At 34.1% G+C, this 72,089-nt stretch overlaps 4 protein-coding genes and 1 long non-coding RNA gene across 5 annotated transcripts; 2 read left to right on the top strand and 3 right to left on the bottom strand.

The window, feature by feature from the left end:
- Positions 1-545: 545 nt before the first annotated feature.
- On the bottom strand, positions 546-2,245 carry LOC147389577 (uncharacterized). The gene is made up of 2 exons (XR_015171028.1): positions 1,908-2,245; positions 546-729 (listed from the first exon to the last, which is right to left on the bottom strand). It is a non-coding gene; the product is annotated as an uncharacterized LOC147389577 (long non-coding RNA).
- Positions 2,246-9,128: 6,883 nt separating this feature from the next.
- LOC147389578 (putative protein phosphatase 2C 75) lies at positions 9,129-14,658 on the top strand. Its single transcript, XM_086418950.1, has 4 exons — positions 9,129-9,721; positions 9,805-10,167; positions 10,290-10,395; positions 13,988-14,658. Exons 1-4 carry the CDS (start codon positions 9,281-9,283, stop codon positions 14,326-14,328), a joined length of 1,251 nt encoding a protein of 416 aa, XP_086275076.1. The 5' UTR covers positions 9,129-9,280; the 3' UTR covers positions 14,329-14,658.
- Positions 14,659-16,284: 1,626 nt separating this feature from the next.
- LOC147389579 (uncharacterized) lies at positions 16,285-20,371 on the bottom strand. Its single transcript, XM_086418881.1, has 6 exons — positions 20,124-20,371; positions 18,899-19,051; positions 18,277-18,660; positions 18,063-18,142; positions 16,684-17,651; positions 16,285-16,553 (listed from the first exon to the last, which is right to left on the bottom strand). The coding sequence occupies exons 1-5, from the start codon at positions 20,257-20,259 to the stop codon at positions 16,716-16,718; spliced, it is 1,689 nt and encodes a 562-aa protein (XP_086275007.1). The 5' UTR covers positions 20,260-20,371; the 3' UTR covers positions 16,285-16,553; positions 16,684-16,715.
- A 14,421-nt stretch (positions 20,372-34,792) lies between these two features.
- Positions 34,793-39,439, bottom strand: LOC147389580 (two-component response regulator ARR2-like). Its single transcript, XM_086419199.1, has 6 exons — positions 39,216-39,439; positions 37,828-37,983; positions 37,403-37,711; positions 37,217-37,293; positions 35,323-36,222; positions 34,793-35,157 (listed from the first exon to the last, which is right to left on the bottom strand). Exons 1-6 carry the CDS (start codon positions 39,358-39,360, stop codon positions 35,068-35,070), a joined length of 1,677 nt encoding a protein of 558 aa, XP_086275325.1. The 5' UTR covers positions 39,361-39,439; the 3' UTR covers positions 34,793-35,067.
- A 27,136-nt stretch (positions 39,440-66,575) lies between these two features.
- On the top strand, positions 66,576-67,659 carry LOC147389581 (transcription factor bHLH118-like). The gene is made up of 2 exons (XM_086419779.1): positions 66,576-66,875; positions 66,973-67,659. Exons 1-2 carry the CDS (start codon positions 66,576-66,578, stop codon positions 67,312-67,314), a joined length of 642 nt encoding a protein of 213 aa, XP_086275905.1. The 3' UTR covers positions 67,315-67,659.
- Positions 67,660-72,089: the final 4,430 nt, after the last annotated feature.

Consider the following 72,089-nt stretch of genomic DNA (forward strand, 5'->3'; position numbering starts at 1 on the left):
GACCTTCAACTTGAATATTTCTTCTATCTGGAAGGAATTTTGTATGAGAAATGTAATGAATTCAAAGACTCCAAAAGTAGATTAGATAAGAGTGTTTTTCTCATCAAAACTAATAAAAAAGCTATTTCCAACTTGCTAGCTTCTTGCTAAGTATCTCAAAATCTAGTCTTTAGACTCGAGACAACTTCTAAACCACTGAGAGTTCATTTGAGATTCCTAACTTCACAAAAATAAAGCACCACTAGTGTACATTGGCAAGTTTAGCAAATTGGGCAGGATAGAAAGATAGTACATCTAATGCTATCACTCTAAGAGACCCTATAGTATTGCTAGTATGAGAAAAGGCAGGGAAAAAAGAACCAAGAATTCCTTGTTCTGTATTTTTCTCTTGAGATCTGGTTATTACCAACCAAATGAATGAGTTTTAGCTCCCATGTTGTCCTATTGTAGTGTTCCATAGTATGTAAGGAAGGTAACTGAAGAGAGCTTGAGTATCTATGTGTCGTACTTTCAAGATAGAAGATCAGAATGAATATCAACATTCAAATCCAAAAAAGGTTGAAATTGAATAAAACATTGTAATACAAGAACAATCCCAAAAGTCACAAAAATCAACCTTCAGAACTCTCTTGGCAAATGAAACAAGTTTACCATCTTGTACATTCTATAGCATCAGCCATGGTCTCCACACTACTTAATTACTGAACTTCTCCTCGACTCCTTCAATTCCTGAAAATATAGACTTGCTCTATCATACCAAAGAATAATCCAAGACTAAATGCACATTGCAAGCCATCGGTAACTTGCTCACCATCAAATCCTTATTATGAAAAACATGTGATCTATGTGTTGGCTTACATAGATCACACGTTTAGTTTGATCAAATCAAATAGACCTTTAGATTTAACATTGAGTACGCCATATGACTTAATACAATGAATGTGTTCATTTGGTGCACCTATGCATTGAATCATGTAAAGTATATCTCAAAAGAGTGCGAAAATTAAATTTGTAGATACGAGTGGCTTTCGAACTCCTTGATGGGTTAGGCTCCTTAGAGTCACTATAAATTAGAGTCTGGTCCGTATTTTCTCTCATACAACATTTACGAAATCACATCCTTTTGTGCTTCTAAGATGAGTGAAAATAGAATACCAAAGTACATTATGTCTTCTTCCTGAAGTTTATCCTCAGATGCGATGGGTTTAAGAGGTACAAACCTTTAAGATTAATTTTCTTTTTTTATAGATTGATGCATGATCCTGACATTCTGTGAATTGAAGTCATATATTCTGTAAATTTTATCTTACCGAAAAAATCCTCCATTTAATTATGTCTAAAATCATGCTTCAATACATGTTCTTAATGGCATTAATGCAATTATCTCACTTCATATCCACCATAAAATCTATCTAAAACAAACTAAAACCAGAACTTTAGATTATGTAAAGCAATCCTAAGCCCTAAATTGATGATTGGGTCGCAAAACAAGAACAGATCAGATCTCCTAGACCAATTCACCATGCTCAATCCCCTAAATCCAAAAGATTATAATACTTCTCATTGATTTCAAATGAAATTACAATACTTATTTACTAAACAAATACTAAACAAAAACAATTCAAATTCCTAATGCTAATCCTATAAATCATTTCTACTAGTATTTCGTTACCAAACAAATATATAACAATCATCAGGTGAGCCATAAATTCAAAGACTTTCTTATAAAGAGTCGCCAATGAGCCATAAATTCAAAGAGTTTCTTACAAACAAGTAGAAAATTAACTAAATTAGGTAAAGTAGAACCTGTCTAACATCAAAATCTCCACAAAGTTGAATCAATCAAATTGAAATTAAATCCAAATTCAGAACAAATAAGAAGAAAAAAAAAAACAGATGAAACTCACCTTAAAAAACGCCGTCTTTCTGCAAAACGATTCGAAAACAGAAACGATCCCTTGATTTTTTTTTTTCTTTTTCTGCTAAGCAAGTCAGTCGGTAGATTTTAATGATTCATGTGAGAATGTGTTAGTAACCTGAGGAGAAATGAAAGGAGAATTGCAGTCGCTCGAGAGTCGATAATGGGAGCTAATTTTTTACCTACGCCCTCATATTTTGGAATATATTTGAGATACCCCTCTAGAAAAGTCAAACTGATAAGAGCCCCCTTGTGATTCCCATTGTCAATCAATCATTTGAAAAAGAATACGCACCTCTTCAACGTTCTTGTATATTTTTTTTTATTTTTAAGAGAGAGCTTCTATTGCCACACTAACTTCTATTACAGCTCACAATATGTATATATATATATATATATGGGTCCCGTTCGCCACCCTTAGTTTTACCACACACTTTAACAAACGCGTTTTGTCTTACATGGGTTAGAAGTTTTGGAATGAGCTGATTTTTGGTGAGGATGATCTCTATGGTGAGGAGATCATCCTCACCAAAAATCAGCTCATTCCAAAACTTCTAACCCCATCAAAATTGATTTACAAAAAATGGACGGTCCACGATTTTTCAATGTGTAAACATGGGGCTAAACATTTCGGAATGGGCTGATTTTTGGGGAGGATGATCTTCTAATCATAGAGATCATCCTCACCAAAAATCAGCTCATTTCAAAACTTCTAACCCATGTAGGACAAAAAACGTTGTTAAAGTGTGTGGTAAAACTTAGGGTGCTGAACATTTCCCTATATATATATATAATATATATATATATATATATATGGGTCCCGTTCGCCACCCTTAGTTTTACCACACACTTTAACAAACGCGTTTTGTCTTACATGGGTTAGAAGTTTCGGAATGAGCTGATTTTTGGTGAGGATGATCTCTATGGTGAGGAGATCATCCTCACCAAAAATCAGCTCATTCCAAAACTTCTAACCCCATCAAAATTGATTTACAAAAAATGGACGGTCCACGATTTTTCAACGTGTAAACATGGGGCTAAACATTTCGGAATGGGCTGATTTTTGGGGATGATGATCTTCTAATCATAGAGATCATCCTCACCAAAAATCAACTCATTCCAAAACTTCTAACCCATGTAGGACAAAAAACGTTTGTTAAAGTGTGTGGTAAAACTTAGGGTGCTGAACATTTCCCTATATATATATATAATATATATATATATATTATATATATATATTATATATATATATATATATATATACATATATGGTCAGGTTCAAGGGCCATATGAGAAAACATATGTAAAAACTTTTGTTTTTTAATAAATTTTAAAATATGGGTTAGAAATTTTGGATTGAGCTAATTTTTTGTGAGGATGATCTCTATGATGGGAAGATCATCCAAAAAAAAAAAAAAAATCAACCAAATCTGAAACTTCTAATCTCATTAAAAGTGATTTAGAATGTGGACCGTCGATTTTTTACTAATTTTTATCACTAATTTGTAAATCACTTTTGATGGATTTAAAAGTTTCTGATTGAGCTGATTTTTTGTGAGGATGATCTTTTCATCATAGTGACCATCCATGCAAAAAATCAGCTCAATCCAAAACCTCTAACTCTTATTTTAAAAGACGAAAGTTTTTTCATATGTTTTCTCATATGGCCTTTGAACCGTCCCCATATATATATATATGGGACGGTTCAAGGGACGTCTTTGAAAACATATGAGAAATCCATGAACCTCATTCGTTGGATTTTGACAAACAAATGGCTGAGATGGGTTGTGATATCAATTCTAATTTACAAAACGAATTTTAGAATTTTTCAAAAAACTCCTTCATTTATATTTATTTTTAACTAACTCCCTCTCTCTCTCTTTCTATTTATGTTTATCTCGACAAAACAAATGTGTTGGCTCTTTCTCTCTGTCTCTCTCTCGATTCCTTCGAACCTTATAAACCCATCAAAGCTTTTCCTCTTCATCTTCTCCTTCTTCTCTACCAAATGGGATACCTACATATACGGTTATTATCTCGAATGTGTGTGCGGACAGATGTAATATATTGGGCATCCACCTTTGTTGTGGCTGGTTCAGCTCCGCTCGTCTAATCAACCCCAAAATCTTCAAACGCCTCAGCTACAATGACTGTTTAGTTAACAATGGCGATACCCTCATTAACGACAACACCATCACCTTCACTTATGCTAACTCCTTCAGTTACCCCTTATCCATCTCCTCTGTTACTTGCCTTTAATATACTATTAATTATTTACAACCAAAACCACTACTAAAACCATGAAGCAAATGTCTTGTGTTTCAGTTTTAGTTTTTCTTTTGGTTTATAGCTTGTTGTTTCCATTTTGTTAGTAAGTTTATAATAATAAAGAGGGGGAATGTGCTGTTGGAGTTAATTATTTTCTTGTTTAATTGCTTTTGCTAATTATTTGTTAAGTCTTCTGGTGTATGAATTCTAATTTTAGTGAGATGGAATATGAGGGGGAATTACCTGAAAGCATGGATTTTTCTAACCTAAAACAAATAATTATTTAATAAGAAAATGACAAACATTATATTTACAGGTGAGTGGTCTAATGCTCCTTATTCATTTGAAAAGCTAATTTTAAAAATTATTGGCTTGAGATCAGGTTATTTTTATAATTCGGATTAGGTAAATAAATATTGCAGGTTTTTTTTTACAGTTGGTGGGAGATCATCTTTGGATTGCAGAGAAGAAGGAGAAGATGAAGAAAAAGCTTTGATGGGTTTATAGGGTTCGAAGGAATCGAGAGAGAGAGAGAGAGAGAGAGAGAGAGAGAGAGAGAGAGAGAGAGAGAGAGAGAGAGAGAGAGAGAGAGAGAGAGAGGGTGTGAAGGGTTGAGTTTTCATTTTATTTCCTGTGATTTTAGTCGAACGAGAGAGAAGAGAAGGAAACGATGGAACGATGGAGTGGATTTTCAATCGTTCGAAGGAACAAAATTCTGTCGAGATAAACATTAACAGAGAGAGAGAGAGAGGGAGTAAAAAAAAACAAGGGAGTTTTTTGAAAAATTCTAAAACTCGTTTTGTAAATTGGAATTGACGTCACAACGCTCAGTCGTTAGTTTCTCAAAATCCAACGAATGAGGTTCATGGGTTTCTCATATGTTTTTAAAGATGTCCCTCGAACTGTCCCCTATATATATATGGTGTGTTGTTAGTAACAATTAGTGTGGTAATAGATTTTTTCCTTGATAGGTACTTTTCTTACCACTTGGAATATTAATTTTTCTTTTTAACATAAAAAATCCATTAACTTCAAAACCAATCTCTCAAAAATCCCGAAAGAATCAACCACGATGTTAACTTGAATGAGAAGAAAACCACACTGAAGAAGAAATTCTTTTGTGTGTGTGTATATGTCATTAATCTTATCTATAATATTTTAAGAAAAAATTCAGGGATTAGATGGGAAATTTGTCAAATTCATATGCCTTTATTTAATTTGATAGGATTTGTTACAATTATTAAGAATTTTAAAGATGTAATATAACTTCTGAAGATTGGGATTGTAATATAATCATTCTAGAGGTTGATTTTATGATAAACTGATATCGATCACAATTCCATCATTAAATTAATTAAAGAATAAAAAAATGTTGAAAAAATGAAGAACACAAGAACTTTTTACGTGGTTCGATAAATTTCTAACGTTGAAAAAATGTTGCATGACCTCTCCTCCCCAGTCTCCCCCTTTCATCATTTTTCCCTTTTCCTCTCCTTTTACAATGGTATTAACCCCTTTTAAATAGAAGAATCCTAATTCTAATTAAATTAAAAATATCATTTTTACCCTTATTAAATAAAATAATTATCTATTATAGAAGAATCCTTCCAAATTGAGATTTTTTCCTAATTACATAAAAATCTATTTAAACCTAGTTATGTGTCTATTTCGAGATATGTGTTGATGATGCGAATGAATGATATAGGGGAAATAATTCTTAATTCGATTTGAAAAAGACATAAAGTCAGTTAGTTTGGGTCAAGCATAATTATGTTTGGATTGTAATAGTATTGACATGTCTAACCCAATTATAAGTAGGTAGTGTTTAAGTTAGAGAGATAAACCCATTTAACCTATTTTGACCCATTTAATTATTCTACCATTAACGTGTCATTTTGACCGACATACAAGTTTACCTATATATAATCCATTTAAAGCAAGAAACATAGAAATTATATAAAATATCAATAATCCTTTACCTGGTTAATCTTTTTAATTTTTAAAGATACCTATTTTAAGGGCTTTTTGTTTTTAACTTTGATATTGTCCTCATTGTGTTTGTTTGGTTTTGTTTTTGTTTTTATTTCTATTTTTTATTATGGGTAAACTAGAACTCATGACTTTAAAGTTGTTTTGCAATGTGTCAAATCAAATTGGACAATGGGTCCAAGCCCTTGATTGTATTGTGTTCAAATCTAACATTTTTAATAATTATAAAATGGATTAGGTTTGAATCGGGTAAATTTTCAAATTACTATTACCCTAACATCCCTCGACTCATTGCCACCACGAACCACATATCTATATGTCACACCTAAAAATATGGCCAGTTGCCACATGGATGTAGATCACAAAATTTAAAAAATTCTAAACAAGTTAAAAATATAAGTTGGATTTGAATTTTAAATCAAGTATTTAGTAATTGTCCATTTTAAAATTTTTGATCGAGTAACTATTATTTTTTGAATCTAATCTAGGCCATGAACATTAGAGAGTTGATATATTATTTGGACCAATGTGACAGTTCATATTATCCAAATGAGGATCTTGATCCATGTCATTTTTAACGAGACATTGGTGATCTTCAAAGACATGTGTATTTTATTTTGATATGAACTATGAGACCGGTTTAAGGATCTAGATTTTGGTAAGGATAAGATTCGATAAGAATTCAATTAGATAACTTATCACACATGTTTTTGGTCAATCATCTCCTGGTCCAAAAAGGATCTAATCTGATAATGTGTTTGAAATGTATGAAATATGTAGATATGTTGATTAAATTTTTTTTTTTTAAACCTTTTTATTTTTTATGATGAGGGTCTGGACATGTAGACACGATTAGTAAAAGTGAGGCAACTGGCCTCTTAAATAATCATATCTTGCCCAAATACCCCTCGAGTTCATGTAATACCCTACAAACCACACGTATCAAGTGAGCATGGATAAATCCCTCTGGGTGGCTCTTAGTACAGTATTTTTTTTATAAATATTTTACTAAGTTAGTAAGAAAAGTTTTTCGATTGCATTATCGTGTAGCATCAAAAACATGGTCACAGGGATGTGAACTTCAATTATTATTATTATTATTATTTTTTTTAAGAAAAAATAATTTTTTATCATTGAATTTTTATTTTAGATTTGGAAATTTGATAAATAGTCGTTTATTTTCAAAAACCTAAATCAAACCCCCAAAAACATGTTTTTTATTAATTTTCTTTTCTTTCTGGATCTTGAGATTTTCAGTGAAATCTAGAGGACTGTAATATTGGATTACCAATATGGTTATTCATATAGGCACAACGACCCTTAGTAAGATTTAAAATCTTGCTATATTAGTCAGGCTAGTAACTCTTTTTCAAATAAACCTGAGAACGGATTCGCTACGATACATATATCCTATCCGATTGGATCCGGATCCAGGTCTTAAAAATCTACAACAGATTATTCCACGTACAGGTAACCGGTTATAACCGGTTTTCTCTCCACGTGGTGTGCACAGAATTGTCGAACTTAGACTTCATTCTTAAATAATTATTCGGTTGTCAAGATCGCGACTTTTCAAAATCATGTATAGCGACCTGCTTCCAGATTCCAAGATAACTTCCCCACGTGTCGATCCTATACGCCAGCTTAGCGGCGCTGGTTCTCCCTAATAATGCCACGTATATTCCATCCAAAATTCCCTGTATAGAAAGCGAATATTAAAAGAAGCCACTAAAGTTCTACCCCATCGGTGCCACGTGGTACGCTTTTAGTAGTTCGGTGGACATAATTCATTGACCCACGTAGCAGACGACATCATACTGCACCTTTCTTGATCAGACACAGTTTGACACGTGTAAGATTGTGACCACGAAAAGACTCGCGGTCTGTAGAATTCGTCCAGCTGTATTTTAATATGTACCGCTATTTTCATTTAAAGAGATCAATAATTAGACATACTCATTAATATAAATAATGGGTTGCTTTAGACGGGCCTCTCATAATTCCCTTTGACTAAGGTTTTGTATAGAAAATTAAATGAAATGACTTAAATAACCTTATCTTAAATCTCAATCCGAAGTCCCTTGATTTTTCAGCCAAGCCATAAAATCTGTTATCTTTAGGTTATTATCCTATATAGGATAAGTTAGTTTAATTTTTTTTTTTTTTAAGCTTATATTTCTTGTACTACAAAATTTTTTGATTTTTCTGCTTAAAAATCCATTTTTTACTTTAAAAAATCTTATCTCTTATTTTTGAGATTTGGAGAGAGAGAATCTTAAGGTAGAAGATAAACTAATTTTTTTTTTTTAAATTTTAACTTCTTGATATCTGGATGAATTATTTTTGAATTTATTTAATTTTATCTAAATTTGTCTTATAAAATATAAAAAAATTATATGAATTCTTTTATTTTTCAAATTTTTTTTTTTTGAAATAGTAAATTTTGCTTTTAAGATTTTAAGTTTAGAGAAGATAAAATCTTATATTTAAAGAAGAGAGTAAAAAATTTAGAATCATGATAAATTGACGCATTTGTCATGATAGTGCACAATATTATATTGATCTCTTTTCTTTGGGATTTACAAGGAAAAAAGATCAATGGTTTTGTACATTATTAAGTCAAGAGCATCACTTTATCATTAATCAAATCGAAGATTATTGATTTTGACTTTAAGGATAAAATCAATTATAAAATAAAAATGAGGGCATTTAAGTAATTTACAATAGAATCATAGAAAAGTAATGTCACACGTCAGAAATTTGAAAACACGAGGGTATCGCAAATATTGACCCTTCGTACCTAAATCATCCAAAAGATCGCGATACGGTAAATTGACTCGATGGGATGTGCAAGCAGAAGACGACTAAAAGTCTATGAATCATCATATAGGACACGTGTCATTATATAAAATGGATGGTCGGTGACAAAAACATTGGGCAGTTAGGGCAGCTGCCCGTGAAGCTGGATAGTCGGGCTGCTTCACCACGTCGCCATTTTCTTATTGTACTGAAAGAAAGCCTCACACCGCCAGAAATGATCAACGGTGGTGATCAAAGCTCTTTTCATGATCTTTTTTCGCTATACAGTTGTTCGTACGACAGCAGATGGCTCAGGTTTGCAGTAACATGGTGAGCGACGAAGATTCTCCGCTGAAATGCCGGGAAGCTCGCCGGCGCCGAATGGAGATGCGAAGATTCTCTTCCGTCGTCGGTACGGCTTTATCCTCTCCGGTGAAAACAAAGGAGAAAGGACTGGAAAATCCAGACCATTCGATCGTCCCGAAACGAAAACGTAAGGTCGAGATGGTTGAATCTACGTCATCTTCTTCGAGTGGAGAACCGGAATCTGCGGATGCGAGTCCGTCCGCTTTGTGTCAGGTTCCGGTCATCGATATAGTTCCGATTTTCGGTTCGATGTCAGTTTCCGGACGTTCGCGTGAAATGGAGGATGAGATATCCGTACGACCTAACTTGTGCCGACCGGAGATCTCCGGTGGACGACCGGTTCATTTCTTCGGTGTCTACGACGGTCATGGTGGTCCACACGTAAATCTCATACTTAAATTTTTTATTTTTATTTTTTTAATAATATTAATAATATTTATAAAATATATTAATTAAAAATTTAGGTGGCGACGCTATGCAAAGAGAAGATGCACGTGTTCTTGGAAGAAGAGTTGATGAGGACGACGAATGAGGGAAGTTCAGCTGCAACGCAGCTGGACGTGGAGGTTCGACCGCAGGAGAGGTGGAGGTCAGTAATGTATAGGTGCTTCGAGAGGATGGATGAGGTGGCGTTAAGTGCTTGTGCATGCGGGAGCATTGGAGGTCCATGCGGATGTGATCGAGCAGGACTGACGTCGGAGATTGTTGGGTCCACAGCTGTTGTGTCTGTTCTCACACCTGACCGCATACTTGTTGCCAACTGTGGAGACTCTCGAGCTGTTCTTAGCCGCGGAGGGAGAGCTATTCCTCTCTCGTCTGATCATAAGGTCTGATTTATTTTTTTAATAATTAACGGTTTTGAGACTATGAGCCCATCAATTTTTGATGCATCCGATCCGATTTGGAAATTAGACTAATTTAATGATGCGGATACTTAATTTTGATGCAGCCAGACAGGTCAGATGAGCTAGCAAGGATTGAAGCTGCAGGAGGTCGAGTTATCTACTTGAATGGAGCACGAGTTCTTGGAATTCTCGCCATGTCCCGCGCACTAGGTAATAATTTAGCTCTTTTCTTGTATCTTTATTCTTTAATAAAGAGATGTATACAAAGATTTATTTGCTGTACTCAATGGCCTGCGGCCATGTGTTACTATATATTACATTGTTAGCTTAAAATCTACCTTATAATAGCATACCCAACAATTTTTTTTTTTTTTTTTTGTTGGGTTGGTGGGCATTTACCAAACACTTAGTGAAAAAAAAAAAAAAGAGGATGGAACGATGGTAAAAGCGTGACTAGGGCTTAAAATGGGTCGGATTTTATCCGAAATCCGAGTGATCCAAATCTGAATTTAGCGGGTTTGGTTCCTTAAAAAATACCCGAATTAAAAATGGGTTGGATATGGGTTGATATCCCTTGATCTGAGTTGGATCCGGGTTAGATATGGATCCACCCCTATATTTGTTTATATCCCAATGATACGTTACTATATAAGTTATATTTTTATATATGTCAAGGTATCTTTTCTCAACCAACAAGTGATTGGGCATAGCGTCCAAGGCCTCCCTCCAAGAAGGAAGAGGTCACGAGTTCAAGTCATCTTTAATGATTTTCCTTAAAATAATCTTGAACGGTTCAAAATTATCCGATCCGACTGACTCGAATAAATTAATTCAATCGGATCGGATCTTAATACAAGTTTAGTGAAAGCAAAATCAAAATGATTCAGACCTGATTGACTTGAATCAATTAATTCGATTGGGTCAGATCTAGATACAAGTTTAGTGAAAGCAAAATCAAAATGGTTTGGATATGGTTTTAGCTAGTAGGATCTGAGTCTAATTAGAATTTGGATCCGGATAATTTTTTTGGATATGGATATACTCATATCCGATCCATTTTAAGCCCCAAGTGTGATGGGGTGTTGTACTTTTGGCTAACTTATCATAATGCCACGTGGTGTTCATACAAAGTAAAGTCATAATTTGTTTGGTTCCCATATTATTTCCTTAATACGGTGTTGTGATGGGGGTGTTGGGCTTTTTGTTAGCTTTACCTTAATGCCAAGTGATGTTCATACAATGTGTTGTGAGATGTCTAGTATTCTTATTGGGCTTGGACTTCAAGAGGCAAGGCAGTATCAAAAGGGGCCTTTCATGATGTGGAGTGGGCTCGGCTCGGAGCGAGAGGGAAAGGTCCTAGGTTAGGTTACTCGATTGGGCCCATGTGGGGGTTCGGGGGAAGCGCATCTGAAGCAAATGTTTTTGGGTATATATTGTATTTTCGAGTAGGGTTTTATTATTGTTTTTGCTCTGTGAGGTTCCTTGCAGCTGTGGATAGAGAGTCTATAATCTTTATTGTTGATGGTGGATTTTTCTCCCTCTCTTCCTTGGACGTAGGCAATTTGCCGAACCACGTAAATCTTGTGAGTTTGTTTTGTTTATGTTTTTTTAATTTTTATCTTTACTCTTGTTATGCTTCCGCATAGCACAAAGTATTGTCACAATTTGTTTGGCCTCCCATATTAGTTCTTGCGAAATGCGTCCATATACCCATCTTGTAAGAAAATGTCGTAATAAGTTTGTGTGTTCAGGTCAAGTCCAGTTGTTAGTTTATAGAATAGTGTCAACATAGGCATATTCAGTGGTGGGGCCCACAAAGCTAGCAAAATTGGATGCACATGCACGGGGATGCAATGAAAAAAATGGACATTTCTTTGGGGTTTGCGTTGATTTAAATTTGACAAAATTGAGTGATTGTCAATCAAGTTGTTTGTAAGAGGTAGCGATCTAGTATGATTGATCATAGATTCATAGTTATGACTTATGATGATTCTTATGTAAAATATGAAGGCTTAACATCCTCCTCGAGGAGGGTACTTGCTTGCCCTTTCCACACGATCAACACCAAGAGCATTACTTTACCATTCCCTTGTTCAAACCAAGATTGGTTCAGGTTGGTCTACAAGGGATTGTCTTGAATATTCTATAATCGTAATTGTGATGGTTTTCGCTGCTCACACTCCTCGAGATTTGCACCTTGCTGGATCAAAAGATCTTCTCTTGATCAGACGGTTGCAATCATTGGGTCATTATCTTCATTAATATGTCTTCAGGAGCAAGGATTATCAAGCTTTTGATCTCTTGGCTTCTGGTAAGAAGAGAGTCACCGGGTGTGGTGTCTGCCAAATGCACTCTGAAGATTAAGTCAGTGATCACAGTTGAAAGATAAGAATGAGAAGGAAAAGAAGAAGATGAACATTGTGTATAACAGTTTGAGAGAATTTTTTTGGACCCATTCTTAGATATCTGATTTATATATATATAGGCAAATTTCGAGGACATGTGTCACGACTTGCGTGATTCAGGTGTCTCATGAACTGGACAATTGATAGATGTGAGGTACATGAGTGGTCTTGTGAAGTAGGTCCATAGCATTTAATGCCAAATTGTGACAATATTTTAAATTTAGGTTTTCCGATAGGGAATGTTTCATCCAATTTTTATTTTATTTTATTTTTTATATATAAGATATGGTCTCTCTCTCATTTAACATTGAAGGTCTGCTCTATTTAATGTTTTGTCTTATTCAATTCTAAATATAATGCCGAGCTTGTCTCTTAAGTTACACAATATCTTGTTTCGAGATGGATTGCACCTGGTCATATATTGAAGATATTTAGGAAGATATATCCTTGGCTTATGCATTATGCCCTGATGATGCTACTGGTTAAATGGCTGGGATGAGGGTGAATCTGATGGCTTCTACTTGAAGGACTATGATCCGTATTTTTTGATATATAGACCTGTAAAATTTCGGTTTCTTCATTTATCTGTGACTACTAAGCTCAATATCAGAGATATTTCTCTGGTGTTTACAAATCTTGAGCTCATGTACTTTAGATTATGTCAAGGTGTGATACGTTTTAGTCGGATTTTTTGTTACCTCAAGGAGACATGTGTCTTGCTTTATTAGGAGTGGAAAAAATGGTATCCTCAGTAACACCAACCTAACTTGGGTTTGGATGCTCGGGTCACTCATTCTTCAGGCAACTTGACTTGGTTTGAGTTGGGTGATAGTCAAATTGATTGACTAGGTTGGTAACCATTCTTTTAGAATTGAAGTTTATCTTTTTAGAATCAATTTTGCTAAAAACTACTACGACATAATTAATCTTATCCCTTTCTCTTTAATGGGATGTCGTCATCTCTTTGTTTTCTTGAGAAGTGGTTGGAATTTGAGAATTTTCAGATTTCTATTTGTGTCTAGCTCAAGACAAAATGATGTTTTGAATGTTCAATTTGTTTTTGCTGAAACTAAAACAATGTCAATCAAGAGTAGTATCAGAATATGCCATAAGCTATGATGTTCACGTAGGGACACTGATATGCATACCTAAGCCCGGATAAAGGAGGGGAGGGTTTGTCAGGTTGACAGTCAGTGAAAATCTGGACCCCTAAAATGAATCCTGATCAGACTTTTCATTCCATTCGTGGTGCAATTGTGCAATCATGGCTCTAGACGGTGGAATGAATGGACAGTATTCTTTTAGCCGACCCCAAAGCTTTGGGATAAGGCTTTGAGGCTGATATAACATTTGATATATTTTCCTTTATAAACTTTTTTTAAAATTGTTGTGAACAGGAGACAAGTATCTAAAACCAATAGTGATCTCGGAACCCGAGGTAAGCTTCACAGAAAGGACACCGGAAGATGAATGCTTAATCCTGGCAAGTGATGGCTTATGGGATGTTCTGTCAAATGAAATGGCTTGTGACGTGGCTCGCAGGTGTCTCCTTGAGGGAAGTCCATCTGCGACTATAAGAGTATCATCTACTGAGAACACCAAAGGAAATGCTGCTGAACAGGTATGCCAATCCCAAACCTGCTGTTCACGTGCAGCTGCACTGCTTACTCGCCTTGCATTGGGACGGAAAAGTGCTGATAACATAAGCGTCATTGTCATCAATTTGAAAAGAGTTTGATATGGTTAGCAACATAATATTTGGATTTTCTGTGAAAGAGGGAGAGGGAGAGAGAGAGTTTTACAGGTGGATCTATAATGAACGAAGAAATCCGCTTAATACGGGAAGATCTTGATAACTGGATTTTGTTCCATAGATTCAATTGGTAGTAAGACTTTCAGGTGTGAAGCATGAATACTCCACGCCTTCATCTTCCATGCATTCATTGGATCCAACCTAGGAATTACTGTAGGCCATCCAGAAACCCAAATAAATGGTGATTTTGGCCAATCTAGTGTTGTAATCTTCTGATGTATGAACTCTTTTCTTTCATTGTGTCATAGTTCTTCACTGATTGTCTAAAAAATTCAGGAATTTAAAATAGATTGAATGGCTAAGATCCTCGATTTTAATTTTTGAGGAGAATGAAATTATTAATTTCAGGTTTAAAGTAAAAATGATTTTGGCACATAACATGATAAACAATAAGGTACAATGGTTTTTATTAAAAATATATATATATATATATATATATATTTTTTGGAGTTATAGGAAAAAGAAGGGAGAAAGATAAATTGGTGACTGGTGAGAAATAAATTGTAGATCACATATGATTCATTATTAAAAAATAATTTATGAACAAGATTTATATTTTTATACAGAAATAAATTATGATTAGTTAGGTTTCCACATAACATTTTATTGTTATGTTTTCTGACTATTAGTATGTGCCAAGTTTAGAACCTTAATGGATGCACTCATGGGGCAAGATTGTTGGCTAGTTCAGGAGTTGGGATGGGTGAGTAATTAGTGGCGACGAGTGACATTGAATCACTTCGGAAAAGGCCTACAAGGGGCATTATGGTGTGCATTTGAAACAAATACGATTGCAACAGGCATTTCGGTAGAAGGTATACCAGGGAAAAAAAGGAGCAGATTGCCATGGTACATAGGATATTGTGTGCGACATTTTGATTTTCACAAGCCAATCAAACATTATTGTATAATATGTTGATCTTGAAGGATGAATCTGTCGATTGATTGAGTTCATAAGTTCATTATTATGGGGATCTCAATCGATTTTCTATTAGTTAAGGTTATAGTACATTTTCTTGAACGCATTCTAATTTTATCCTTCCTTGGAATATCTTCCCATCTCAACCGTCCATTGTAGCTTTATCATATTTTTTTTGATAGTTTGGTAAAAATCATTTGCCAATAAGAACTAGGTGAACTCTTATACCGTCTTCAAAATTCACCATGGTGTAGTCTGCATTTTCCCAATCCTGATTCCAATACCCATTTTGACTATTTTGGTCAACTTTCTCTCTATTTTTGGAATCCAAATCATGTTCTTGCCAAACCATCAGTAATTTAATTATTAATTAATATCAAACATGTACATCTGCGTGGATACTTAGCAGCTTGGGCTCTTGGAGGTTAGATATTTGTACTTAAATTCTTTTAATAAATTGGGCGTACCATATATCTAATCTTCATTAGTATTTAAAGAGGTAAACCAAGATCAGTGGATTGATTTACTCAATCCGCTTTACTTATTAGTCTCTCCTCCATAGTCTGCCGATTGTTCCCCCTTTTGTTTATTGATGGATCGATTAATAAAGTACGTACTAGCTGTGTACGTATATGCAAAGATACTTAATTACAGTTTTTTTTTTTTATAATTATATTTCATCAACTAGTAAGCTCACAAAAGATCTAATGCTATTGAATTTAAGCTTGATTTAAAATGGTTAATATTTATCATTTTATTTAAGAAGGAAAAGTAAGAATCTCAAGAAACTAATATATTAGATTAACTTTGGTAGAATGACTTACAAAGACCCAATTAAAGCATTTGATTAATATCTACTAAAGCAGATGCTCATACTGTTCTACAATATTATGAGAAGTACATAGAAGTTCAGAATCAAACATTTTCATACAACTAACTCACAAAATCTTTACCATGGTTGAGCTCTGAGTGTTGAAATGATAATATCCTGACCCTGATTCATGCTGATATTGAATTGAGTTCTACTTCTTCAAATGTTTCCACCCATGTAAAAGCTTGAATACCTACGAAAAACTGAAAGTAATACAACTACGACAAACTGAAAGTAAATCCTACTGATCAACTCATAAACTTCACCCCGGCTGAATTCACATTGTTGGATTGTTGTCATCAAACTGATTCGCACTAATATTGAATTTGCGGTCCGCCACTTTTTTTCCCGAACTTGTAGCTACACACACACACACACCAAAATATGAGGTTTTAATGAGTATGTCAAAGGTCTTAAACTTTTTCCATAAACGTAATTCACCTATCTTTAAGGGGTATCAAGCATAAAATGAAGTATATATAAGACATACCTGATATGTGGCCCAGTTGATTTGGTAGAAAATTATATGCCACGGTTGTCTTCAATGAAAGGTCGAGTAAACCAGTTATGTTCACCATCAAGATTATCTCTTCTCTGATGTTGCAGATCTGATGGTGGTGGAAGCGATGCCGGTTGTTCTTCTTGTACAATCACACTAGTGAAAATGTTTGGGGATTGGTTTGCACCCGAAACCCCACCAAAAGAATCCATCCCTTGTGTAGCATAACGAAAACTTGTGCCATTGAAATCAGAAATTGATCGAGAGTCCCTAAGGTTGTAGTTCAAATTGTTGTTGTTTGATGATTCAATGCCTGTGGGTCTTATTTGATTCAATCCATCAAACCCTCCTCCAGGACTAGTAGTTTGAATTCCAGTATTGTAGTAATTGGAATTATTGAAACCGACTGAAGCATTGCTTTCATCTTGAAGGTTAATGTTGCTGAAGCCATGAGCAATAGATCCAGCACCCAAAGGTCTCAATCTCGCTTGATTTTGTTGATGAACAGTTTGCGTTGTATCGTTTTCTCTTATAAAGACAGTTGAATTATGACCTGATGATGCAGCATTACTACCATATTGCTGCATTCCAAGAGTTGGGTAGTCGGAAATGCTTTGTCGATTATTGAAAGACGAATCACCAAGCCATTGTTGCTGAGGGTTCCCTTGGTTGCTCTTTGGAAATGATTGATTGTATCTTAGTGGAGCCAAAGTGTTTTGATGATCAACCAAAGGAGTGCGAATACAAGCATTAACACCCGTAGTATTACCTCCAATTCCTTGTTGTAATGGCTTCTGCAAGTGCTGTTGATTCGAGACTTGGGGATGCCGATGACCTCGTGAACGTCTTGAATTAAGAGGCGCATTGGTTGGAATCCTTCTGAGTTTATCTTCCTCAGTTTTGCGCATTTCTTCGATTCTACGTTCTTCTTCCTTTCGTTTTACGAAGATACGGCATTTCTGCAAATTTAGAAAGTAAATAATTTCTAGTTGAAAAGAATGTCGAATCCCCGACATGCTTTTTTTTGGAAACTCGATAGAACAAAAAAGGAGGCTAATAGTTAGTTCGAACTTGGGATTGCTATCAATCTATTTTTCTATAAAATTAATTTATGTCTCACAAGCGATATTGCAAGTATAGTGATGTATTGTGTGTCGACTAAATTTGTTAATTGCATAGATTTTGGATAGTTATCAAAATTGGGATTCTTGTAGTACTAACTATGGCCATTTGAGCTCATATAATTACTAGAGATTCTTTACTTTCAAACACATCTTTTTATTTTTTATTTTTATGAAATTCCTTTTTTTTTCCTAGCTAGTAAACACGAGGTTTAATAATTAATATGAAAATTTATTCAGAAAACAAACCTGCAAATGACTGGCAACATTGCTTCTAGTTATTCCTGGGGCATCCATCATGAGGTATTGGATTTTCTTTGGAACTGCCACTGATTCAAAAAAAAAAAAAAAAAATTACAGATATATCAGCATTAATTATAATAAGGGTTTCATTACTAGAACCATAAGAGAGAATCAAAGAAGAATGACAATCGTTTTGAATGAAGAGAAAGAGATTTCTTACTAGCAAGGCCTCCTAATTGCTCAACGGCTTTTACAAACTTTTGTTGAAGGTCAGGAGTCCAAATGAATCTTGCCTTCCTTTCTGGCATTGAGCCATCTCTGTCTTCCTCCTCTTCATCATCTGACTCTATGGGCAACTCCCCCTCGTCCTCTTGTTGCCCCCCATTATTAATGTTTCCATGTAATAAAGCTTGTTCAGGTGATAAAATGTCTCGACCACTTCTCATCTGCTCAATATCCAACATATAATTATCACTCCTCATTGGAAACGCGTACTGCCAGATACTTTGAATCTCTTTGAAGCTTAAAGGCTTCACGAAATAATAACAAGCTCCACTTTCAATTCCTCTTGCCATAACTTCCGGCTTGCCATCTGCTGACATCACTGTATTCAAAGATGGATCCAAGTTAGAAACAAACTAGTAAGGATCACTACGTGAACGGGGGTAAGTTCATCACCAAGGTCCGTCCAATGTACTTGGATTTAACCAAATTCAATAGATATTGGGGTCGAGTTTACCTCTTTTTCCACGTGGTGGATAAAAGATGAATTAAGCTTATAAAAAAATTAATTAAATGAGATTGAGAACAATTAATAGATGAGATAGAGGGAGAAAACTCACTAATCACCGGAATATTGAAATCTCTTTTAATGTAATAGAGTAGCTGAAATCCATCCATGCCAGGCATATGAACGTCGGTTAATACTAGATCAAAGCCCCCTTCACTATCCCGAAGCAACTTTAGAGCATCTGTTGCTTGTCTAGAAGCCACAACTGAAAATAGAAACAAGATAGGGTCCAATATATTTTTTTTCTTGACAAACAAGATTTGTGTAAAAAATGGAGAATATTAATACAAAAGGGCATATCCCTTATTATAAAATAGGGAAGGAAAGGAGTTCCATACAGAAGGGACCATTGATTAGGGTCCATGGTTGAATCGAAGTAAAAAATATAGACATGCTTGGAGGTCATGTTAACATGTAATCTATTCATCTAACCCTAGTTTCAGGAAGCATTGAAATATGGGTAAATTACCCTTTTGTGAGCCGAATTTAATGAAATTATGTTTCTGGCTTATTGTTCATTTTAATTCAAAAAACGTGAACGTGTGGAAATGCAGGTTTTTCAAGTGATGAGATCGCAGGTTTAAAGTGACAAACTTCCTGTTTTTTTCCCCCCAAAGTGACAATCTTGCTGGTTTTATAGTGATGTTCTCGCTAAAAATAGCGAAACTTGCAAGATAGTCACTTGATACCTGCGAGATTGTCACTTTAAACTCGCGAAATTGTCACTTTAAAACCTCCAATATCATACTTGTTGAACAGTGAACCAAAATTGTAAATTGGTCAAAAGTTGGTCACTGGTAAATATCTCTTGAAATACACCCAAGTTTTTAAAATAATTTTAAAAATAAAGAGTAGATAACATATACACATAAAAGAATAAAATAAAAAAAAAGGGTAAAAAAAGTATAAAGACAAAATTTATGAAGGGTCCGCAGCATGGAAGTGAAAAATGTTGTCTTTAATTCCCAACTTGACTTCGGAATAAAAAGAGGAACAAAAGACACCCATTAAAAGAAAAAAGTAAAAAATCAGAAAAATATAAACATAATTGTTTTTTGAAAGGAAAAATACAAATATAAGAATATAAGGAATGAATTCTCCTAGAACTTAGGGTGACCTATCACCATTACTGTCAACTATAAGATACTTGAACATGGAAATAAATCTCTCCAAATGAATTAATATATGGTACATATGCAAAGTTCTCCATCAAATAAATAACAAGATCTACTGAACCTATTCTAACATAAAGAAACATGAAAATCTTCACTAGATACCTTCATATAGGCTTGTTCTAAGCATTGATTCAATGACCATAAGACAGGTAGGATCATCATCCACAACCAAAACACGAATACCAGCAGGAACGCTATTAGTCCTTGAACTACTTGATCCAAATTTCTCAAACTCCATGATCAGAAAACTATTAGAAATTAAGTATCAAGGAAGTTGTCTAAAAGCTTAGGTCACAGAGATATGGAGTCACAAATGACCCTTAAAGACAACACGGATTCTACACAGAAAGACAGAGAGCAAGAGTGAAAGATGGAGAACTAGAGAGTGGAGAGAAACTATAAATAAGAGAGCACATGAAATTAAGCATGCAGTTGCAACCTAATTTTTAGGAGGTGTTTACTGTGGGCTTAAGCGGAATTATCAAAACCAGCTTCACCTAATTTTTGAGAAGATTTTACATATCTATTATGAGGATTGTGGTGTCCATGGTGTTTTAATCAATAAATCTGTTTATTATGTTTATTCAAATATCACTACTTGACACATTCATAGGCCATGCCCATGAAAATTAGTATTAATTTGATTAGGAAAATGCTGGAATGACACAAACGGAGACACAAAGGTGACAAAAATGATGTGGTGGCGCGCACATAACCGTAGATGCTTTTTACTCATATCTCGCGGAAAAGCATCTATAGTAACGCTGTACAATTGTATTCTAATATATTTAAACCAAGGGAATAAACATATTTTCTTATTAAATAAAGTAAAATAATTTTCATTAGTTTGAAGATTTCGTAAATCTGAGAGAAATCTTTTAAAGATTCTATAGATACATCCTAAATAGGAAATTTCTGGACTCCAAGAAACGGCTGAGATGGGGTCTCGAAAAACCAGATAAATGTGTTCCTGTGTCCTAATATTTTTGGCACACAGTTTCACCAATGTAAGATGGGTTCTAAGAACTATGCTATTGTGAACATGAGGCCTATTATCCTAAATTGAAATAACCGTTGAATTGGTTGACCACCTCTTAGGTGGAGTGCTGCACAAAGATCAGATTAATGACATATTTCTATGATTTTTTTCCAACTCCTGATTTTAGAGCTGACCCATTGATTTTAGAGAGTCTATTGGGGACGATGGACCTGAGATGCATAAAATAATATCTCAACATCGATCTACCCTCAACAACTCTTATTTACATGCAAGATGCATTTAAGCAAGATCATTTCTATCGGGATACTGTAATAAAAGTATATTAATTTCTACCAGTGTTTGGGTGTAGGAATTAGTATATGCTTATCCCAGGATAGGAGGAAAACACCATCTTATTTAACAGTTAAGTTGCAGTATGACTCATGAAAAATAACAAATCCAACGGTTGACATTTCATATAAATATAAAAGAAAAATGTGATAATTAAGCAATGAAAAATGCTGAAGTAACATTAAAATGTACATTGATGAAAAGTATCTATGGTTATGTATATACCACCACATCAGAATGTCAGAATCGAAGTACATTTCAATGTTATTCCAACAAGATTCTTAAGCAATATGTAGGTCTGGGTAGGGGTGTCAATTGAGCCCGTCGGCCACTAACTCTGGCCAACCCTGCCCAAAAAAGAAGGGTTAGGGTCATGATAACAACCTTGCAAATGTAGGGTTCAACTAGTTAATCTATTTTACATGTGCATATTGTGGTTCCTACACACGTCCACGTCAGGAAAGTGCAATGTGAGGTACAATCTTGAGGTCACTCCAGTATGACTCTATGTATGAATAGAATAAAAGATGATTAAAACATGTTACTGATAACAATTTTTTTTTTATCATGTCTATAGGGATCCATATATTGAGGAAAAACAATAGAGTAATGATAATTTGACTACCCCACGTGGCATACTCAATCAACTACCTTACGTGACAAGTTTGGGAACCGTAGATCTGTACTCCTCGGGATACACGATTCCTTTGAAATACATTTTTATGGGGAAGTGCAGCTGTGTATCCTAAGGAGCGCAGATCTACGGTTCTCAAACTTGTCATGTCAGGGTAGTCAATTGAGTTTGCCACATGGGGTAGTCAGATTATCATGATTCAAAACAATATCAAATAGCTCCAAATGATTTAAAAACAAAAAAAGTGCTTGGTGAGAAGATTTGCATCAGAACAAAGGTGTGAAGTATGTATCCTTCATGCCTCTCTCTCTTTGATGCTATCATTGAATCCGATCTAGGAATTACATACTGTATGCATAAAAAAACCAAAGGTAGTGATTCGGCCACCTGATGAATCTATTGTTGCAATCTTTGATGTATACTCTTCTTTCATTATGTGAACGTTCTAACTGACATATATTGTGTAAAAAGTCCAACAGAGTTTAACGTTACAGTCATCACCCTAAAAAATTTAGAGCATAATGAAAGGTTAAGATCACCTAGATTAATTTGAAGTAAATTTTGATCAAAATTATTACATAATAATGGAAGATTTCGAAACATGTTCTAGTAAAAAAAAAGAAAGATAAATTGGTTTTTATTTAAACTACTACTATAAAAAAAAAGATAAAAAAGTTAAGTTGGAAAGAGAGGAATTGTAAATCACATATGATCTATAGTCAACTAAGTGAATCTTGTTTTTCCATTCAATCTTATCTTGACCATCTATGAAAATGTATATAATTTTCCATATTATAATAAAATGGATATAGGTGTATTTATTTAAATGACATTATTATTTTTATTTTTGTTAATATATATTTCTATATTTTAATTTATGCTGGTTGATTGTATCACACTGATCCAATTCTACTCAGATTGATCATAATTAATACATCAAAACCAAATTTAAAGCTTTCGTGGACTATGAGATGTACGGTAGGCTATTTCACATAGGCTTTCATTTGATACTGAGATGAAGCTTGGGTCATTGGGCGTACAGAATAGTTGGCACCCCCGAAAGAATAGGACTCGTAGAGAGAAAAAAAGTGAATGCATTCGATGGCACAACATCTATTGTGAGTTGGTTTGGGAGTAGGACTGGTGGGTATGCAAAAACCTACAAGTTCTGTACATTGTGCATTTGAAACAAATACGTCTCTGACACACCAGCATCACACTAGTTACTGGGCAAAGCTGGCTTAGCCATTTGCTAAAGTACATATGATATTTTATGCAGAATTTTGATTTTCACAATCCAATCCAACATTATTGTGATCTTGAAGGGTCAATGATCAATCCGTATCAGAAGTTATTGTGGGTGGAAGGCATGGATTCTCACCTAGATCCGTTTTTAAGACCACACAACCCGCCCTTTTTGAGTTTTGTGCACTCGATCCTCCAAACTATGTTAATCTAATTTCATCAACATCATCATCAAAGCCTCATGTTCCACATGTTTGGATTCAATTAAATTAACCATGTTCATTCAATTCTGTTTCGAACCACATCTTCCATTGTAAGTGTGTTCTTTAACCATTTTCATTATCTCAAACTGCGTTCTCTTAAGCCTTCCACTCTTTCTTTTAGAACCTTCAACTTTTACATATTCTATATACATTCTATATAGCTAGCTTCATTTAAGAGCAAGGAACTCTATCAACCTATGCGCAGTTAAATGCTAAATCTATTTTTAAGACTTAACTATTAATTTGTAAAAAATCTAGCTTTATTCAAATCATTCGAAAAATTTACACTTGCTTCCTTTTACCATTTGTTTTGATAAACTTCAACTAGATAAAAATGAATTCCCTCCTTTTACCATTTGTTTTGATCAACTTCAACTTGATCAGACCAAAACAAACCTACTTTTGAAGTATATTTTGTGCTTTTTCAACAGAGATGCAGTTTTATTATATTCTATGATAATTTGGTTTAGTTCAATTGCCAATAGGAGACTGGTATACTATTTTCTAAATCAATGGAGTCATCATTGAAAGCTTTCCTAATTAAATTAGGGATATAAGTAAAAAATTGTAGAAACTTGAGCGGTTGCCCAGTTTAACATCTGTAAACATTCACTGTTACTGTACTATGAATTTACTCACTCTTTATTCCCATACCCATTGATTATTTTGGCCAACTTTTTCTTACTAGCTCCATTTGGATTCCAAATTATTTTCTTGCTAAAACCACCTGGAATTTGATTATTAATACCACATAAATGTCAAGAAAACAGGTCAATCGAAACAAGAAAATGAATCGAGAAACCAAACACAAGATGTAATCACTCAACGAAACACATGTTTTATGTGGTTCCCTCTAGATTGAGGTACGTTCACAGATCACACTGATTTCATTATAAAGAAAAACTCGTAGTTACAAATTGCACCGTTTCATCAAAAACGAGAAATATAAATACCCTAGGAAACCTAATTAGCATTTTACATAATATTAGTGAAATTATGAAAATACCCTTTGAAAATTTCTTGTTGACCAATACTATCAGACTCCACAAACCACCACAACAAGTACATCTACAATGGTTGTTTTGGCTATTGGAGATCATATAATTGTGCATAATTCTCTCTCTCTCTCTCTCTCTCTCTCTCTCTCTCTATATATATATATATATATATATATATATATATATGGGTGGCGTTCAAGGGCCAACTTTTTAGCAAACTTTTTGGCAAAACATTTTTCAAAACATAGGTTAGAGGTTTTGGAATGGGCTGATTTTTGGTGAGGATGATCTCTATGGTGAGGAGATCATCCTCACCAAAAATCAGCCCATTCCAAAACTTCTAACCCATGTTTACAAGCTGAAAAATCGTGGACCGTCCATTTTTTGTAAACTGTTTTTGATGGGGTTAGAAGTTTTGGAATGGGCTGATTTTTGGTGATGATGATCTCCTCACCGTAGAGATCATCCTCACCAAAAATCAGCCCATTCCAAAACTCTAACCTATGTTTTGAAAAATGTTTTGCCAAAAAGTTTGCTAAAAAGTTGGCCCTTGAACGCCCCCCTATATATATATATATATATATATAATCTTTATGATACCCAATCTTTACTCATTTTTCTCTCTTCCATAATCCACCAATTGATCCTCTAACGTTTGTCAATGGATCTATAACACCATCACCATATCTCATATAATAAGGTACTAATCGAGTATGTCTATTCAAAGATACCCAATAATGGTTGTTTTATAGTTAAGTTTCATTAACTATCAAACTTACAAAAGATAAAATGTTATTAAATTAAAGCTTGATTAAAAAAATACTTAATATGTATCACTTTATTCAAGAAAAAGTAAGCGTTGGAAATTTTTAGATAATTATGGGTCTGATGATTTTGGTAGAATTTGGATTGGGTGGAATACTATTGAAGTTAGAGTAATTAAGATATCTGAGTCTTCCCAATTTATTCATTGCCAGTTTATCTGCATTGAGGACAATTCGAATTTTTTTGCTACTTGTGTATATAATGAAAATTTTGCTACAAAAAGGTTGGAGTTGTGGAATTTGATGATTAATATTTCAGCTAGTATCGAAAGTCTTTGAGTGGTTATTGGGGATTTTAACACCTCAGATTTAGAAACGAAAAGATTGGTGGTCATCTTGCTCTTTGTCGTAACTTGGAAGAGTTTAATGATTGTATTAACTCGTGTGGGTTATAAGATATGGTCACTACACATCCTTTTCTCTCTTGGAGTAACAAGTTGACTGATGAAAGACGGATTTTGAGTAGGTCGGATAGAGCTCTTGTAAATCTTCATTGACTCCAACAATGGGCTCATGTTCGGCTCAAATATCTTCCATCTGGGATATCAGACCACTCCCCTTTGAGTTTTAGCGTGGCTACTCAGGTTAGATCTTGGAAGTGTAACTTCAATTTTTTACTGCTTGGATTGGTCAAGAAGGTTTTCGGGATGTTGTTGAGAATTCCTGGATAACTCAAATTGGATGCGTCAGGTGAAGCTGGCAATAAAAAATTGTAATAAGCATAAGTTTGAGGATGTTACTAGTAGGAAGGTTGTTGCAGAAGTCAATCTTAAGAATATTCAACCAAATCAAGAGAGGGTAGATGTTATCAATTTGACCAAGGAGATTATGGTTGAAGAGTCCATGATTAGACAAAAGTCCAGGATTTAATGGCTTAAAGAGGGAGACAATAATACAAAATTCTTCTATGCCTTAGTGGTTTCGAATGTTGCTAGGAATGGTATCTCTGAGCTTATTAATGAATCTAGTTCCCTTATTAGAGGTGAAGATTGAATTGGTGATTATACTATTGACTACTTTCAAAAGGTATTTTCTTCAACTTATAATGCCCCGTGCCCTACTATTCCTTTTAGAAGGAGATTTACTTTGGATCAAACAAATTTTCTTTCTAGACCAGTCTTTAGAGAAGAAATTATATCTGTTGTTTTCCAATCCCCCTTTAGTAAGGCCCCTGGTCCTGATGGTTTTTGTGTGGAGTTCTTTATTTCTTTCTAGGATATTGTTGAGGATGATTTCTATCATGATATTCTTAATTTTTTTTCTCATGGAAAACTTCTAAGGGAATTCAATTCTACTCTTATTCCTAAAGATAAAGATGCCAATAAGTTGGATAAATTTAGACTGATTTCCTGGTGTAATATGTACAAAGTGTTCATTAAGATTCTGTCTAATAGACTTTCCATCATATTACCCTTTGTCATTAGCTTGAATCATCTTGCTTTTATAAAAGGAAGAAATGTTTCTCATAATATCTTATTAGCTCTTGAACTTTTTCGCAATTTTCATCTTGATTCGAGCCTTCCATTTTTTTCCTATAAAAGTTGATTTAAAGAAAGCTTATGATAAAGTTAGGTGGGACTTTATTTTAAATATCCTTACTCAATTGGGATGTGATCAAGTTTGGATTTCTTGAGTTAAGGAATGTATTTCTTCTCCCCTTTTTTCAATTGTTCTTAATGGTTCATCTTTTGGTTATTTTCCTAGCAATTGTGGACTAAGACAACCCTATTTCCCCATACTTGTTCACTATTGTTATGGAAGCGTTCTTTTGTATTTTTGAGGATAGAATTGGGAAGAACCTTATCTCTATTACAAATGACTGTAGTCTTCCTCATATTTCTCACCTTATTTTTGCGGACGATATCTTACTTTTTTCTAAGAATAATGTTCATCCTACTAGGAGTATTAAATCCCTTCTCGATGATTTTTTTTCAATTTTCACGCCTTCAAACTAATATCAATAAGAGCAACATTTTCTTTAGTAATTTTTGTTCTAACAAAAATCAAATTCTTGGTACCCTTTCTTTTCGAGAATGGGCCCTTTCAATTCGGTACCTAGGCCTTCCTTTATTTTTCATCTCGATTAACTATGGCCATGTGCTATCCTTTAATTGAAAAAATTCAAAAGTGAATTGAGGGTTGGAAAGCCAATTTTTTATCGTTTGCTGGAAGACTTGAGCTTATTAAATCCGTTCTCTTTTCTTTCCAAATTTATTGGTCTTCTTGTTTCTTTTTGCCTAAGGGAGTTCTGATTAAAATTAAATCTATCTTAAATAATTTCCTTTGGAGTGGTCCTTCCTCTAGGGAGTCTCTTCATTTAGAGTAGTGTGTCGTCCTTTAAAAGAAGGGGGACTTGTTATTAGAAGACTTAAAGATTGGAATACCATTGAGCTCATGAAATTATTTTGGATAGTAGTTAATACTAATACTTTATGGAGCTCTTAGGTGGAAAACAAATATGTGAAGCTAGGCGATATTTGGAGATGCAATCTTCCTACTGATGCCTCTTGGGCTTGGAGGGGTATTATGAAAGTGCGAGATTTTACTAAAAAACATATTCGATTTATTGTTGGTGAAGGCTCATTTACATCTTTGTGGAAGGATTCATGGCTAGAAGGTGGATCACTGATTGATCAATTTGGTAGAAGGCTTGTTTATCATATGAATAGTAACTTGGATGCCTTGGTTTCTGATTTTGTCAGGAATGATAGATGGTAAGGCCTTATCAAGGGTGATCTCAGATTGATGGAGATTGCTAACCAAGTGGAAGCTCATCACCCTCCTTGGCCGAATGAGAAAGACAGAATTGTGTGGTTGTGTAATGGTAATTTTACATCTAGATCAGCGTGGGACTCAATTAGAAGAGTTGAATGGGAAATTAATTGGCATAAAGTGATTTGGAATACGCTGAGAATTCCGCACCATTCATTTATAGCTTGGATTGCAATAAATAGAAGCTTGTTAACAATGGAAAATCTGAGGAAGAAATGGTTAATGCTGGTTTCTCGTTGTGTTATTTGCCAAAATAGTAAGTCTTCAAAATATCTCGTTTTATTTTGAGGGAGGGAACACTCACATTAATCAACTTCACAGTCTATGTCATTACAGGGCCAAGGTTACGTGTTTCCATCATTTTGATTAAAATATCTTGTTTTATTTTGAGGGAGGGAACACCCACAACCATTTATTTTTTAATTGCAATTACAACAGTGATGTGTGGAGGCGAGTTCTTTCCTTGGCTGAAATTATAAGGGATAACGTGTGGAATGTGGAGGATGAAGTTACCTTCATTGGTAATCATCCTAGTCTATCGAGTATCCTTAGTACGTCTTTATGTTCCACAATTTACCATATTTGGCATTGTTAAAATTCAACACCAGCCCGAATTGAGAAAAGCCCACATTTATTGCCCAAGCCCAATGGCTATTTAGAGCCCAATTTCTAGAATCTTCTTAGAGAAAACTCTAGATGTTTTTAGATAAAAGAAAAATAGAAGATTCTAGAATTATAGATATTTTGGTAGAAAACTCTAGACTAATAGATATTTTTAGAAAGTTCTAGATGACAAAATTGTAACCACTAGATTAAGAATGTGTTGGCATAATCCTAACCATTAGTTAAGGAGGTGCCACTAGTATAAATAGGGGTGAGTCCTCTCATTTTGTAATCAAGTAGTTAGAAACAAGTTGTGAGAAATAAGTTGTGAGTAAGAGGTCTTGAGAGGTTGTAAAAAGTGTGAGTGTTTGTAAAAGTGTGTTTTTCTTAATAGAGTGTTATTTTCTTCTTCAACTTGTGAGTGATATCTTTATTGAGGGTATAGTACAAGTAAATTGTTTACTTGTTTATATCCAATATTTGTGCGTTTAGAGTCAAGTACTCTAGATTTTTCCTCAACAATTGGTATCAGAGCCAGGTTGCCAAGGATCGATTTTGGTGGAGTTATCTTGAGTCGTGAGGAGTTTACTACTCTACAAGATCGTTAGTCAAGTTTGTTCCGTTCAGTCGAAGCTCTGTCAGCACGATGGGTGACCTTCAAGTAGTTGGAGGAATCAAGAAGCTCAACAACCAAAACTACAACACGTGGGCAACATGCATGGAGTCTTACCTACAAGGTCAAGACCTTTGGGAGATTGTCGGTGGTAGTGAAGTTACACAACCGACAACAGAAGATGCCAATGGCATCTTGAGAAAATGGAAGATTAAAGCAGGCAAGGCGATGTTTGCTTTAAAGACTACAATTGAAGAAGAAATGTTAGAGCACATTCGAGATGCCAAAACACCGAAAGAAGCATGGGATACCTTCGCTACACTCTTTTCAAAGAAGAACGATATAAAATTACAACTTCTCGAGAACGAGCTGCTATCAATGGCGCAACGTGATATGACGATCGCCCAATACTTTCATAAGGTGAAGTCGATATGCCGTGAAATTTCAGAGTTAGATCCGAATGCTGCTATTGGAGAAACCAGGATAAAAAGAATAATTATCCATGGTTTGCGACCCGAATACCGAGGCTTCATTGTTGCAGTACAAGGATGGCCGACACAACCATCACTTGTTGAGTTCGAAAATTTGCTTGTTGGTCAAGAAGCTTTGGCTAAGCAAATGGGAGGAGTCTTGTTGAAGGGTGAGGAGGAAGCACTCTATACAAGCAAAAACAAAGGTAAATTCAAGCAGCACGTCAGAGGTGGATCTAAAACGAATGGTGACAAGATAAGAGATCATCAAAGAGAGGGAGGCTCTCGTTTAGGGGGAGCTTCAAAGAATCACGGTAATAGTAGAAGGTTCGAAGGCGATTGCTACAATTGCGGGAAGAAGGGCCACATGGCGAAAGACTGCTGGTCTAAGAAAAAGCATGCTGAAAGTAATGCTGCTACTTCCAGTTCTAAAGAGAAAATCGAAGATGAATGGGATGCTGAAGCATCGTTTGTAAAGGAAGAAGAAGAAGTAGCTCTTACAGCTACATCTGAACGGATTGACTACGAGAATGACTGGATCGTAGACTCGGGGTGCTCAAATCACATGACAGGTGATAGACAGAAGTTGCAAAACTTGTCTGAGTACAAGGGAAGTCGTGTGGTAGTGACGGCTGACAACTCAAGGTTACCGATAGCTCACATCGGTAAGACGATAGTCACACCTCGTTATAATTCTAACCAGGTGCCACTTCAAGATGTCTACCATGTTCCAGGAATGAAGAAAAATTTGTTATCCGTAGCTTAACTAACATCATCAGGCTACTATGTCTTGTTCGGTCCCCAAGATGTGAAGGTATATCGTGACATCAAAATCTCAGAAAAGCCAACGATAGAGGGACGACGATTGGAGTCAGTTTACGTAATGTCAGCAGAGTCTGCATATGTAGACAAGACAAGAAGGAACGAGACAGCAGATTTGTGGCACATGCGGTTGAGTCATGTTAGCTATTCCAAGTTAAGTGTGATGGTAAAGAAGTCGATGCTTAAGGGACTTCCTCAGCTTGACGTGAGAACAGACACGGTTTGTGCAGGATGCCAGTATGGCAAAGCACATCAATTGCCATACGAGAAATCGAAGTTTAAAGCAAAGGAACCATTAGAATTAGTTCACTCTGATGTGTTCGGGCCAGTCAAGCAACCATCAATCGACGGAATGCGGTACATGGTAACCTTCATTGATGACTTCTCTAGGTATGTGTGGGTTTTCTTTATGAAAGAAAAATCTGAAACCTTTTCAAAGTTTAAAGAGTTCAAAGAGATAGTTGAAGGAGAAGTAGGAAAGAAGATCCGTTGCTTGCGCACAGATAACGGAGGAGAATATAGCTCGGACGAGTTCTCTCTATACCTACGAGAATGCAAAATACGTCGTCAGTATACATGTGCCAATACACCACAACAGAATGGTGTAGCAGAAAGAAAGAATCGACATCTTGCAGAAACTTGTCGGAGTATGCTACATGCAAAGAATGTACCGGGAAGATTTTGGGCCGAAGCTATGAGAACAGCAGCCCATGTGATCAACAGACTTCCTCAACCAAGGTTAGAGTTTGTTTCACCCTTTGAGAAACTGTGGGACATAAAACCTACAGTTAGCTACTTTCGAGTATTTGGATGTGTATGCTATGTATTTGTTCCTGATCATTTACGTAGCAAGTTCGATAAGAAAGCAGTCAGATGTATCTTTGTTGGATACGATAATCAGAGAAAGGGGTGGAGATGCTGTGATCCTACAACTGGAAGGTGTTATACATCGCGAGATTTGGTATTCGACGAAGCATCTTCTTGGTGGTCCTCAGGAAAAGAGGTGTTGCCAGACTTAAGAGAATTCGAAGACAAACTACAACAAAATATGGAGGAGCACACTGTCAACATTCAACCAAGTTCAGATGAAGCTGGAGACCTGCATGACAGTGATGGAGATCAAGAGATGGCCCAGAATCCTTGGGAAACTGGTGTGTATCAACAAGAAGATCATCATGAAGAAACGGAAGTATCAACTCCACAATCACAACTGAGAAGGTCAAACAGAATTCGCAAACCAAATCCCAAATATGCTAATGCAGCCATAGCTGAAGAAGCAACTGCTAAAGAACCCGAGACATTTGAAGAAGCATCACAAAACTCTGAGTGAATCAAAGCTATGGAAGAAGAAGTCACAGTGTTAAAGCAAAATCAGACCTGGGATTTGGTGCCAAAGCCAAAAGATGTGAAACCCATATCCTACAATTGGGTTTACAAGATAAAGCGTCGTCCAAATGGATCGAGCGAGAGGTATAAGGCTAGACGGGTGGCTCGAGGGTTTTCTCAACAATATGGGCTAGACTATGATGAAACGTTTAGTCCGATAGCGAAACTTTCACGTCAACTCAACATGGTGCAAAGAGTAAAAGCTGGTATTGAGGGGGAGTGTTAAAATTCAACACCAGCCCGAATTGAGAAAAGCCCACATTTATTGCCCAAGCCCAATGGCTATTTACAGCCAAATTTCTAGAATCTTCTTGATAAGGTCCCAATTATTCGATTTTGGGACCATAATTGCACTAAGATTACCATTGCATAAATGTTAGTTCCTTTAAATAATTGCAAAATTATTTCATTTATCCAAATTAATAGAGCTAATGAGATTTTATTGTTAATTGTAGATAAATAAAGCGCACGTGAAAGTTATTAAATCGCGAAACAACTATGGTTACAATATGCGAGTCAAAAGGAAGTTTCCAAAAAAATCTCGATCGATTTGAGCACCACGTCACCGCGCCGTGATCATTTCGAGGAATTTATCCTCGAGATTTTTACAGAAGCTTCGGTGGTTGTAACTGATTGGGCCATTCGAATCGAATTATCCGTCAAATCACCCCGATTACCCGAATACAAACATTATAAATTTGAGGGTTGATTTCAAAGAAGGGGTCCCCTCTTGGGTCCCTCTTAGGCTCTTCTCTTCTATAATTTTCTTTAGTTTCTTCTTTTAATTCTCTGTAATTTTTCCTTTGGGTGAGCTTTTGAGAGGAGTGAGAACATCAAGAGTAATCCATTAGCTTTATTGTAACTCTTTTGAGAGATCATCAAGGAAGGAATCAAGTTGCAACATTATTCTACCTTCTCTTCTCCATCTATCATCTTCTTGCTTTTATTATTGTTGCAATATTATCCTTGCGATGATCGGCTAGATCCTCTTTAGAGAGATCAAGGATGCCGGAGCAAGTTCATTCTACTCATGTTATTTCAATTCTATATTTCTGTGTTTAATGTTAAATCTATGAATCTCTTCATGATAAGATCATCTAACTCATGCTTCTAATTCAAGCATTGATGAGTATTACTTAGATAAGTTCAAGAACACTCATGCTCTGTGATGAATGGAAGTATAAGTCGGATAATCTTGCCTAAATCAGAGATCTTCATGGATACTTTTAGGTTCCAATCAATGGATACATCGAATCATCTTCCGATCCACGAGCAATGACTTGCTATGTGGATTGAGTCATATTTAGAATTAATTAGCATTTTGGATGACTTGCAATGGTAGACTTGAGCTCTCTAAGCCCTTTCTCACTAGTTTCAATTTCTCTTTTCTATTGTTAATTTTCATTTTCTAATTTGCAACAAATCTATTTTGTTTTTAAAATCAATCTGTTTCTAATTCTGTTTTTGGCCTTTTTATCCGAATGAGATTTTGAATCCAAACTGTCCTTGTGGAATGAATTCGACTTGCTTAAAGTCTTAGTTTACATCTCTATCTCTGCATTTATTTAGCAAGATTTACAACCGATCACTTCTTAGAGAAAACTCTAGATGTTTTTAGATAAAAGAAAAATAGAAGATTCTAGAATTATAGATATTTTGGTAGAAAACTCTAGACTAATAGATATTTTTAGAAAGTTCTAGATGACAAAATTGTAACCACTAGATTAAGAATGTGTTGGCACAATCCTAACCATTAGTTAAGGAGGTGCCACTAGTATAAATAGGGGTGAGTCCTTTCATTTTGTAATCAAGTAGTTAGAAACAAGTTGTGAGAAATAAGTTGTGAGTAAGAGGTCTTGAGAGGTTGTAAAAAGTGTGAGTGTTTGTAAAAGTGTGTTTTTCTTAATGAAGTGTTATTTTCTTCTTCAACTTGTGAGTGATATCTTTATTGAGGGTATAGTACAAGTAAATTGTTTACTTGTTTATATCCAATATTTGTGCATTTAGAGTCAAGTACTCCAGATTTTTCCTCAACAGGCATGAGTGCAATCATAGAATCTTTGAAGAGAAAGAGCTCAATGGTCAGCATCTTTGTCATTTAATTATACCTAATGTTCATGGAAAACTTGAAGGATTGTCTACTTACAATCACCTTGAATTGAACCTTATTCGGAGTGGGGTTGCAAAGGTAAAACATAAAATCTCTAGTTCATCAGGTTATTTGTTGGATGCCTTCTCCCATGGGATTCATTTAGTTGAATACCGATGGATCTCTCTCAGAAAGGGGTGCTAGTTATGGTTTTGTTGCTAGGAACCACAATGGCAAAATCATTACAGCTGGTTTGGGCTGTTCTAACCATTGGGACATCACAGCAATTGAGATGGAAGCTATTCTTAAGGGATTGAATTTCCTTAGAGAAAATGTTTTTTTTTTTTTAATCATTGTTAATTCAGATTCTTTGGTTGCAATTCAAAGTATTTTGGATAAGTGGAATTCGCCATGGAAGTTGATGTGTCTTGTTCAAGATATTTGGAGAACTATGCTGAGTTTTGATTCCATTGAAATGTAATTTGCTTAGCGTGAATCTAATAGAGCTGCTGATTGGCTCTCTAGGAAGGAAGCTGCTAATAGTGAGAATTTCAGCTTTTTGGTTTCTTCTAATATTCGGGCTGAATTGTATAATGTCCTAACATGTTGTTTCTTTCAGCATTAGCCTCTTTTAATAAATCAGGGTGAGGCCCTGTATAGCCTCAGCTTACCAATAAAAAAAACAGAAGATATAATATGGGGTAATGACTCACAAAGATCCAACTAAAGCATTTCATTAATATGCACTAAAGCAGATGTTCATACTTTTCTACAATGTCATGAGAAGATGTAAATATATACAAAATCAAACATCTTCATCCGGCTAACTGGCAAAAAACCTTCTTCATGATTTAGTTCACGGTACTGAAATGACACCATCCTGCATGCACTAAGATTTATATATATATATCAACCTATCAAGTTTTTAAGTTGTACTAAAGAAAGCTGAAAGTAAGTCCAACTGAGTAACATATAAGCTTCACCTTGGCTGAATTCACTATTTTGAGCTGTCGTCATCATCCAACTGATGAGCCCCGCTAACATCGAATTTGGTGTCCATGACTTGCTCATTACCTTCTTGTTGTTGCTACACACAGACACACAGACACACACACACACACACACACACACACACACACACCGCAAAATATGAGGTTTTTAAGGGGTATAACAAAGATCATAAATGTTTTTATAAGAAGTAATTCAACTATCTTTAAGGAGACTCAAACATATAATGAAGTATAGGACATGCCTGATATGTTGCCTCGTCGATTTCGTTGAAAATTGAATTCCCAAGATTGCCTTCAACAAAAGTTTGGGGAAGCGAGTTGTGTTCATTGGCATGGGTGCACATGCTCATTAGCATATCCATAAAATGATCAACATCTTCTCCTCCCTGCAGTTGTTGTAGATCTGGTGGTGGAAGTGATGATGGTTGTTCTAGTTGTTCAATCACATTAGTGAACATGGTTGGGGATTGGTTCTCACTTGGAAACACACTTGAAGAACCAATCTCTTGTGTAGTAAAATCAAAATCTATTCCATTGAAATCGAGAACAGGAGAGCCATCCCTTGTCCCTGCAACATTCATATTGCCCATGTGACCCTCATCCATCTGATTGTAGGTCAAGTTGTTGCATTTTGATGATTCGTCGCCAAATGATTCCATTCCGATGCCTGTGTTTCCTCCCACTAAGGCATTGTTTTCTCCTGGAAGATTCAAGATGATGAAGTTATGATCAACGGGTGCATCGGGTCCATCGCCCAAGGGTCTCAGACTCGCTTGATCAGTTTGTTGATGGACAGTTTGCATTGTTTCATTATCTCTTACAAAGACAGCTGAATTATCATGATCACCATGTAATGGTTCTCCCATTCTAGTATCATATTGCTCCATTTCGCAAGTCGGGTAGCTGGAAACATTTTGTTGATTTAAAGGGGGATTGCTAAGCCATGGTTGCTGAAGGTTCCCTTGGTTAATAAATTGTGCAGGACCAGCCAAAGGCTTGCAATTAGAAGCATAAACACCCCGAATCCTACTTCTGATTCCTTGTTGTAATGGCATTAAATTCGGGGATTGGGAATATCTTGGATTTCCACGCGCCGCAGTTCTGGGTGTTCCCCTCATACGTCTTACAAAGATACGATATTTCTGCAAATTTATAAGGTAAAGCATATTTTCTTCAATCATTTTAGAGAGTTTTTTTTAGACTAATTCAACTTTAGACATGAAAAATGAATGAGGATGAATTATTACTGTAATAGTCAGAGCTACAGGCTACCAGTACTATGAATAGTTCTAGTATTTAGTATCCAATGTGTATGTGTGTTCTTTCTATAAACAATACCTTAAACTGAAGTAAATTAATGACCTCATTATTGTTATTGGTTGTACATATAAGAAAAAAATTAGATTGTTATAAGACTTATAAATGGAAATAATTTACTGTAAAATAAAACAGTAGCATTGAGTGTTTTGTGTCATTGTAAAGACCTCTTCACAAGAGCTTTGTAATGGATACATTTTAACTCAATACAATAAGGATAGGTGATAAGTATGAGAATCCATAAAATAACTACTAAGAAAATCGCCAATTCAGTTGCTAGAAAGAAAAATATAGCAACTATCAAATGTTTACAGTTGCTATCCTAAAGTTACAGCAATAATGGTTGATAAAATTTTAAAGATCTTGTGTCAAGAGCTTTCTAATAGACCCATTTTCACTCACAATATAGACTTGAAGAATGATGTTATGGGCATTGAAAAACTGCCAATTGAAGTAGGGGATTCAACCTTCTTTTCACCTAGAAATTGTAGATTTTGTTTTAAGATAATCAAAATCTATAATTTCTAGGTGAAAAGAAGGTTGAATCCCCTACTTCAATTTTTGGAAAATTGACAGAACCAATTATTTGCTAGCTATAATGTACCTATAATACTGATGATGTATTGTGTATCTACTTTCTTAATTGCTTAGATTTTGTATATAGTCCTTATTTAACAAATTGGGATTCTTGTATCACTAATCCTAATGGCATTTGTGATCATATATTGGCTTGCATACAAATCTTATTTTGATGAATTTTTTTAATAGAAAGGAAGAGATGTTTGATGATAAAGAGGCAAATTTATTCTAAAAACAAACCTGCAAATGGCTGGCAATTTGTTCTCTAGTTAAACCTGGGACATTCATCACCTTAAGAATTCTTACTGGAACTGCGTCTGATTCAAAAAAGAATAATAATAATAAGGGTTTGGAAGCTAGAATCAAAACAGTAGAAATAAAGAAGAACAAAAATGGTCTTGGAATAAAGAAAAAGAGATCTCTTACTATCTAAGCCGCCCAATTGTTCAATGGCATCCAAGAACTGCTGGTGAAGGTCAGCATTCCAAGCCATTCTTACTTTCTTTTGAGACGTTGAGTCATCTTTATCTTCATTTTCTTCTTCTTCTTCTTCTTCTGACTCTTTGGCCTTCCTCTTGCCCTCTGGTTGCCTCTGGTTGTTATCACTCCTCATGTGAAACGCATATTGCCAAAGAGTTTGAATCTCACTGAAGGTTATAGGCTTCACAAGGTAAAAACAAGCTCCACTTTCCAACCCTTTGGTCATGACTTCAAATTTGTCGTCGACTGACATCACTACATTCGAAGAGACATCCGAGTTAGAAAGAACTATAAATGGAAAAAAGCTCATCAAGAATTGTTAATTACAATGAGAAGGAGAACAAAAGATGAGGTACACGGAAACAACTTACTAATAACAGGAATATCGTTGAATTCCCTTCGAATACAGTGAAGAAGCTGAAATCCATCCATTTCTGGCATGTGAACGTCGGTTAAGACTAAATCAAATCCACCTTCCCTATCACGAAGAAATTTTAAAGCTAGCACTGCTTGTCCAGCAGCCACAACTGAAAGTAGAAACACGTGAGGCCACGGTAAGAAAAAGGGAGGGCCCATGATTGAATCAAAGCAAAACACAATAAAAACATTATACATGGAGCCTCCTAGTGGATCTTCTAAAGGGCATAGAAGGTTTAAGTAACAGAAAATCAAACATTCCATATAGAACTAAATTAATCCATGAAAGATATCAGATATGACCAAAATCCACGCATACAAATCTTCTTTTATTTGAATCTCTAATTTATCTTCTCTATAGAGACTAAGGATGCTATAATTTAGGTTGTCTGGGAAGTGTGCCTCATGTAGTAAGGGAGTGTACTCACATCTTAAGGCTCCTCAATGCTCTTCATTCACGCACCTGATTTGCCTTTTTTATTTAGGAAGAATTTTAGGGCGGATGTTCACTCTGTGAAAACTGAGGGGCAAAGCCCACGAATTTTAGAAACCCAATTTTGACGGCCCGTGGCTGTTGAAAATTTTTATGTTCCCCAATTCAACGGCTTACAGCTATCAAATTTCTTCCATCCTCCATTGATTTGATGGTTTCGATCCGTCAAAAAAAAATTTGAAATTTTTTTTTTTGATGCCTTCATCCATCAAATTTCATAAAATTCGACGGCCTTGAGTCATCAAATATGGGCTTTTTCATGTTGTGGTTATGGTTATGGGCCTCCCTTCCTTTCTAGTTTTGTACCAAGGGGTGTGTACCCCTTTATATTTTCTACCAGTGTTTTCCTTATTAGCAAAAAGAAAATTTTAATATCTTCATCTAACCCTAGTCTTTGGAAGTACTTAAAATACCCAAGTCTTTAACAATTTTTGAAAAGAAAGAGTAGCTAGCATACATGAATAAATAAAAGAGGTAATATATATATATATATATATATATATATATATATATAATTTATGGGTCACATCAAGGAAGTGATATAAAAATCATATATTAAATAACAGCCCTAGTAGGAAAGAAACAAAAGATATCCATTAGATTTAAAATCAAAAGAAAAAATATAAGCCTGATGTTTTTGTCTTTCAATCATAGGCATGAATTCTCCAACCTAGATCTTAAATATTATCATCAACCATTACTTGTTTTTTTTAACTATAAAGATGCCTGAAAATGGGAAAAAAAATCTCTCCAAATAAATGCAAAGTCTTAAATCAAATAGCTAACAAAATCTACTAAATCTATTCAATTCTTGGATAAATAAATGTAAAAGCTCCATTAATTATATACCTTCATAATGACATGTTCTAAGCATGGTTTCAATGATCATAAGACATGTTGGATCATCATCCACAACCAAAACACGTAGACCGGCTGGAAAGACCTTAGTTCTTGTACTACCTGATCCAACTTCAAAATTTCTTTCACCCTCCATGATCAGAAAACTACGAGAAAATATCAAGGAGGTTATGAAGAAGAAACATGTATAAAGAGCTTATAAACAAACCCCCCAAAACAACTCTGATTCTACACAAAAAGGGCTAGATGAAGAACTACAGAGCGCAGAGCAACTATAAATAGAAGATCATTTAAATGTAGGGACAAATACATTAAATGCTTCGAAGGAAACTTGGCATGAGAATTCAGTTACACCTTAATTAAGTTTTGGGTTGATTACTGTGGGCGTAAGCAGAAATTATCAAAACCATCTTCACATTTAAATTGGTTTATCAAAAAATAAATGCGACTGTTATTTTAAAAAGATTTTATATTTCTTTTATGCTTATTATTTGTTCGCATCCTAAACTGATTGATCTTAACATCATATCTGATAATATGGACCAGCTTAATTTGTAAAACTTTGTCCTAATCTATTTAAACCAAGGGATTGAACATGTTTTGTCATAAATATATACGTGTTAAAAAAGTTATGGAGAAGCAGGTTAATTAAGCAGATATTTACTGGGCAGACCTATCTATTTTAATTTTATTACAAAAACTCCCTCACTTTATCAACGAACTATAAATCATGCTAGCATGACTAGCTTAGTAAGATTTCAAATCTTACTAAGGGATGTAGAGACCACATGTATTACCAAAATGACAATCCAATACCACATACTTCTAAATTTCATGAAAAAATTAGATTAAAAAGGAAAAAAAATTGAAAAACAAATCCTTTCTGAGCTTGATCCAAAAGTTGAAAATAGATGGCTATCGAACTCCCAAATTTAAATTTTAAATTTAAAATTTAATAGTAAATTTTTAAATTTTTTTTTTAATTATTAAAGTTCTTAGAATTGTTTTCTTTAAAATCTTGTGGTATTAAATCGTATTTTTGAATGCTAAAAATTGATGAGATTGGGGTTTACTCCAACGAATGTTGAATAACAAATTAACGCTTCAATTTGAATTTTATGACTTGTATTTTCACTTCTAAATTTTTGGGTAACAAATTTCGTAAAGTAAGGTTTGGTGGGTAATAAACTTGATAAAGTTAGGTTCTCTTAGAATTATCAGATCTCTAAGAGAGTTTTTATAATAAAAAAATGTAACAGTTAGGCCTGCAGGGTAAATCTCTCTTAATTAAATTTGCCCTACTCTCATTGGTTCGAAAGAGATTTAGTGGTCAAGGAAATCTAGCAAATCCTTAAATGTACCCCCAAAAAGGAAATTTCTAGACTCCAAGGGATGGATGAGATGGGATCATAGAGTACGAATTTGTTGTTAAGAAATTTTTTGCGCTGAGCAGACGAGCCAATGGCGTAAAGGCACGTGCATTAAAAAAATGTAAGTGTGATTAATTGATTGAGAGAAAATTTCTCAATGCTCATGAGTTCGAATTTTAAGCGTTTTTTCAATAGACGTGGCAACATACTATTGATTCATCAGCTTAGAACATAAATTTCTTAACAGCAAATTCGTACCGGGATGGAACGATAAAAAAAACAGGAAAAATGTGTTACCGGGTACGAATATTTTTAGCACACAGTTTAACCAATAAGAATTGGTATCTTAAGAGATATGTTCTGTTGTACGTAAGGTCTATCATCCTATCTTATAACAGCCATTTATATGATGATGATTGCTTGTTAGATGGAGTGTGGGCCAAAGATAAGATTGATTGGTGATTTTTATGAAGGTTTTTCCAACTCTCAACCTTGATTTGATTAGACATCTAAGTTTTATCTCGTGATCTGAAAATCAAGATCAGGACAAAACCCTTTTTGAAGAGGTGACCCAATGATTTAGGGTCTATTGGGGATGATGAGCCTGAGATGCAAAAAATACTATCTAAGCATCAACCTACCCTCAGTGATTCTTCCTTACTGTACATGGAATGGATTAAAGGAAGCAATTTATTATTGGGAGATTATAATACCTAGAAATTAACTTAGGCTGCTGGTTCGATACCAAATCAGTATCACTCCAATATCAATTCAGAATTTTTTAATTATCTATCCCATCCGATCCGATCTGAACGGATTAATGAATATGTGAATCAAATCTAATTCATTTCATTTCATCCTTAATCCAAAACCGTATCTATCATATCCAAACACATGCCTTACTTTTAAATTATCAATGTGCATAAAATTTAAAAAATATAAAATCATATAAATTTTTTAAAAATCTACTTTTCCAACTATAATTATAAAGGAAAATAAAAAAGATTAAAACATTTTATTTATATGTATTTATATGAAATTAAGAATAATAAAAAATTTATTAAAATATGTTTGGATTGGAATTTTTTTTAGAATGGATTGGGGTAGATCCAAATTTAATTCAAAATTATTTTCGGATCTAAGATTCTAATCTGAATTCAAATTTTCATGTTTTTACTGATCGGACAAGTTCAGACATTGGATATATTTTTGATCATTGCCAGCCGTAGTTCAAACCTCTAATGAGTGTTTGGATGTATGAATCAACTTATTCTTATCCCAGGACGTGTGGAAAACACCATGGAGTTTTTTTTATTTTTTGGATTGGTAAAACGGGTAGGGAGAACATTGCAAACTTGTATAATAAGAATTCCAGTCATAAAAATGGGGTAATGTTCAACTTGTTTGGGAGATGAATAGGCGTGGACCCTCGAATCATTGAATCGGCATCAAACTAATTCTTCCAAAGGCTGTCTGTTGTTCTATTTAATTTTCTCCACTCTCCAACAATCTTGAGAGAGAACAATTTCAAAATGCTTCACAGCTTCCTTAATCATCCTCACCTTATGAACATAATTACATGAAATTGAGTATTCTCCCCTCATACAATTGATTGTAATTAACTAAATTATGATTTTCTTCAAAATTTGGCCCATTTATTAAATAGGCCAGGCCCTTAGAAAAATTTATTAATAATCCCAAGACTACATTCGAGCCAGGTGGTAATTTTTTATTTATAATTTTCTCTACATGAGCAAAAAATCTTAAAACAAGGTATGATGATGCGTGCTGATTTTCAAATTCAAGACCTAATCGATCCACATTATGGATCCAAAGTTTGGGTGTGATTAAAAAGAAATTTAATTCAGATTAATAATATTAATAACATGAAAACCAAATTGAAAAGGAACATATTAATCTTTGACAATTAACTAGTTTTGATATATCTATGATTTTTAAAATTTTAAGTTATTGTAGAAAATTTGTATCAATACCCATAATATCAATTAAAAAACCTTAAGAAACCTATTATTACTTAAAAATATGTTCACAACTTATGAAAATACTAAATACTTCCAAAAATTAAAGAATTCATTTTTTTTCCTTACTTATTGACATTTAAAGAAATCAGAAAACTCTAATTTATGTGATTTTTAAAGAATTATTAAATATCTAAATCAAGTGATCTTAAAGTCTATATTCAATTTTGAAAATTAAAGATTATAGAAAAAAATAATTTAATATAAAATATTTTTAACAATTTTTTTCAAAATAAAAGTTTTAATTCAAAATTCCTATGTACTGTGATTTCTGATAAGTGTACAATGTAAAAATTGTATAAATTTCATCTTATAGAATTTTTTTATGAGATCAAAACGGCATAAAAATAGAGCAAAAACCTCACAATTTTTATGTTTGACACTATTTCAAAATAAAAATAAATGTGATTTTTACTGAAAGTCAAACAATACAGTATTTCTGCATCCAAGATAGTCATAAATTTTCATTTTCTTAAATTCTTTAAAATATCAATTGAATGAGATAATTTGTAGAAAAATTCATAGGACTTTCAAAACATGTCAAAAATCTATAATAAAAATTTCAAGTAAAATTTTTATCTGTAGAGATCACAAAAATTACAGAATTACATAAGAGTCGCATGAATTCAATAAGACTCAATCCAATCATCAAATCAAATTCTTCTAAAAGATATTGTCAGTCACTCTAATTTAGGAAGAAATAAATTACATATTAAAATAAATAAATAAATCAAAAGAAAATAAATATCTAAAATTTTGTTCTCCACTCTCATTATGTTAATATTTTGGGTAAACACATATCTAGAAAAATGTCAACCGCAAACGTGAGTTTGATAAATTTAATACATTACAAAAAAAAATCAATTAGTCTAAATATTTATTTTTAAGACAATCATTAATGCGCAATATGTAAATGCATGAAGTCCACTCACCCAAATCGATTATTTTCCGGGTCAATCATCCATTAAGCAAGGCACGATCAATGACTCAGTTCAGCCAACTGTTAGGTCATCTCTATACAAAAGATCTTCCTTACGGGATTTTATCCTTTTTTCTTTTTCAACACCAACACCCGATCTTATCATCGTATGAAATGCATGATCATGATAACAATTTATCACACTTTAGGCACAAGTGTGATCATTCAAGAATCCATCATGGATTTATATTAATATTTACAAAGTTTTTTCTAAGGAACAAACTTGAACATTTAAATGAAAGAAAATAAATTTTTTTTTTTAAAGACATACACTTAGTCAACCATAGAAAATCTAACAAAACTCTTCTTACTTTAGTAGAAATACTCCTCAAAAGGGGTTTTCTTTACAGTAAAAAAGTTGGATCTACCTTTTCATTTTCTACGTTGCCCTATTTGTCCTCTATGAAGTTTGAATCGATTTTTTTTTTTTTTTGAGTTTTTTTGCTTAGATCTTGATAAAACCTTTGTAAAAGATGTGATTTTCGATAAAGAAAAAACTAGATGATAATGAAAACTTTGTTTGGGACAATGTATTATATTTCGATTTTGATGTCCATTTCAATTAGTTTGGAAATGAAAACATTTCGTGAAAATATTTTGATTGATATGAAAATGAATACAATTTTTGGAAATGATTGAAACATTGAAGAAATTTTCATTGAACCCATAGAAAATGAAAAAAATAGGCATTAAAACTAAATCTTTAAGTCATCAAAATACAATAAACTACTATATGGAGTGTGAAATTAAATATCAACGGCATCTTGTTATGTGTACGCACATGTTCTGAGAGACTGACAGTGGTAATAAGACTAATAATATTGCATTAATTACATACATGTACAACTTAATAAGTAAGACATTAAAATGAAGAAACTATTAAGTATTGCATTCATGCAGTATATATATATATATATATACATACATACATACATATAAGTATATGAATAAATTGCTAATGTATCCAACTAATTAATTGAAACATTGTTGATTGTATGCGTACGCGTGCTTATATAAATATATTAATATACTTAGAATATATTAAAATAAGATGATATAGATAATTAATTAATCATAGTTCCTTTATATTAACAGATGAATGTTATATGCAATTTTTTATATTAGTAATTAGTAAATATTACGTGTAATTTGTAAGTTCTTTCTAAAAGTAATTATAAATATTTTTAGAAAAAGAATATTTCGGTCAAAATTTACTATCCATCGAAATATTTTGTGAAATGAATAGTGATTTTCACTGAAATATATACAAAAAAAAATTATAGGTTAAATTTTGCATCAAAACTTGTTAAAATGAAATATTTCGATATATTTCGTGAATATATGTTGAAATATAATACTATGATTTGGGGTTAGGGGTTGCTGAAAGGAAATATCGACATAAAGCAAAACTAAACCATATTTAATTTCACAAAATTAATGGTGTGTTTTTATAAGAGGTGTTCTATCAGCCCACCAACTTTTACTTATAATACATCGATCCTTTGAAATTGGTTTGTTATAAGTAAAGTGTCCATGGAAGTTCTCAATAATAAAGCTATGGTATCACAGTATAAATTCTCTTTCTTTAATAAATAATATCTTTGTCTTTAAACAGCTGCGATCTAACTTGCGTGTGAATACAAATCATCAGCATCTTTCTACCTTTTTAAAATTAAATATCCTATAGGACTTTTTTAATCTTCAATGGCTCAACTCATACGGTCTACAACATGTCTGCAACATACTTGTCCTTGAACCAATATTCATCTTTCGGCCGACTTAGCCTCCTTTTCTTGGGATCAACAAGCGATCATGCATGATACACCAGGGACTTATTTTCATAATTAAAATCCCTAGGAATATCTTCTCATCTCAACCATACGTTGGAGGCCTGCATCACATGTCATTGGACACTAATATTTCCCATCATATTCTAGAATCAATATGGGGTCATTCATTCAACAGGAAGGAGGGCCATCGCTTCAACCAGCTCATGTTAAGTCTTTCTTCCGTCTCCTCAATTTGTAAACCTGTTTTTAATGAGATTAATAACTCAAGAACGGATGAAATTGTAGTCAGTCTATTACATGGACTTTACCCAATAAGTTAATTGACACTTTTCAGGATTCAAATTTTCCTAATTAATAAGGGAAGTAAATTAATTGAAAAATGCGAAAACTAGATGAACACTACCACTACTTACCATATAAAACATTCACCGATGGAGTAAATTAATTGCCTTTATCCACATCATGTGGTAACCAAGTTTGGATTCCACAATTACTTGGTTTGAGTGCAGCTCGGTTAATTCAAATGAATTTGGTAAAATTTCCATACCCTTTTTTGGTATTATACAAATAATGTTTCAGGTTTTTCCCCCTAAAAATCAATTAATTCATTGATCTAATCGTGTGGCCCCTTATTCAAACATTTACTTTGAACATTTGGATTTTTTTTTTTTTTTTGTTGATAATTTTGTGACAGTGATCAACATTTGATTGCTATACCCATTGACTATTTTGATCAAACTCTTTTTTTATTTTATTTTAAAGTTAGTTATATTCTTGCCTAATCATCTGTAATTTAGTTATTAATACCAAACGAGTATGTCTACACGTATGCTTAACCTCTTGGAGATTAAATATTTCTACGTACTTCTTTGAATAATTAGTTGGGCCTACCACCCAATGCTTGGTAATACCAAGAACTAAGGAAAAACCAGTGGATTGATTTGCCGGATCTGCTCTACTCATTTTTCTCTCTTCCATAATCCACTTCTTGATCCTCTTATGTTTGTCAAAGAAGTAATACCACAATCACCGTATCTCATACAATAAGGTATTAATTGAGTACTCTATCTTCAAAGGTACTACCCACTGAAGGCTATGTTATAATTAGGTTTTGTTACTTATTAGGCTCCCAAAAATTTAATGTCTCTATCTCACTTTAAGATTTATTGAAAATTAATCAGTATGTATCATTTTATTTAAAAAGGAGAAGTAAGAATCTCGAGAAACTAAAATAATAGATATACTTTTGGAGAATGATTCGCAAAGACCCAACTAAAGCATTTGATTAATACACACAAAAGCAGATGCTCATTCTTTCCCATAATGTTGTGAGAAATGATCTAGTGTGTGATTTACATAGAAATTTGGCATTGGACATTTTCATCGGGATTCTAACTATACATCGTTGATGAATTAATCCAACTAATCCATATATAACATTTCCTATGATTAGTTCATAGGTACATCAGTTATATTAAGAACTTTTGATGATGGGGATTTCAGACATGTAGGTTTACAATTGGCCTCTTAAAACACCATATCTCACTCAAATTCCCAGGTGCAAGTAATACTCAGTACAAATCACAACGAAGGGACTTGAATTCAAGATCTCTCCATTTTTAGAAGAATACATTGGCCACTACACTCAATGTTTGTTGATTTTCAAAATGGGTAAGGGTATCATTATCACAATACATTTTATTATAAAACAACCAATCTAAGTTTTAAATCTGGGGAGGTTGACCAATTATTAAGTGATAAGCCATCAAATCAACATCTTGCTACCTTGATTATTCATGATCTTCGTCATTAATTGGTCAGACCCAACACCATATCTAACGGTCACATGTTTGTTGGAATCTGGCTCACACTAATTATCAAATGATTTGCCTCTAATAGGTTTTAACTCCCAATAGTAACACAATAAATAATATTGAAAATAAAAAATTCCTTTATTAGTAAAGGAAATAGTTTAAAACTTGAAAGCCCTAATGAGTTTAAAAAAACTTAATTAAATTTATAAATATTTGGAAACAATTTTTAGTATTTTAAAATTAACAATAATATTTTTTTTTCTCTACACAGTTTTAATCAAGAGAAACTTATTCGATGGAGATTACGAATTCGCTGGGAAAACATGTTTTGGGAATTAAAGTGAATAGTGTAACCAAATTGGAATTTTGACATAAGTTGCGCACGTTTTGAGAAAAATCCCTATAAATTAAGCACTTGCTACATATGGATTGGTGTGTTATAAGAAAACTTGTGGTGTTAATAGAAGCTATCCTAGTTAAATGTTCTTGTATTACTCACATGAGTTTCTAACCCAACTTGGTGTATTTTTGAGTTGACTTAATGGTACTAGAGTTGACTCAACAAGGAGGTTCCATCAAATCTTGGCTTGGGGTCGAGTAACCTAGAAATCCAACCAAGTCGCCCACTTGAGGACTTTTAAAACCATGTTACAAGACGACTTCCCAAAGAAAATAGCCAACTGCTCCTCATATATCCAACTCCCATTATAATAGTGCGTGCATATAGAGTAGGGTTATTCCTGGTCCCCGGGAAATCTTGCCATTGATACTGTTGGTACAGCCCAACATCATCTCCTTCATTGCCTTTTGAATGAATAATGATAATTATAATAAAAATTTACCTAACCTCTATGGTGACAATGATACATGTCATACATTTAATGATTTGGACCCACCTATCAAAATCGTTGATCTTAGCTTATCCATTGCTTTGATCATGTAATTGGATCTAATTTGGCTTAGGAGGTCTAATACATTAAGGGATATCAATATTGATTCGAATTTTATGATGACAAAATTACAAAATATGAGGTTATCAGTGTCGGTCAAACACCACTCTCTAAATATTAGATTAGATAATCACCTCAGTAAAATTCAATTACAGTTTTACAGAAGCGCTCTACAAAATTCTGTTTGTGAACAATTTTTCGACTAACGTTGTGGCAGTTGGTCAAACCAAATTGACAAAATCAAGGTTTGGGAATAATTCGGCAAGAGAAAAATTTTGGAAAAACTAAGCCAATAAAAAAAAAATTTAATGTCTCTTATGGATGATATAGTGGTGTATAATTCATACATTGAACCTATTATTTAAACAGAAATAAAAAAATTCACCATATAAAAATATATTATTAAAAAAAATTTCATATTGAACATAATAGAAAAAATTCACTTTTCAAAATTTTGCAAATAGGTCGAGATTAAATCATTGATTGAAATAATACCAAATTAATCATGACTTTCTAAAAAAATCAGAGAATTTTGTCACTTTGGATAAAATTTTTCTAAATGCAATCTTCTTCAACCTTTACCCATCCTAAATTTTTCTTCCTCAGATCAGTCGTCTTTATTCTCTTGGATAAAATTGTTTTCCCTCATCTTCAACTTTAAAATTTTTATCTATTTCAACTTTCAAGCCTCAATTACAAGATATGGTTTTAGATTGTTGAAAACAATAAAATATTGAGTAGGAAAAAACTAGGGTTTTCTAAAGGGGCAAAAGATGAGGTTGCATACATACCATAGAAATTGAAGAGCTTGAATATGACAAATCTTTGGAGAAAATCAAGGGTTTTTAGCCAAAGAGTGGACTGACATTCATGGAGTAAATTGGCTTGAAAGGAAATCACACGGCCCATTTTTTAAGATCTTGAGTGGCCATTAAATACTAAATGACCTTGGGACAAGATAGCATATCCTTCTAACTAAAATGGTCTAAATAATCGTATGAGATTCAATGGTCGTAATAATTATATAGCTCTTAGGGTGAATGAATACAAGAGTGTCAAGTTTATAATATCAGTCTAAAACATCTCTATAATTATGTGATTTTCGAGTATGAAACATCAAACTATATAGATTTGGAGTCGACACTGTTCTTTTTTAGAAAAAAAGGTATGAATAAACACTCGAAAAATAATTTGAAAAAAATATTTTTCTTGTAGTGACTCTCGTACGACTAAAGGACATTGATCTACCTAAGATTTATGAAAGGGTTCCGTTTAGAAAATAAGAAAGGTATTAGGTACCCAATTTCTCCACCTTAGGTGATAATCTTATATTCGATCATTTTTCGAAAATAAAAGAGAAATAAAGAAAATCGAGAAAATCCAATTTTGTGCTCTTGGATTCAAAGGACTTTAATCTCGACTTTCATCAAGAGAGGTTCCTTATGAAATAAAGAAGTCCATTTTGTCATAGATGCCTTTGGAATTCAAGTTTTGAAGAATGTGAGCTTGTTGGTCAATGATCCATTTTCATAAGAAAGGGACCCAATGCCTTATCCTCAAAAACATTTGATAGTGGGTGCAAAAGTGTAAGAATTGTTTTAGAGAATTTTTTTTCAAAATAGGCTTCAACCTTACCTTTTTTATTTAGCCGAAACCTAATCTACAAGGTGTAGGAGAGGGTATCCATTACTTCTTAACGTTGTTCTAAAAAAAATAAAAGAAAAGAGGGAGAGGTAGAAGGGAAAATATGGAAGTGAAAGAAGGGGGATTAATATTATTTCATTTTTTGTCCTCACCCTACTTTGTTCTTATTTCCTTTTTTTAGTCTTCAAAATGTGAACTTCTTGACTTTGAACTTTGAGGGTAAGAATTAAAAGTATTCTAGTGTAGGGATCAAGGTTTTGAGAGAAGTGGTATTAGAATGTTGAGTAGGGATTTAAAAGAGGTTTTTAAAGAGATTGAGTGAGATGGGAAAGTTGAGTGATGGAAGAATTCTTAGAATTGAGATGCTTGAGTGAGAGGACTTAAACATGGGGGTTTGTGAAAGAGGCATGAACTTTTATAAGTTTTTGAGGGACTTTTTAGGGCTAGGATGGGAAAAAAGTAGAAAGTTATGGAAAATGACTTGGGATTTATGAGAGTTTTGGTTGGAATTTAAAGTTAGTGAAAGGTAAAAGTGATAAATGGTGTGAGTGAATCTTTTTGACCCATGTTACATGCTTTTGGCCCATATAGGTTAGATCTCTCAACCTATTCTTAGGTTTAGTATGACCTAAGTGAGGTAGTTGATAGAGGGAATGGCTAAGGTATGACGGTTAGTTGATTTTGGAAGGGTAGAGAAGATGGTGACATATGTCAAAAGTTAATGAGAGTGTGAGTTAGATGAATTGATTTAGGAGATTGGGGTGGGGGGAGGGGTAAGAAGATGACTTGTGAAATGTTTTGAGAAGAGTTTGATGGGGTTAGGTGGTTGTATGTGGTATGACGTATAAATAATAATGGGGATGATGAGAATGATTTCTTTTGGGAGGTTGGTTGTGGGACTAACATGTGTCCTTTTTGATGATTATGAATTTTTGGTGTTGATTGGTTAAGATTATGGATATAGATAAATGATTTTGAGCTTGAGTAGATGTTGGGTTTAAAATGGGGCTTTTGTATGTTGTGCTTAGCATTAGTTGTGGTTTAAATTAGGTTGGGTTAAACTTAGGTTTAGGTGAGGCTTAGTTTAAAAATTGAGTGGAACCTTAGGATTGGATTGGGTTAGTGTAGACACTCAAATTTGGACTGACCCTCAATGTAAAGTGTCTCAAAATCCACAAAATTTGAATGGGTACCAAAAGCCTAAACCTCCAAAAAGAAAGTAATATTTGTTTTTTCAAATAAATGGCCTAAGGCCTTTTCTTACATGGCCCATGGGTTAAAGACCTACCTCACATCTCTTCTATTTTATCATCACTTTAACATTCATCCCAACCCTAATCTAATTCAACTCAACTCATTCCTATGCTTACTTAATTCACCACCTAAACCCATTGAACTTAAAATTAATCACCATATCTATTCAACCCATTACCCAACCATTCTACCTAAACCCAACTCTCAACTCAAACTCGAAGATTACAACCAATCACCCAAGATTATCAAAGTGGGACATATATCACCACCTCAACCCACCCCCTCATTAAATTACCTATTCTCATTATCTTTTTCTAACAAACCACCTACCCGCGTCACAACCCACACCATTATCTCATCATTCTCTTTAAATCCATCATCATAAGTCATCCTCAAACCATTTATTTCCCATCAATTCGTTTAAATACTTCATCTTCACACTTTTTAGACACATGTTACCACATCCTTCATCATCTTAAAATCTAACTTACACAACCCACTCTTTTAACCAAAAAATCATATCCCTTTACCCCACCTAACACTCAACTCAAATGGGTTGAAGGATCTAACATATTTGGGTAAAAAATGACCCACTTACACTCCCTTTCAAAAATGTCCTTTCATCACCCTTAATTTACACACATTCCTGCTCACCAATCTCACACCATTCTATCCCTTTTAATTATTTCACCCTATTCTATCTCTCCCCACTTTCAACCCTTTACTCACTTTCAATTTCCTCATCTTACTTTCAACTTTCAAACTCTCATCTCATAATCTCTATTATACAAGTGAACCACGACAAGTCAAAAAAGGTTAAATAAAAAATAAGGTAGGTTTTGAACAAAAAAAAAAAAGAAAAGTTCCCTTTCTTTATCTCTTTCCCTTCCACTTCTCCCTTTTTTTCTTTTATTTTTATTTTTATTTGGATTTAAGACTACAAAAAACCACTTCTACTTTCAATAGATTAGGTTCCGGCTTGGTTGAAAGGGTAGAGGTAAACGAGTTTTCTTAAAACAAAACATTTTTTAAATTCCTACACCAATGCACACACCACCAAAAATTTGAGACTAAGACCTTGTCCCTTTCCCTATGGAAATGGGCCGTCGACTAAAAAAAAGTCTACATTTATCTAAACTCGTTCAAAGTTATGGACTATAGAAGGGCTCATTTTTCAATAAGGAAGCCCTTTTTGATTTAAACCGAAATCAAAGTCCCTCGCACTTGAGGGCACAAACTAATTTCTCAACTTGTTTTATTTTTATTTTCAAATCGATTAAATCCAAGGTTACCACCAATGATGGAGGGAGTGAGATGCCTAACTCCTTTCCTACTCCCTAATATGGACCCCTTACCTAGATTTATAGTAAACTAATGGACCTTATTCATATGAGAATCACTAACAAATTTTTTTTCTTCGAAAAGTACTTCTTGGGTGATCATTTACACCCTTTTTTAAAAAGAATGGTGACGAATCTAAACTCAAGTACGAGAGATATTCGAAATCGAAAATCTCATGTTTGCAGTTAGGATAAAAATAATAATTGGGTTTGGATTTAGTTAATTTTTAGGAAGTTGGTGGGCTTTAGTGGAAATAACTTTGGAATTAGGAATTAGACTTAAGGGGTTTTATAGTAGACCTTTAGGTCAATTGGGCCTTAGGGATCCTTTATTTGAAATAAAAGTAATTTTTGCAGGTTCGGACCTTAAACCCATTTTTATTTTAAAACACAATTTTTAGAACTTTTTTGCATGGGTCTATTCAAATCGAGATATCCACAATCTTCATAGTGATATATGTATGTAGGCAGCTGAAATAGGAAAGCATGATTACTTGTTGGACCATGTTTTGGTATGGCCCATAGGCCTCTACGAATTCAATTTTAGCAATTTTTGGTTTCCAAAATAATTAAATGAAAGGCCAATACTATTAGTAACCCAATATTTTCAAGATTCTAAAAGAGGACATTCCAATGAGTTCCCCAAAGACTTACTAAGTAAGTAAGGATTGCACCCTTACTAAGGGTCCTTGGGCTCATCTCTTGGCATTTAAAAAAATAATATGATGCTTGAAGGTGAAAGTGCCCTCGATCCGCGGGGTGCGCGGATCCGCTTTTGACCCTTGAGGTTTGGGAGTCGCCACCTAGTCATTGTGGTCTAGGAAACAAAATGACTTTAACATGGATAAAAAGAACTAATCTACCATAAAAAATCTGAGTTCGGGGATCATGTTACGGGATTGGAAGGTGTTAGGCACCAACCCCGCCCGGCCAAAGCCGGTCTCTACTAACTTCCCAAATATATCACATTGCTAAAAACCTAGATAAAAACAAAAATAAAAATTTCGTACCTTTCCGATAGCAAAGATTTTGCTCCCTCAGATCTGACAAAAAGAGCTCCTTGTACTGTACTCCCTTGTTTCGTTCTGCCTCCGGATTTGACTTCGGATCTCCTAGATCAAGGTATCTCCTTGTTTCTGAATCTGAACTCTTCAAGTTTGTTGCGGATTTAGGGGTGTTTTTGAAGGGATTTTAGGTGTTTTCTAGACTAAAATTGAAGGGGGGATGTTAGGTAAGGAATTGGGGCTTCAAAACTAGGGTTTGTGGGGGCTAGGGGAGCTTCTAGACCTACTTCTCCTAGGGTTTATGATTTGATACCAAAATAGGGTGTGAGCACCTCTATTTATAGATGTTTTTAAGGGTTGATTTGGATAGAGTTAATATTTAATTAGAGTTCTTTTAATTAGAGTTGTGTTTTAGTTAGACTTGTTTTAGGTAGAATTGTGTTTTAATTAGAATTGTTTTAGGTAGAATTATTTTTAAGTTAGAACTCTATTAGATAGAGTTATTATTTAATTAGAATTCTATTATGACTTTTGGTCTTATTAATTGACTTTTAATGTTTTGACTTTAGTCTTAATTGATTGACTTTTAATATCTTGACTTCAGTCTTGCTTAATTGACTTTAATTTTGACTTCAGTCTCACTTAATTGACTTTAATACCTTGACTTCAGTCTTGCTTGATTGACTTTAATTTTTTGGAGAACCCCCCTCTAAAATATCTTTAATTCTTTGGACCCCCAAATGGAGGGGTCCTTAAAGAAATATCCCACGAACCCTCAACAATTTTACCCGAAAGTCCGATTGATCGATTTTTCAGGTTCAAAATTTTAAATTAATTTCATTAATGTTTCACTTTAATTATTTAATTTTTTATTTATTAATTTCAAAATTTTTAATTATGAAAATTGTGAAATTACTGTTTTGCCCTCAGAGAGGACTTTTCATGTTTTAAGTCGATTTTTAATGTTCTAGGATGTTTTAGAATCGATTTTTTGTAAGGAATCAAATGAAAATATTAGTTTGTGTCATTTATGAAATTTTTTGTGTGAAATAGTCATGAACTTAATGAGGGGCATTTTCGTAATTTTGTCAAATTCTGTTAAAATTGGCGAAATGATTTATTTGATTTCAATTTGTTATTTGATGTGTTTGAAAGGTTTTCCTAAGCGTAATGTAGGCTCTAGGGTTGTTTTGATGTTGGGGTATTTTGGTAATTTGATAGTTTTTTAGTGATTTTTATCGTGAAGCTTCTTTTTGTCTGAAAAATGATGATTTCTATGTTTCTGGAGTTGTATTTTCCTAGCGTAGCGTGGTTTCTAAGGTTTTGTCAATTCGAGATACCTCATCCGGATTTCTGAAATATATCGGGTAAGAAAATAAAGCAATGGAATACACAGCCATCATTGGGAATCATTGCGATCGGGCTGACGAGTTGATTAATCAGGCGGATGCACAAATGGGGTGTCTACAGATGCCCCTCTTTGGTAGAGGGTTGAAGCAAACTAGATAGCAAATCTATTTTGGTAGATAGTGCGATATCCGAATGTCAAAGTTAATGACAGTTCATTTTGCAGCCTGATTTAGCAATTCGTCGGTGTTCGGATCCTTGAGGGTAAAGCTCTCCCCGAATTAAAAGGTTGTCAGGTCCTTGAGTGTGAGCTCTCACTGACAGTGTCAGATCCTCGAATTTTAGAAAATTCTCCCTGACTAATGTAAAAGTGCACGTGTGTGCAATGGTGTGATGCTTACTGAGTAAAAATGTGTCAGGTCATAGAGATCTTCTCTCACTGACAATAATGATTCAAAATTGAGATGCACTTATGCAATGAAAACAATCATGGCAAGGTTTAACAATGTGGTAATTGGAGTCATAACATTGTAGGAACTTCATTAAATCCCATTTGAAATTCTTTTTTAGAGTTCGAAAAAATGAGTTTCATTTATCGAATTCGAACCTATTGTAACCACGCTTCTCGGGCTAAAGGACTTAAATAATCTTGTTAATTCAATATGATTCAAACAAAGCTGGAGTCTCATTTCTCGGACTCTAGATAAGGTTTACGGGAACTTAAACAATCCTATTAAATATGGAGTCTCGTTTCTCGGACTCGAGCTAAGGTTTGCAGGCACTTTAAAAAGCCTATGATTCAAAACGTTGGAGTCTTGTTTCTCAGACTCGAACTTAGGTTTATAGGCACTTCAAAAAACCTATATATTATTCAAAAAGTTGGAGTCTCATTTCTCGGACTTGAACTTAGATTTATAGGCACTTCAAAAAGCCTATTCATTCTATGATTCAAAAAATTGGAGTCTCGTTTCTCGGACTCGAACTTAGGTTTATAGGCGCTTCAAAAAGCCTATTCATTCTATGATTCAAAAAGTTGGAGTCTCGTTTCTCGGACTCGAATTTAGGTTTGTAGGCACTTCAAAAAGCCTATTCATTCTATGATTCAAAAAGTTGGAGTCTCATTTCTCGGACTCGAACTTGGGTTTGTAGGCACTTCAAAAAGTCTATTCATTCTATGATTCAACAAGTTAGAGTCTCGTTTCTCGGATTCGAACTTAGGTTTGTAGGCACTTCAAAAAGCCTATTCATTCTATGATTCAAAAAGTTGGAATCTCGCTTCTCAGACTCGAACTTACTAAGCCACGTTTATCGAGCTTAGATTTATAGGAACTTAAACAATCCTATTAATTCATTCTATGATTCAAAATCGAGCTCAAAGTTTGAAAGATCAGGCCTTTATTGGCTTATCATGTATCTGGATTCGTAATTATCATTGGGCTTCGCCGGACTTTTAAACTTTTGTATGATTTTCTTTTTATCATGTGATTAAGAACAAAAACTTTGGAATTAAATGACCTTCAAAAATGCCCCTAGTTTCAAGGTTGACTTTAACTGGGACTTGACTACGAGACTGATGGAATGGATTACGCTTGAAAAATATGGACTCTGATGTATGATACATAGAAGAACTGACATTCTCTTAAATTTAAGACTCTTAAGATTATCATATGTGCAATAAAGAATTGATCATTTTCTTTCAAATTTCTTTTGAAAAATGCTTGAGCTGAACTTAAAAAATCTTTATAAATATTAGAATAAAGATCTTCCTCTTCAAAGTGGTTGACGATTCTACATCTTCCATTAGCGAACACTTGAACAAGTAAACATACTTTTGAAGATCCTACAATGGTCAAGATGACTTCTGATTTTTTCGACTTCAATATTGTCTTTGTCGGATGTGAGCTCTTGGCTCAAAGACAAATATCGTGGCTTGAATGGTTCTGCAGTTTCTGCACAAGCTTCCTTCTGAATTTTTCTTCTTGACGGGACCTTTCCTCCCATTTGATGATGCCCTAATTTTTGCCTAGATCACCTCTTTAGGTTTTCAATCTAGCGGGCTTTGTTTTTCTTTTTCTGATGATGCCTTGATTTTTGCCTAGGTCGTCTTTTCAGGTTTTCAACCTAGCAGGCTTTCTTTTTTATGGTTATGTCCTAAATTTTGCCTAAGCCACCTTTTCAGGTTTTCAACTTAGCGGGCTTTTTTTTTTTTTCTTGATGATCTTGTATAACCAACTCGACAACTTCTTAGTTCCCTGCACCTTAACCGAGTCAATTAGCCTTCAGGAGGACTTAATAGGTGGGCTTAGGATATGGTTTAGAAAGAAAAGATATAAGGCTCAACTTCCCAAAATGTCCCTAGTTTGATATTCTCTCTTTTCTATCAATTATTTTGATTTTTTTTCTAAATGTCCCTAGTTTGGCATTTTTTTCTTTTTATCAATTCTTTTTTCTAATGCCCCTAGTTTGACATTCTTTTCTTTTAAACCTTTCAATAGGGGATTTTCCTTTTGGATAATACTTTCCTTAAGAGAATATTTTTTTTCATGACCGGGCCTGAAGTAACTTCTCAGGTTGCCTACGTACCCCAAATATTTCTTTTCTCTTTTGTGATCAGGTCAAAACGTAGTTCATACTAAGATTCCCTCCCAAGGTTGGTCGGTGTGGTTTAGAAAAAAAAATGCTATTGATTTTTTTTAAAGGCTGCGAGGGGCTAAAGAAGGTTATCTTCATCTTGGTAAGACAGGAAAATGGTTCGACCAATGAATGCCTCCTTTTGTGAAATACTACTTGATTTGGCCAAGGTTTTAGGAACTTGATGTCTTGATTGCTCTATCGAGTAAGGTCTTCTTTTGAGAATGAGTCTTCAATCTTCTTCTAAAAAAGAGTAATCTTCAGTCTTCTTCTACGGAGTGAGTGAGACTGAGTTCTTTGTATTTGACATTGACTCGTTCAACTATTTTCAAACTTCAAAAGAAATCTCATATTCTTTTGTGAATGATAACTTTCTTCACTTGTGTAAAAAACATGGTAGATTCACTTGTAAGTCTTAGCATCTTTGTTGATGCTTTCAGCTATATTATCTTTAATCGATAATCTTTGACTTTGAAATCACTCTTGACTTGATCTATGTTTTTGTGTAATTCATCCATATATCCTTATGAGATCATGCAAGAAATATTGTTGAATTTCTCAAGTAAGTTTACTATTCTCTCATGTTCTCTTGAGGATAATGTATCACCAATTTGCACTTCTTGAGTGTACTCTTTAATTCCAATTTTATCAAATTTGATTAGTGAGCTTTAAATCATTTCTCATGTTAGATTGTATGCTCAAATCATTATTACACGCATGATAATCAGAAGCTTCTATATTTTATTGGAATTGAAAAAACATAGACTGACAAACTCGACTAAAATTTGAAAGTTGAAGAAAGGCTAACGTAACTGAGACAACTAACTGGATCTAAAGACTGACAAAAACTGGATTGAAACTCAAAGAAAACTCAGGGACAATTATCTACAAAGAGAGAATGTCTTTCTGGGTGGATGGACTACTAGACTTGACATTGGTACTTGGACTAGACGATTCTTTTGAATGACCCAAAATGACACAGATGAGGGTTTAGAACGTTTAGGGACACCTAAGATTAACCATCGATTCTGAAGGTTTGACTCTTATCCACATGATTAAAGTTTCGATATAGAATAGCCCAAGTCCGGTGGAAAATATCAAATCCAAATGCACCATAAGTCTATAGTGACCAAGAAAGTGAGAAATGTTAGATGCGGGTCTACCCCTGATTGGGATTGAACCTTTGATCAGATAAATTAATTTGATCTTAAGATCGAATCTTTCTAGATAAAGTGGTCTAGATCTTTAAAAGTGAAACCAATTAGTCCAACTGATTTGGTATTGATCAGTTTGATCCATTTGTCCATTGAGTCAACTGGTTTAAGTGGTTCAAATTAATTAGTACATTCCACCGATTGGGTAGGACCGATATTGCGGGTTTTGTTTGATTATTCTGGATCGGTCTGCCCACCTACCTGTTGGTTGGATTGAATAAAGCAACCCAGGAACACCCATAGTCAATTCGGGTCGTGACCTATATGAAGGCTTCTAGACTCTAGGTTTACTACGTGCAATGCATTTTTATCTAGCCACCCTTGCCCAAGCACACCTATATACTTTTCGATACGTGGTGACTTGGTTTGATATACCGTATATGTGATAATCTAAAACCTCAATTTACTTCTCTGAAGCCAAAAACAGCCAGTTCGATCTCCAGTTGAGAGGTGACGCACAATGCTGAGCAAGGGCCCACTTAAATACCTCTCGTCTAGAATAGACGTAGTCTATCCCCCTCGTACAGTAGGGTACAGCGGGGCAAGATCTTGCTTAGGCACCGGTTTTGACCAAGAAGTGAATTGATATACTTAGATTATCTTTTTATACCTACGGGTACGAGTCAAGAGTTGTAGCTTTCATAAATGGTTTGGCATCCCACGAGGGGACCGACCACGTACTAGTACTACGTTGGCAATCGGGACATGTGACTGTGTGGCTTACAATAGGACAAAGGCTCAGGTTGCCCCAGCCTAGGTGCATCAATATATCTCTCAGAATCACCTGATCAGACGGTATTAATGCCCCCAGTTTGATATACCCTAAAGTACGTGACTGGAGTTGTGGGTTTCATGAATGACGTCGCATCTCCGAAGAGACCGGGCCACGCACTAGTGACACGTTAGCTAAATGGGACGTATAAGTGAGTAAAACAGTAAACGTGCATGTGGTGTATGCAAAACAGGGTGGGGTGTGCCCGGGACATTTTTCAAACAAATGGGCCCATGGATCCAATCAAACCAATCATACATTTAATCAAAACCAAAATCATTCAAATCATATGAATATTCAATTAAGATCACATTATTCCCATCACATAAGCACATTAACATTACGATACACATCAATCATGTATTTCAAGCAAGATCATGGTAAATTAATCAATAAATATGGCATATGATAATGATCAAACAAACATTGCAATATGCATAATTTTTATAATTTTTAAGGTCCAATCAATGATCACTTTTGGGTGATCCAAAATAAATCGAGATTCCAATAGGTGTTACATTGATGATAGAATGACAATGGTTGAAATGAGCTCACTCTCAAGAACATTAATTGTGCCAACATTAGATAAATTCAGATTTTCTGTAAATTAGGAAAATACAATCTGAACTTGCATCGATGATATCTAAGGTTCTCGATAACGAAATCGAGTGAACTCAAGTTCTAAATTAATCTACTCGACGAGATCTACATTTTATTAATAGGTTCCCAGACTTAATTCTCACTAGAATATTCTGTAAAAAAAATTTAACGTTGCAGTCCCAACTTTCATTCAGAAATAATTCCAGATTTACAGATTGAACTTGCATCGATGATATCTAAGGCTTCTGATAACGAAATTGAGTGAACTAAGATTCTAAATTAATCTACTCGACGAGATCTACGTTTTATTAAGAGGTTCCCAGACTTAATTCTCACTAGAATATTCTGTAAAAAAGTTTTAACGTTGCTGTCCCAACTTTTATTCAGAAATAATTCCAGATTTACAGATTGAACTTGCATCGATGATATCTAAGGCTTCCGATAACGAAATTGAGTGAACTCAGATTCTAAATTAATCTACTCGACGAGATCTATATTTTATTAACAGGCTCCCAGACTTAATTCTCACTAGAATATTCTCTAAAAATGTTTTAATATTTCTGTCCAACCTTCATCATTTCATTATTTTCATAGGTTAATTTGAATCTTTCATTATTTAGGAGTCATCAAAAAGTGATCCTTAATTAAAAAAAAAATGCAATACCCAAAATCATCTACAATCAAGATAAAAAAATAAATAAAGAGAAAAAATAAATAAAATAAATCTAACTAAATAAAAAAAATTAGGTCATCTTGGCAATGCTCCCATACTTGGGGTTTTTCAAGTTTGATCATCAATAATCCCCAGTGGAGTCGCCACTGAAAGCGTCCTCGATCCGCGGGGTGTGCGGATCCGCTTTTGACCCTTGAGGTTTGGGAGTCGCCACCTAGTCATTGTGGTCTAAGAACCAAAATGACTCTAACATGGATAAAAAGAACTAATCTACCATAAAAAATCTGAGTTCGGGGATCATGTTACGGGGTTGGAAGGTGTTAGGCACCAACCTCGCCCGGCCAAAGCCGGTCTCTACTAACTTCTCAAATATATCACATTACTAAAAACCTAGATAAAAACAAAAATAAAAATTTCGTACCTTTCCGATAGCAAAGATTTTGCTCCCTCAGATCTGACAAAAAGAGCTCCTTGTACTGTACTCCCTTGCTTTGTTCTGCCTCTGGATTTGACTTCGGATCTCCTAGATCAAGGTATCTCCTTGTTTCTGAATCTGAACTCTTCAAGTTTGTTGCGGATTTAGGGGTGTTTTTGAAGGGATTTTAGTTGTTTTCTAGACTAAAATTGAAGGGGGGATGTTAGGTAAGGAGTTGGGACTTCAAAACTAGGGTTTGTGGGGGGCTAGGGGAGCTTCTAGACCTACTTCTCCTAGGGTTTATGATTTGATACCAAAATAGGGTGTGAGCACCTCTATTTATAGATGTTTTTAAGGGTTGATTTGGATAGAGTTAATATTTAATTAGAGTTCTTTTAATTAGAGTTGTGTTTTAGTTAGACTTGTTTTAGGTAGAATTGTGTTTTAATTAGAATTGTTTTCGGTAGAATTATTTTTAAGTTAGAACTCTATTAGATAGAGTTATTATTTAATTAGAATTCTATTATGACTTTTGGTCTTATTTAATTGACTTTTAATGTTTTGACTTTAGTCTTAATTGATTGACTTTTAATATCTTGACTTCAGTCTTGCTTAATTGACTTTAATTTTGACTTCAGTCTCACTTAATTGACTTTAATACCTTGACTTCAGTCTTGCTTGATTGACTTTAATTTTTTGGAGAACCCCCCTCTAAAATATCTTTAATTCTTTGGACCCCAAATGGAGGGGTCCTTAAAGAAATATCCCACGAACCCTCAACAATTTTACCTGAAAGTCCGATTGATCGATTTTTCAGGTTCAAAATTTTAAATTAATTTCATTAATGTTTCACTTTAATTATTTAATTTTTTATTTATTAATTTCGAAATTTTTAATTATGAAAATTGTGAAATTACTGTTTTGCCCTCGGAGAGGACTTTTCATGTTTTAAGTTGGTTTTTAATGTTCTAGAATGTTTTAGAATCGATTTTTTGTAAGGAATCAAATGAAAATATTAGTTTGTGTCATTTATGAAATTTTTTGTGTGAAATAGTCATGAACTTAATGAGGGGCATTTTCGTAATTTTGTCAAATTCTGTTAAAATTGGTGAAATGATTTATTTGATTTCAATTTGTTGTTTTATGTGTTTGAAAGGTTTTCCTAAGCGTAATGTAGGCTCTAGGATTGTTTTGATGTTAGGGGTATTTTGGTAATTTGATAGTTTTTTAGTGATTTTTATCGTGAAGCTTCTTTTTGTCTGAAAAATGATGATTTCTATGTTTCTGGAGTCGTATTTTCCTAGCGTAGCGTGGTTTCTAAGGTTTTGTCAATTCGAGATACCTCATCCGGATTTCTGAAATATATCGGGTAAGAAAATAAAGCAATGGAATACACATCCATCATTGGGAATCATTGCGATCGGGTTGACGAGTTGATTAATCAGGTGGATGCAAAAATGGGGTGTCTACAGAATGTTGTAGAGGAAGAAATTCTATGAATTTCGAAGAAAAAAAATTCAAAAAAAAAAGTTATTTTTTATTGTTGGATTTCATTTTTAAGTTTAGGAGTTATTTGGTAGTACGGTAGCCATCCATTTTCAAAACCTTGGATCTTATATTTCAAAATAATTTTTTTTATGTGAGTTTTTCGATGAGACTTAGGGGTATGTGTTGTTGGATTTCTGATATGGTAATCCATTTAAGCAAAACGACCCTTACTAAGGCTAAAGAATCCTACTATGTTAGTAAGTAACGGTTTCACTATTCCTATTATGTATTGGTAAATGAATTTGATGGTTTAGGATCTTGCTAATTGGAGAGTGAATTTTTTTCTTATAGTATTGTGAGCAAATTTGCTCACAGCCCAACAACCGTTTGACATGTGGTGCAAATGACATAAGCAAGATTATGGTTATCTAACAGTTCAAGTACAGTTGATATAGTTGAGGCGCAGTCAAAATATGGTTTTTTGGGGTGGAATGTGTGGCGTCAACCTATAGGGTTTACGGTTTTTCTAATTTCTTCCCTAGCAGAATGTGAGAGATTACCTTTTGATTTACCAGAAGCAGAGGAAGAATTAGTAGCAGGTTATGAAACCAAATAATCTCTCTTTTGCCTACATGTACTTTTCCCACAAATTTTAATTTTAAGATTAGAAATCTTAAAATGGGTCATTGGGCCCACATGGATAATCACATTGATGATCTAACACCATATCCTTCTAGATTTCAAGAAAATACTCATATTCATAAGGAAAAAAAAAAATTCAAAGGAAAAAGTTTTTCGAGCTTGACTCAAGGTGTTGAAAATGGATGGCTATCAAGCATCCAAATTTAAATTTAAAATTTAATGGAGAGAAATAACCTTTTTCTAATTTATTTTTTAAAGTTCATAGAATTTTGTCTTCTACAAGTCCATGGCATCAGATCATGTTTTTGAATGCCATAAAGTGATTTGATGACAAAATTTCTTTTTTCCTATTTGTACAGAGAGAAATTTTCTCTCTTATTGCTTATGTCATTTTCTCTCTTTTTTTAAAAATATTTATTTATAAGAATTCATTAATAAAAGCAAGATCGGCAAAGATGACTAATTAAGCAAGAATTAATACAAAGGGAACTACTTAATAACCATTCAACATATTCTATCCCAATTGCCTAAAATCCTCAAAGAAGACCCCCCTTAAAATCCTTGGGCACCTTCGAAAAAATGAAAAGAAGACCCAAAATAGACAAAATTGCTGCCTTACAATCCTTTGTCATTCCATTGAAAGTGCGACTATTATTCCATGGTATGGGTAATTGAGTTCTCGATTGATATGTTTATAAATTTAAGAGCCCGTGTGAGTACAGGAGCCAGAAGTACTTATAACATAAGTACGCCAAGAAGTACTTATAAGTACATAAGTAGTCTTAAGTAGCTAGATATGTGTTGTAAGTTTGGATGTAGGTTCTGAGAAGTATTGTCAGAAGTACTTTTAATAAACTTTTATGTTTGGAAATTATTCTGGATTCTGTTAAAATGACCAGACAGCCCTTCTATGTAACAATTAATGTTTTTTTAACATTATAACTCAACAACTTATGCTCCAAATAAGTAACAAGTGCTGTTCTTATTCAATAAACACATTAAAACATCATTTTAAACTCAAAATATACTTTTTATTTATTTATTTAAAATCGATAGAACTTCCCCTAAATATTGGACATATAAAAATAAAACCTATATAAAAACATGACAGCTATGATATTTGTTGTTTTAGAGGACATCTTCATCCTCAAAATTTTCAAGAATAAGATAAGGTTTTTAGGGAGGTTGAAAATGATGGTCACCAAAAACATCATTTGTATAATCCACAAAGTTTTCCTATTTTTTAATGAAACTTTCACGAATTGAAGCTTTGAGGCATAGATACCTAATCCAAACTTGGTTACAATTTGCCCAAAGCAACAAAATACTCAATTTCATAAAATTAAAAATTCATCCAAATTAAATAGAATTGAATGACTGATAAAAAAAATTCAAATTGAACCCCTTCCCCTCCCCTTCAAACCGTCAAATTATTATTGAATCCCACCTTGGTTAATATGTTCATGACATGTGAGCCAAACCCTTGTTTACCTTAGCACCAACCTAAATCAATTGAAAAATGTCAAAACCTATGCACTAATCCAGAAGTAATACATAAACTTTCTTTAATTGGAGACAAATTCTTTTTGAATTGGCTGTTGTGATCCAGAGAGGAACTAAAAAATTGAATCGTATGACGAAGGGGATGGTTTATAATAAGTAGAATCCTTAATTTTGTAGATTTTGGACTCATTTAAGATATGGGTTTTGGACTAATTGATAAATAGAAAATTACCCAAAGTAAGAAAAATCCTTTGATACAACATCATCAAGGGAAATCGGATATATGGGTTTTAGGCTAATTCTTTAATGGAAAACTACCCAAAGTAAGAAAAATCCTTCGATTCAACAACAACAACAATGATGACAATGAATGAATCAATCAATTAAAAAAATAAAAATAAATAAGATATGGGTTTTGGACTAATTCTTAAATAAAAAACTATTTAAAGGAAAAACCCTTTAGGGAAAACATATATGGGTTTTGTTTTTTTAGGTAACAGAAGACAGGATCCAAACATGGAACCATAGCTCAATTAGACCCACAAACTGAAGAAACACGTCATATGTTGATCAACCATGAACAAGAAAATAAAATATGGAACAATAAAAACTAATTAAATAGGAATTACAAACAAAATAGAACTAAGTGACAACTAGGTTGGTTATCTAATTTCACTTGTTTGCCCATCTTGATCACTAGGTTGGAATTTGAGAACCTGCAACAATATAGAGAAAGTGTGTTATAGAGACATCGAGAATATCAAAGAAAGAGAGGGAGAGAGAGAGAGAGAGAGAGAGAGAGAGAGAGAGAGAGAGAGAGAGAGAGACTTCAATGCCGTTATCTGTATCGTAATCAACACCAAATCACCGCTGCAATCGTCGGAGGGAGGGGATCCTTTCGGAGGGAGAGAGATTTACGCTTGATGGTTCTGTTGAGGGTTTCAAACGAGAGAGACTCTCAAAGGTCCTTCAATCTGTGTGTGTGAGAGAGAGGGTTGGAAGTTTGAAGCAATCATGTTGTGTGTTGAGTAGAGAGATTTGATCGGGACATTGCATGTGATTTCTAAAATTTACAAGGGGCATAATTGTCCCAAAGCCGTTGTTTTGACAGAGTTCAAGTGCTCCCCACAATCTTGTTTTTGAGAAGTACCTATTTGGGTGTTTCGGCAAAAACCTTATTTTTGACTCTTATTAAGTAGAGTAGTTTTGTGAAGTATTTAACCATTCAAACGCACATAAACTACTTCTGACTTGCAACAAGAGTCAGAAGTACTTGGAGAAATCAATCCAAACAGACCCTAAGTACAGTACTACTAAGAAGTTGCAAGTCAGAAATACTTGAAGAAATCAATCCAAACAAACCCTAAGTACAGTACTACTAAGAAGCTGCAAATCAGAACTACTTGGAGAAATCAATGCAAACAGACCCTAAGTACACTACTTCTAGAAGGCAATTTTACTCTCAAATTATTCTAAGCTGGGCCCACATGGAGATTATCCTTCCGGTCAATGTCTTAATTGATGATATAATTATAACACGTGTGAAAGCTGTTCGGGTTCCCAATTTGTATAAAATGTAAAGTTCCCCAAGAGTGCCGATCCTGTACTTCTGGGAGTTGGATAGCAGTCTGCTCTAATTTCCATGACTCTTTACAGTTTAGTCAATATAGACTTCCATGTGGAGCATGAAGAGACCTGTAGCGGTCTATCTAATCAACACCCTGGAGTACAGTACTTGATGATGTCATTTTATGTTTCACCTTGCTTGTGGGGGAGATTAGGGAGAATCTTTGGACCTTAGACCTAGCAAAGATCTTCTCTAACAAACGTATCTTTCCCTTCCTACCTGTTGAGATTGAGAGACAGAAATATAGTAGAAAGTATGAATTATATTTCTCCTTCATACCCTTTACATCAAAGCGATGAGCTGTTTTTTCAGATTTCCTCATCTCCCTTCCAACAACACAAAATCCAACAAGATTTTCTCCATGTGATTCCTCCATCCTTGGCTAGCCTTGATCTTCCCATCAAGCTGGATAAAACCCTAGACCAAAGACCTGATGATGGAAGGTGTGACGAGGACAAGAAGACTATACATAGAGAAATTGAGCGGCAAAGAAGGAAAGAGATGACTACCCTTTACGCCTCTCTTCGATCGCTACTCCCTCTCAAATATCTTAAGGTTTACAACATCTTTCATATAGTTTTCGATGTTTTTATTAATGGAATTATTGTGGGTATGTGTGTTTAATTTAGTCTTGTATGAGTAATGGTTTCAGGGAAAACGGGCGATATCGGATCATATCAATGAAGCTGCCAATTACATAACGTACTTACAGAAGAATATCCAAGAGTTGAGTGACAAGAGAGATAAGCTGAAGAGATTGTCCAATTCTAGTACTCCTGTCACTGTTACAGAAACCTTGCGCCCTTCAGAGTTTGTGACAGTTCAGTCGAGTTGTATCGGTGTAGAGGTTGTAATTAGTAGCAATTTGAGGGATGGGGTGCCTCTCTCAAGAGTGCTAGAACTATTGGTTGAAGATGGCCTTGGTGTTGTCAACTGTGTTTCAACTAAAGTCAATGAAAGATTATTTCACACTATTCAATCTGAGGTACTATAATTTCATCTATGGGTCCTTTGTGAATTCCTAGGTTTCATGTAATAGCTTACTCTCATTTGTGCAAATGAACATACATGCAGGCCAGTAATCCAGAGAGCGTGGATGCATCTGTACTGCAACAGAAATTGATGGATTTAATCCAGTCGGCAACTTCGGCTGGGCTATAACAATTGCTTTCATGGAGGGACTACTTAATACACTGCAGTGATCTGATTGTGTTTCTACAAAACAAGAATGGTATACCTTGCTATCTGACGTTTGACTTGAAGTTCTCCCTTTAAGGAACCTGCGATGAGTATCGAGAATTATTCACAATTTCAAATCCTTTCCTACATCAGTTGTTACCTCATCTACTTAACAGATTTCTATTTTCACCTTATTCTATTTGGCATCCATAAATAGCATGTGTGTTTGATGGTTGACTTCAGAGCTTTCTTCACTAAGATGGTGATAACACCTATAAATCTGATAATTTGATTCTGTTTAGACTTGAACACCATGAGCTTATGATGCATTTAGCTTATAATGAGAGTCAGCTCCTTCATCTATCATGATTTATGTTTGGGTGTCTCTAGCCTTGCTGTAGCATTGTGAATTACTTTGTTTCAGTGACTTCCATGTCTTAATTGTTCCTTTTTTACATAATTGACTAAATCGTAGAGGTTCACATGAATCAGTGCTCAACATAAATAAAGTCCTTGAAACTCAGCTAATAAACCTTGCTTTCGTGATTCACTTGAGGGGTAAGTTAAACTATGGTTGAATGCAAAATTTCCAATTTCTGATGAGTGAATTCTGTTCAGTGACTACTGAATGTTAGGCTAAAATTTTGCGAAACAGTAAAAAATTTCCCACACGAAGCTCGAATTCGATGGATGTTAAATGCATTTTCCTTTTCGTTCTTTGTTTTTGAAGGTTTTCCATCCTCTTATAAAACGCATAACCAACTAAAAGGTTGCTAACGTTTCTGAACTCTTCTCAAGCTGTTCTTATGATTGGTCATATGGTTACATCAACAACTGAATTTTCATTTAGATTCAACACGCTAAATTTAACCTCTCTCTTCCCTTCTTTTGATGAATAAATAATATTTCAGATTCAGGTCCTAATTATTTATACAAGGTTAAAAGATTGAAAATTATTGAAATCTATGAGGATCACAAACTTGCCATTTGACATGCTTCCTGTTTACAAACTTGGCAAGATAAATACCTGGAAATATTAAAAATGGGTCAGAGAACTTTCTTATTTTGATTAGAAATTCCTCTTGTTGGAGATCCACTTAGAGTGCCAAATTTTGTATTAGTCCTGGTTAGTTATATAGATTTGTGAGATAGTTTAAGTCTAATTGATTGTGAGTTAAATATGCATGGAAACTTGAGTTTTGTCCTACTTGAGTTACATTTAGGTTTTATTTTTTTATACTGATAAGCTGGGGTTGAAGGGGCCCCTCCCTTATTACAAGATCTCAACGATAATAGTTGCAACATAAATCTTCAATCAATATTATCTCTAGATTTAATTCAATTTACAAGATGCATGAATTTAGAGGTTTCAAGAGGGTTTAATAGTCTCTTTTTAAAATTCTCTTCTTTTCATCTTTATATTTTTCTTTCACAACAATAACAAAGTCTTATTCCAAAGATTTGGAGTTAGTTAAACGAATTATTCTCCTTCATTTCACTGGTCTTCACAGCTAAGTCTTTCCTAATTGAATGATAGTTCATATATACTTTCATTATCTTCATTTACATTCTTTTAGGTCTTTCTCTCACTCTTTTAGAATTTTCAACTTGAATATTTATTCAAATTGGGGTTGTAATTGACCTTTGTTTAATATGCCCAACTCATATTAGTTGACTTAGAATTTTACCTGCATAACTTAAGTTTTTTTTCATGATTATATAAGTCTGGTTTATCACATTGTATGTGTAAGAGCAAGCTGACTGATTTCACCAATCAAAAAATACTTCTTCATGAAAGATTACATACGTTGTGGGACCTTTCCACATTAAAAGCCTTCACACATGCATGGATATTGTTTGGTAAAATTTCCACATTTGGAAATTTTATGTCAGATGATTTTTCTTGTTCAACCATTTTTATGTTTAGAGATTAACATGTCCCCTTTATGGGAGCGGATCCTCTGTGGTACTACTTTCCCTTAGTGATCTGTCTATAGCCTTGATTGATCACTTTCGAAAATCAAGAACACTGAAATCCTCTTATTTTGTGGGGATAGATCAGATTTGAAGAAAAAAACCTTTTCATGTTTTGAAAACCAACGGTCGCTAAACTCTTAAATCTACACGGCATAGATTTATTGTTGTGCTGATGTGTCCCATATCTTAACTACCTAAAACTACTACACGGAACTTCACGAAAGAAATACCACAGAGGATCCGCTCCTCCCTACTCTTTATTTTTTTTCCACTAAAGACATGCTATTTTTATCAGTTGGAATAACTTTCTTTATAGTAAGACCCAAGTTTCTTTGTCAGGTCGTCTCCCTTCATTTCTAATAAAGGGAGATGACACGACAAACGAGAAAGGTTTATATTTAAAAAAATTGGGTAGGATTTTTCTCGAATTGCATTGGGATTGATCTGAATCCGATTCAAACATCCAAATTCTTGATTCAAATCCTAATTTTTCGGATAGAAACGGATCAGATATCAGATAAAACTCGGATCATTGCCAGCTTTATCGAAAACTTCTATCCTAATGATGCTAGATGTTGTGGTCTCATTATTGGCATATTTGAAGTTGATCATCGAGATTTCTATTTATTTGATGATGACAATGTGCAAATGGTGGTTAGAATGGATATAAATGCCCTTGAATTAACATTAGATAGGATTTTAAATGAAATTGAATGGAGGATCGAATTTGTTCAGCTGACCAAAAAATTTTCATGAAGATGATGTAAGAGCAAGATAAGATATATTAAGCAATGTTTTGCAGTTGCTGAACTCATGGATTTTCTTATTGCAAGGTGATTCTGGCAGTTATTGTTCAATATGGAAAGTAACTTGTGTAGCTTGTGATAGTAATAGACATATTGTATTGGGTTCAATCTGAGGACCGTAATATCCTTGTGGGGCCTGGTCAACACCACAATTGTTTTAAATACAAGCCTCACTCCATCTTAGGTTTCCTACCTGTTTTGAGTGAATGCTTCCACACTTCTCTTGTAGAAGATTGTTCTAGGATTTAGTTTTCAAATATGTACAAGAAGAAAAACACTTCCATTATCCTCGTAGTATGCAAATCATAGTGAGCTATTTTGAATTTGTTGTGGACAGTTAACCTGCTATCAGTTCTATATTGTTATCATCTTGTTTTTAGGGATTTATCCAATCCGACTCAGCAAACCTATTCAAATAGATTTATGGATTGGTTCCCAAATTAGCTAATATAGCTTGAACTTCCACTTTTGTGATTACTGATTATTGACTTAGTAATAATATTTAACCAAATGATTGGATTTCTTTTGAACCTTTTTATTTAAGAGTTAGGTAAACTCTACATTAGTTTTTTTGACTCCAGGTGCTAGGTTTTACCAAGAGATCAATTTATAGATTCCAAGAGCACGTTGTCCATATCATGAAGACCAACCATACAAACATCAGTCGATTTCAATATTCCTGACCTCATGAATTAAAAAGATATTTGTAAAATTAACGTTGTTGGTGATAATGAGCAACAATATGGGAAAAACTACTTGTAATCCAACATAATCTTCATGTGGTCCTACTGACAAAGTTTAAAAAAAAATGTAGTAGTAAATGGATGTAGATTTAAGCCTAACACTTCATTTACTAGGTAATAGCTTTAGTTGCCATTGTTTAATATATTTATGGGTTAACTATTTATGCTTGTTTGTCTGTGTTTGGTCTGTTGGAAGACGAATGGTTGAGATGGGAGAATTTATAGTTATATACTTCTAGGATTCCCAAGAAACATGTATCATAGAAAATTTGTGCTAATATGTAGAAATCACATAGACTCGCGAATAATATATGACAATGAAATCATTAGTGTTGCTTCAAATTCTTTTGTGCCTACATATATAATAGATGGTCTACCCTCTTTTTAGTCCTGCCATATGTCCCAGATAAATATGGTTTATGTGGTCCCGCTGAGTCACACATAATCCTCCAAGCGATCTCAAATATCAAAATTCCGAAGAACATTAAGCTCACAAACCTCTCTAGATCTGAAAAAGACTGAACTAAGAAATCTTTTTCTAGATCATGGATCATTGTTTGATTTGACTTAAACTCTTCAACTCCAGAGAAGATCAAATTCACAAACCCTTCTTCAGATGCTAGATTATTTTCTAAGAAGACTTGGGCTCTCTAATTCCAAAGAAGACCAAGTTTACTATCCCTATTTCAGAAACAAAATACCACATTTTCTAGCCAATCAAGCTCCAACTGGAAGAGAAGAAGCCACATATAGATTAAGAAAAAAGTCAATCTCTCATCAAGTTTGATTACTAATCGGAAGAGAACACTTGAGCATGTCAGTGTAATTGGGATCAATATTATCATCATTATAAAAAGAGAGAATTCCCAAAACGGTGCACCATTGAGATTATTTCTGAAAATGGTAAATTGCTGTTTTTGAAAATAAGTTTTTTTTACAAAATCGGTAAAAATCAAAATGAATAGTGTTTTGGTAACTTTTCATACCAAAATACCCTTTTCTTTATCTTTTTTTTTTTTAAAACACTTTTCTTATTAACATAGTAAGATTTTAAGCCTTACTAA

Source organism: Akebia trifoliata, chromosome 12 (genome assembly GCF_017979445.1).
Source record: "Akebia trifoliata isolate Shusen 1 chromosome 12, ASM1797944v1, whole genome shotgun sequence".
In the NCBI taxonomy this organism is placed as follows: domain Eukaryota; kingdom Viridiplantae; phylum Streptophyta; class Magnoliopsida; order Ranunculales; family Lardizabalaceae; genus Akebia; species Akebia trifoliata.

Bases quoted from the DNA above. Each gene is read 5' to 3' on its own strand.
- LOC147389578 (XM_086418950.1), top strand. From the start codon at position 9,281: ATGGCTCAGGTTTGCAGTAACATGGTGAGCGACGAAGATTCTCCGCTG. The intron at 9,722-9,804 runs GTAAATCTCATA...TTAAAAATTTAG, and splicing joins ACGGTCATGGTGGTCCACAC to GTGGCGACGCTATGCAAAGA. The intron at 10,396-13,987 runs GTAATAATTTAG...TGTTGTGAACAG, and splicing joins CGCCATGTCCCGCGCACTAG to GAGACAAGTATCTAAAACCA.
- LOC147389579 (XM_086418881.1), bottom strand. From the start codon at position 20,259: ATGGAGTTTGAGAAATTTGGATCAAGTAGTTCAAGGACTAATAGCGTT. The intron at 18,143-18,276 runs GTAAGAAATCTC...TTTTTGAATCAG, and splicing joins GCAATTAGGAGGCCTTGCTA to TGGCAGTTCCAAAGAAAATC. The intron at 17,652-18,062 runs GTTTGTTTTCTG...CTAAATTTGCAG, and splicing joins ATGTTGCCAGTCATTTGCAG to AAATGCCGTATCTTCGTAAA.
- LOC147389580 (XM_086419199.1), bottom strand. From the start codon at position 39,360: ATGGAGGGTGAAAGAAATTTTGAAGTTGGATCAGGTAGTACAAGAACT. The intron at 37,294-37,402 runs GTAAGAGATCTC...TTTTTGAATCAG, and splicing joins ACAATTGGGCGGCTTAGATA to ACGCAGTTCCAGTAAGAATT. The intron at 35,158-35,322 runs GCATGTCCTATA...GTCTGTGTGTAG, and splicing joins TCGACGAGGCAACATATCAG to CAACAACAAGAAGGTAATGA.
- LOC147389581 (XM_086419779.1), top strand. From the start codon at position 66,576: ATGAATTATATTTCTCCTTCATACCCTTTACATCAAAGCGATGAGCTG. The intron at 66,876-66,972 runs GTTTACAACATC...TAATGGTTTCAG, and splicing joins TCCCTCTCAAATATCTTAAG to GGAAAACGGGCGATATCGGA.